Raw genomic sequence first — 62,368 nt, 5'->3', positions numbered from 1 at the left:
CTCGCTTATCAATATTTAAGTAATACCTTGGATCAATAGGACTTTATTACGGTTGTAATGGGGCTAAAGGTGATAGGCTAATGAAAGAAAGGACATGAAAATCAAAATTTTTTGAGAAAGTACACTTTGGTAGTTTTCCAACACCTCAATATCACACCACCTCAAATTGAAAGAAAAATAATAAAACCTCGAGCACCTGTTACTCCCCAAATTTAACTTCAAAAGGAAATTTATACTTTGCAGACATATTTTCAACAAATCAACACTCTCCAATTTTCATATATTTCGTATTTTTTTTTTATATGAAAGAAACAAATCTGCAAAAGCTACATCACCCATCAAATTCACATTTCATTGTAATACACATGCTCCATCCATCTTTCTACATAAATGAAACCCCCAAAAGCACAACCCATGTAATACTTTCTCAAAACCATAAGGAATCGATTTTTGTGTATGGGCTCAACTCCAATATTGGAGCAAGGTAAAGAGATGTGGCTAACAAATAAATGGCTTAGTTAAAGTCTCAATGGGCTACTACGGATAAACATAGCATATAAGGTAGGCATGAAAGGCTCAAACGGTCCAAAGATGGCCTATGTCACTTCCAAGTTATCACATGAATTGATTAATGAATCGAGTAGTATAAAGCAAGTTCTAGAGATACATGTACAGTGAGATCATACGCACAAGAAAGAATGAGATTGATGCATAATGGTTCAATCATGTATAGGCTCAAAAACTCACAAGGTTTACATAATCTCACATGATTCACATATGAAACGCTAAATCGTGCTCAAGTTTCACATTGACAAGACTAGGTACATTTATTTTTCAAGTTGACTTCTGGAAATCACAGTTAACACAAAGACAACGAAAAGAACTTAGACTTCTTGAAAGTAAGAAAGAAATTAAGAACAAATCTCATCATTGAATTGAGAAGTAGCTACAAACAACAATAAAAATGCAAAATTTTATTTTTTTATTTTTTTTAATAGAGAAATAAACTAACGAAATATATTTCCACCCCCAAACTTAATTATAGCATTGTCCCCAATGATAATGAAAGGAATTTTTGAACAATAAGACAAAAAAATGGAAGGAAAGAAATATAAAATGAAATAAAGACATAAAGAAAAGGAAAGAACACACCAATTTGTGTAGGCGAATCTCGGAGTCTGATTTGAAACCAAGGAACTCTGAATTGTGCAGTCTGCATTCTTCTCTGCTTGTTTCTTCTGCACGGCGGGCAGGCACGAGGTAGAGGTATTGGTCTGTTTCTTTCTTCAATCTTTCCAAGTGCCCACCTCTTGCTTTCTTTCTCCTTGTCCCTAGCTGAATTGAATCCACATGCTTTGAGGTATCATTTTCACTTCCCTTATATGTCCCCCAGGCAGATGTGGTAGACGAAGCGGAAGCATAAGATGATGAAGATGAGTACTCGAGAGCAAGGCTAGGTAAGCAATCAGGAAGGGGTTCCAGGCAGTTGGCTCCAGATCGGAAGATTAATACCAAATGTTGGCTGATTGCTCTCTTTCTCCTTGTCGTAAAACAAAGACAAGGAGAAGGACAAGGAGAAATCATGATATGAGATACTCTTGCTTTCAACCTTCATGATATGAAATACTTTTGCTTTGGATTGGTTGTTTGCAGAGGTACCCCAAGGAATAAGGAACACTGAATGACTCGAGAGGGTGTGGTGGAAAGGCATTCTCGGAGATGAAGGAGGTTATGTATGTCTGCCTTGCCATGGAGGGTGAAGGTCGACATTTATAGGAAATAATAACCGCTACTGTTCTTTTACTCTTATCGGCAACCATTAGATGATGGAACAGTAAACTACACGTGTTTTCTACTTTACCAGAGATCTTCGACAGATTGCCCGTGATTTCCGTAAAGCAGACTCTGCATGTGACAGATGTTGACATGTCTGGATAAAGCAGATTCCTCTCCGATTTCTGAGCTTGCCTCTTCAAAATCTAAGCTCCGTCGAGTGCAGAGGGTGCATGTGATGAGTGCAGACAAATCTGGAAAAGAAGATTTGCCGTGGTTTCTGAGCAAGCTCAGCTTTTGAGAAAGTTAGCGCCTCTTTGATTTTTTTAGTTGGCCTCTTCGATATCTGGAATTGCCTCTTCGATCTCTGAAATCCCATCGCGTGCTGATTTTTATAGAGGTATGCAGGACGTTCAAAGCACACTTGAATTTCTGCCTTCAAAAACTCCCTCTTTGCATTTCTACAATCTTGACTTGTCCGACCTCTACTTTCCTTAACACCTCTGAAAAATGGCTGGCCTTTCCGACCGTCGTTTTGACTTGAACCTTGGTGAAGAGGCAGCTCCGCCTTCTCCAGACAACATATGGCGCCCATCCTTCATATCCCCTACTGGTCCCCTTACCGTTGGGGATTCGGTGATGAAGAATGACATGACAGCTGCGGTGGTGGCCCGGAACCTTGTCACTCCTAAGGATAACAGACTGCTTGCAAAACGGTATGATGAATTGGCTGTTAAGGAGTCTTTGGCTCTCAGTGTGCAGTGTGCAGGTTCCGTGTCCAACATGGCCCAACGCCTCTTTGTCCGAACCCGTCAAGTTGAATCATTGGCGGCTGAAGTGATGAGTCTCAAGCAGGAGATTAGAGGGCTCAAGCATGAGAATAAACAGTTGCACAAGCTTGCACACAACTATGCCACAAACATGAAGAGGAAAATTGACCAGATGCATGAGTCTGATGGTCAGATTTTACTTGATCATCAGCGGTTTGTGGGTTTGTTCCAACAGCATTTGCCTTCGACTTCTGAGGCTGTACCGCGTAGTGAAGCTCCAAATGATCAACATCTGATGCCTCCTCCTTCTGTGGCCCCGCCGACTCATGAAGCTCCGCCGACTACTGAAGCTCCTCCTAAGCAGCCTTTGTGAAGGCTCCTTATTGTATTTATCTGCTCAATGTTCCTTTCCTTTTTTTTTTATGAATGAAAAAATATCTTGCAAGAAGTTGTGGTAGAGATTGCAAAATCATTACCTTCATAAAGGAACACAAGTAGGACTTAAACACAAAAACCAAAAACAAGAGAAAAACAGAACAAGAAAATTTAAAATTATTCAAAATAAAGATGAAAGATAGAAAGCTTGGGTTGCCTCCCAAGAAGCGCTTTCTTTAACGTCTTGCAGCCGGACGATGCCTCCAGTTACACTCCCCTAGGTTCCATGGCATGGAAGTGATCTTCGAATGGAATGTGATACTTGAAGTGATCCGGCAATGGTGTAAATTCTAGTGTGAATGCTCCCAAGAAAGATCTCACATTCTTCACCACAGTAATACCAGTTTTCTTTTTAACCACCTAAGTTGGGCTCACCCATTTGCTATCCAAGATTGGATAAATGATACCTGCATCAAGTAACTTCATCACCTCAACTCTTACAATTTCCTTCATGATCGGATTTAGACGTCTTTGAGCTTCAACAGTTGGCTTAGTCCCAGCCTCTATAAAAATCCTATGCATGCACAAAGCTGGACTAATGCCTTTTATGTCAGCAAGTGTCCACCCCAGAGCATTTTGATACTTACGAAGAATTCTTAGTAATTTGTCTTCCTTCGTGTCATTAAGATCAGCAGCAATAATAATAGGCAAGGTCGCATTCACCCTGAGATGAGCATACTTGAGGTGGCTCGGCAGTAGCTTGAGCTCTAACTTCGGAGCTTGCTCACTTGAAGGAAGAAGAGGCTGCTTAGGCACTCCAAGGCTTTCATAAACATGTCGCCACTTTGGATTATGAATTGGTGCACTATCCAATGCAGCGATGACGTCCACCACATTTTCTTCCATAGATAAAGTAGCATCATGGTTGGTGAGGCAAGTTAACAGCTCATCATTAGATGATCGTGAGGCAAAGTTTGCATGCACAATCCCATCCAAAACATCAACACGAAAACAATCTTCAGGTTCGAAAGGACGCTTGACAGCTTCAAAGAGTTTGAATACAACTGACTCTCCTTGCACTCTTAAGGTTAAAGTACCTGCTTCCACATCAATAAGTGTCCGGGCGGTGGCCATGAACGGTCGGCCTAAAATGAGAGGCACTTCCTTGTCTTCCTCCATATCAAGTACAATGAAATCAGCTGGGAGATAGAATTTATCCACTTTAATAATCACATCTTCCAGAATACCCAAAGGATATGTCACGGACCTATCTGCCAATTGAAGACTCACAGATGTGGGCTTGAGTTCTCCTTCACCTAAAGGTCGTTTCTAAAGGTCGTACCCAGTGCACAAGGCTCCCGCTTTACGCAGGGTCTGGGAGAGGTGAATGTCAGCTAGCCTTACCCCCATTTATGGAGAGGCTGCTCCCAAGTCTCGAACCCGAGACCTACCGCTCATGGGCGAAGGCACTTGCCATCGCACCAAATGCGACCTCTATATATACTGACGTTTCTAATCCAGGAAAAAAGAAACGAACATAAACAAACAGCGCAAACTCGTCAACCAATATGATAGGCCGATTGCACGATACAGAAGAAACTGAATGGAGATTTTATTGTTCAAAGTCCAAATTCTATAAAACAAATCCTAATTAACAACCAACTAATGATGGATCATTGAAATTAAAAGAACAACATAAGGACGGGAGAGAGAGTAATGCAAGATTAAATAATTGTATTAGATATAACTCTACCATCCAAACATTTATCACTACAATTTACAATAAATCAAACTCCCAATAGATGGGGGTAAGGTTAACAATTTACAATAAATCCTAATTAACAATTTACAATTTACCATCCTTCACCTAATTTTTGAAAAACAGAATAAGGCATAAGGTTAACACTTGCTCCTAAATCAATCAATACTTTATGAAAATCAAGACTACCAATAGTACAAGAGATAGTGAAACTCCCCGGATCTTTCTTCTTGGGTGGTAGCTTATGTAAGAGGACAGCACTGCATTGCTCAGATAAAATCACCTTCTCGTATTCCAAGAACTTTTTCTTTTTAGAACATAGCTCCTTCAGAAATTTGGCATATGATGGGATTTGTTTAATAACATCTAATAGAGGCAAATTAATTTGAACCTTAGCCAACGTCTTCATGAATTCAATGCATTGTTGATCCTTGGAACGTTGTTGCTGCCTTTGTGGAAATGGCAAAGGTGGCTTGTATGGTGGCTTGTCAGAAGGTGCAAATAAACTACCTAGGCCTTTTTCCTTGTTTGCATCAAAGTTGGGTCGAGATTGCACTTTGTCACTTGCACTAGGATCTGGAATACCTGCTTCAGAAATAGCCTCTGACCGAGACTTTGCAGCTAATGGTGCACTTTCAGTAAACTCTTCTTCTTCCACTTCGGCTTCATGGTGCACCACTTCTCTGTTGTCATAGCTCTTGCCACTTTTCAATGTTCGTATTACTTTGCAATGCTCCATCCCTCTTGGATTTTGCTCAGATTGGCTCGGGAACTTTCCTTTCTCTCTTTCATTGAACATGGCAGCAAGTTGTCCAACTTGAATTTCCAAATTCCCCACTGATGCCGTGAGATTCTGAATGCTAGTTTGTGTGGATTGGACAAAACTGTTGGTGCTATTAGAGAGAGCAGACATATGTTGAGCTAGTTGTGACATTTGGTCTTCAAGAGATGGTTTCTTAGTCTCACTAGTTGATTGGTAAGACTGTTGGTATTGACGTGGCTGTTGGTTGCCACCCCAACTGAGATTGGGATGGTTCTTCCACCCAGGATTATATGTATTGGAATAAGGGTCACTTCTAGGTCTAATGAAATTATTCACCATATTCACATGCTCTTGCACAAGCTCAGGGTAGCTATCCTTGTTGGGGCATTGAGTGATGTCATGAGTTGTCTCACTACAAATGATGCACGCTTCTTGGGCATTAGGCATGGAAGAGACCTGTATTAAGGCAGCAAACTTAGCATTAAAATTCTTTTCCATTTTAGCAATTTGAGCATAAACATTAGGAGAACTCTGAGAAATCTCAAAAACTCCCCTCTTTTGTCTTTGTTCTTCTGTCCATTGTTGGGATTCAGAAGCCATCATATCAAATAACTCAAATGCTTCCCTTGCTGATTTTGACATTAGTGATCCTCCAGCAGATGCATTCACGTGACTCTTGGTGGTGGCATTGAGACCATCATAAAATATGTTCATTTGAAGGTTAGAATCAAACCTAGCATGAGGATATTTTGTGTACATCTCATTATACCATTCCCAAGCTTCATGGAAAGACTCATTTGGCTTTTGAGCGAAAGCCAATATCTCTTTCTTGAGTGCAAGCGTCTTGGAAGAAGGAAAAAACTTATTGAGAAATCTTTCTTGCAATTCTGTCCATGTTGTAATGCTATTGGCAGGTAGAGAATGCAGCCATGCCTTGGTTTTGTCCTTCAAAGAGAATGGGAACAAACGTAACTTGATAGCTTCAGAAGAGAAACCTCTGATTATGGTGTTGTCACATGCCTCAATAAAATCAACCAAATGCATGTTGGGATCACTGTTTGGCAACCCATGAAAGGATGGCAATATGTTGAGGATGTGAGGTTTGATTTCAAAGGATGTCCCATCTTCCACATCTGGATATATAATGCACCTCGGCACTGCATTGATTCTCGCCGCCAATGAATTCCGTAAAGGTTGACCTGCTGCAGGTAAGGTTAGGGCCATGTGTGCAACTGGTGTCAAAGGTTGGAAAATAGATGTGCTGCTCTCAGAATCACGGAACAAATCCTTAAGAAAAGTATCACCAAGGTTGGAATTTTGTGCTAAATATTTTTCTCGAGCTAACTTCCTTGCACTTCTCTCTGGTTCAGGGTCGTAAGGAATAAGCACTTGATTCTTGGACCTTGTTCCAATTACCATATACTACACCTGAACAAACAACAGAAATATTAAGTCACAATAAAAATAAAAGTAAAATAAAATAAAACTTAACAGAAATTAACTAAACAACAAAAAGAAAAAGAAAGTAAGTAAACCTAGATGAATTAAAAACACAATTTATGCAAATTGGCAACCACTAGTTAATTAAACGAAGACAAAAAATCTCACACCACACATCCACTACACTTAATCAAAGATCAAAACTCAACTAAATTAATTGCTGTTTTTTTTAATTAATTTAATAATACGTGATTTATAACAGAAATTTGTGAAAGGGATACATAAATAGATTTCTAACGCAAATATACAACATTGTTATGGTACCAAAGTTAAATTCACCATTAATGGGCTTAATCAAAGAGGATTCTTTCAACTTTTTTTTTATTTTTTTATTTTTTAATGATTAATAAAAATAAGACATAAACATAAGCATAAGAAAAATAAACACAAAAGCTCGGGAACTGTTGGCACAGTCCCCGGCAACGTCGCCAATTTCTTGATAGCGATTTTACCACTTGTAAAACAAAGGGTTAAACCATAGAAAATTCTTGCAAGAGAACAAGTGTTTGTAGTATAGAATGGCTCAAGCAAGGTCGATCTCCTCAGGGACTGATATAAACAATTTACGAGTTTTTGTGTATTTAACTTATTTAAATATAAGAATTACACTAATTTGACGAAACTAAATATTACTGGATGTGACTTAAACAAATATCTAAAATGGGAATTGATTTATAAGAATAATGATTCAACTTAAACAAAACAAGTAAATAAGGAAATTCAAGATAAAATAAATGACTGAAGAAAAATAGATTGACAATATGCTAGAGTTCAACCTTTACCAACAACACTTCTACGTAGCTATTCCAATTGCTTAAATAATTGAAAACACACATGCTTTGAAGGTTGGATTTTCCTTGTGTATGTTTTACTTGTGACATTCAAGCTAAAACGCATACCACTACATGCAACTTATCCATGACATTTGGATTAAATATAAACATGAGTAGTTCATTAATCTTGGTGAAAATACTTTTGTTAAATCATATAATCCCTAAGAGCATGATATTTACCTTAGGAGAGTACAATCCTCAATCATAAGAAGCACAACCAATTTTAACGTGACATTCGTTCAAAATTACATCCGATAACTTTTCTAAGCATCCTAATGGTGATCAAGCATCAAGGTACATAGATAGTTTCATTCAGTGATTGAAAATATCAAAGCAAGCATGTAACAACACTTAAGCAATTGAAAAATAAAACTACGTATTCATGTTGCGGCTCATGACCTCACTCTAGCATAATAAATTAGTTACACATAATTATGTTCATACATAAGAAATTATCCATAAAACAAATTAACAAAGAAAGAAAACACCCGTATTCGGTTCTTCCTCTGCTCTGCTGTTGTCCCTCTGCTTCTGTGCTCTGTCAGTCTGCCTTCTCTGCGCCTGACTTCGTTTTTTTTTTCTTTTTTCGTGCTTTTCCCTTCTCCTGCTCTCCCTCCTCTCTTTTATTTGGAGGAGGATTGTCTGCCCTCCAAGTTTCGGTGCCCTTCCATGCCCTCCTGTTTTGTGTGGTCACGATTAAGCCACGTTAATATTTTATATTATTTTTTTATAGAGATAATAAAACAAAAATGAATAATAATATAAAATATTAACGTGGTTTAACCGTGACCACACAATCAGGAGAGCATGGGAGGGCACGGGAACTTGGAGGGCAGACAATCCTCCTCCCTTTTATTTTATGCCCCGCCTTCTCTCCTCTTTTTTTTTATTCCTTCTGTCCAACCATCATCCCACTATTCTCTTCTTTTATTATTTTCTATTTTCTGCTGTGCTCTTCTTTATGCCGTGTTGCTCTCTTTCCTCATCTTTTTATTTGTTTATTTTTTTTTCTTTTCTTTCCACACCTCTTTGTCTGCCAGTCTGTCTTTTTTTTATTTGTTTCTTTTTCTGTTTTTCTTCTCACCCAGTCCGTCCCCTTTCCCATTGCTGCGTCACTTATTCTTTTTTTTTTATTTTTTTTTTCTGCTTCCTTTCCGCACTGCCTCAATGCTCTCTCCACTCTGCCAGAATTCTTCCATGCTGTTTTTCCATTTTGTTTCCTGCCATCCTCTTTGTTATTCTTTGTCAGTGTCTTCACTTTTCTTCATTTTAATTGAAATTGATCCTAAAACACATTTAACTCCACAATAACACAAGGTAAGGTAAAATGCCACAATTTTAACACAAAAACATCACAAAGACTTTAGAAATAGATGGTATAAATGTATGAAATATATTTGTGATCAATAATGCTCGAAAGGGTTCCAACAAAAACTAAATTACAATCAATTCATGGTATATTAGCATTGAATTTCAAAGAAATAGATAAGAGAAGCAAACCAGAGAGAGAAATGAAGCAAAATGGATTTGGCATCACGAATATTCCAATGCTCTTATGAGGGTCCCCTTTATGGGGAAAATTTTTAGTGCGTCGAAAACAAGGTTTGGTACATTAAGTATAACAATACAATTCGTTGGAAATTTGAAGAAAAAAATTCACTTAATTGTATTATGACAGTTTGTGTGCTAGACCGTATTTTTAATAGTTTCGAACTTTCTCCTTCCCTAATAATAGTCAATTTTTATTTAAAAAAATAGAAAATAGAAAATATTGTTGTTTAAGAATGTAATTGTGTAATTTGGAAATTGAATCTAATAACATTTGGGAGATCAAATCTCTTTATGACTTTACTTGTACGACAATTAACACGCCCCGATCCCGATATTCCCCAAATACCAGGATAGGCACGTGCTGGCCGACACCCAAGGGTGATGAAAGCCATTTATTGAATGCAAATGCTGAGAATGAGGAGTAAATAAGACTTATAAATATAAAAGACTAATGAATATGCATTTCAGGAACGTGTTCAGAGCATACAACTAACTAGAACACCTAAAGAAATAATATAAAATTGAATGAATAAAAGAATGGGTCCTACACCAAGAGGACTCGAAGATGCCGATGCGGAAGTGTCTGGATGCCGGGATTGTATGCCTCGATTCTAAGTCCTGAAGGGGGCGCAAAACAAACATGAGTTGACCAAGTTGATATATATATATATATATATATAGTAAAACAGTTATCAACGTACTAACCCTCAGGTTTTATGAAAACACATATATCATGATCAAAATAGGTTTTCCGAAACCTAGCATGTCATGCAATGTCTCAAATCATAACTCATATATATAATAATCACTAGTGAATTGTCTGATAACCCCCAGGCCCCATGCTGGCTCCCCGTCTCTGAGCAGACAGTCAGAGGAAAATACATTTCAGACCCCATGCTGGCTCCTCGTCCCTGTGCTAATTAGCCAGAGGAAACACAATCCAGGCCCTATGCCAACACCAAACTGTTGCCCGGGACGGACCAGAATCTATCCCTAAGTCTCGTAGCGGAAATGACCACTAGGTAAGTACAAAACCATTGAACATATATATATATATATTGAAAAGCAACTTCATAGTATAAAGTCATCCATCATCTATACTATAAAGAGGTGTTCGAAACATGTTCTAAATATCATATCGTCATCCATCGGATATTCTATAAGAACATGGGTTATAGGAAAAATAGTAATAATTCAAACTAGCCTCAATAAGCATGTTATCTCAAAGCGTTTCATAAAACGTAATCATTAAATCATGCCTTTCATGTATGCATTTCTACTATTAAAACATGCATTTTAGAAGGGGTCCACTCACCGTACATCGATGGTGCAAAGCTGTACCAAGAAGGAATAACGGAATCACCGTTAATAATTGCACATATTCACATAAAGGGGTACCTTTAGTCAAACGATTGAATTTGGGAAAACAAACTTCAAAAAACGGGTCCAGGACGTCGAAATTAGCCTAGGAGAGGTCCCGGACGAAACCCCGAAAAGTCAACTCAAAAAGTCAACGTTGACCGTTGACCGGTCAAAGTCAACGCTGACCGTTGACCGAGTCAACAGTTAAAGTCAACTGGTCAAAGGGTCAGACTGGGCTTGGATTGGGTTGGGCCGAAAGGGCCTTAAGGGTTTTGGGTCTAAAGGGTTAATATGTGGGCTGATTAAAAAGGGAAAAGGGTTAGGAGCTCTCTGGGCTCAGGCCCAGACCTACACAGCCCAAGGGCCTCATCATAAAGGGTTTAAGGTTTAGTCAATGGGCCAAGGGCCCTAAGGAAACAGCCTGAAGGCCTTTGGGTTTTAAAACAATTTAATTAAAACAATTAAAAGAGACTGGGTTAGGGTTTTGGGCTTGGCTCATTACAGGCCTAAGGCCCGAGTGCCTTGGAACCTGCCTGAAAGGCCTGGCGCACCGGAGGAGAACGCCGGAGCTTCTACAGCTTCGGCCGACCACAAACCACAACCCTAGACTCCGATCTAGGTACCAAAACGAAGTACAAGATGGGGGGAGTGTTTTTATATCTTCCTTTTGCCGTAGAACGGCCGTAGATGGCCGGATAGTCCCTTGACACTCTTGAGCTCGCCGGAGATGGGTGTGTCAACACCCGATTTCGATTTCGTCCTAAAACCTCCAAAATCACGCAATAAACTCAATTAAAACTCATTCCCGCAAGATTCTAGAACAAAAAAGAAAGGATTTGAGGCTTACCTAATCGGGGAAATAGAAAAACTCGCCAGAGTTCCTTTTCGAGTTTCTGGGTTTGTCCTCGCAGCACGGGAAAAAGGGAGAGAGAATGACGAAGAGATGATGACGATGATCTTCCTCGAGCACGAGTGCTTCTGCGTACGTGCGTGCGATCTAGATGAAGAGAGGGAAAGAAATGAGAGATTCGAGAATGAGAGAAAGGAAATACAGAAAGAATAAGAAGAAGATAGGGTTCACGGGGGGGGGGTACAGATAGAGAAATGAGAGAAGTGATAGGGTACTGCCACGTGGCAGCTTAAGGAAGAAAAGAAATCCAATTATTTGGATCCTAATTGGGTAGTCAAAATAGGACCAAAATGATAGATTCATAATATTTTGGGGTAATTACATAATTATATTTTTTAAAATGGGGGTGGATGTTACAATCTACCCCCTTATAAGAATTTCGTCCCCGAAATTTAAAATCACTTACTAAACTGAAATACTCGAAAATAGGAAGAAGAATATATGTATAATGAGAAATCAAGTCAGAGTGGGTGCATCAAAGAGAATATGCCACACCGTCGCGAGCGGGTTGCAAAATCCTCTATCATGTCTCCAAGCTCTTACTTTCTTCCCCATCAGTGTAAAAATAGAAAACATACTTTATAAAAATATAAAATCGAAAACATATATTGACGTAAGGTAAAAAATAAGTACGCAAAATACTATAGCGTCAAAAATAGATATGTACTAACATATAGGTTGAAAATTTGAGCTGCACTTAAAAACTAAAAGTTGATGGAAAGAAGAACTCGCAAATGATCATCCTAACAACCAAAGAGAGCACACACCTTTCGAGAAAAGTGTAAAGATTATCCAATTCTCGCATCGACCGTGCTGTAGTGCTATCCCATAATGCACCAAACAGATTTGCTAGAAGTGTTTCGACAACCACGTACTCACAACAATAAGGTTCATAAGTGAAGCAGTGGAAATATGCGTTGAGACGAACACATATCGTTGGAAAATAACTGATGTGATGCCTATGAATTCTAGTAAGATGGTGATACAATCTGCTGATCTTCTGTACTAAAACCTTCATCCAACTCTTACTAAAAGACCACTTAACCCTCACGCCCACGTGCTCGCGAATTGAAGGATCCTGGTGTGAAGTAGTGGAAAGCTGCGTTGAGGCGAACACATCGCATCATCGAAAAGATCTACCAGAGTAAGATATGATGGTTATGAATTGTAGCAAGATAATGAGTGGTGACCATTCAATTCAACGTGAAGATAGTGATGCAATCTGCTAATCATCTGCACCACAATCTTCACCGGTATTTTACCAAAAGACTACTCAAACTTCACACCCACGAGGAACTCTTTCTGGTAAGTCTGGTAAGCTTGTGAAAAGGTTATGCTCCTATCGTTCCTGTCCGAATCGACACGAACTGGGTGCACATTTTCACCGAAATGATCGATCGTGAATTCTTCACTGATTAAGCGAAAAACCATGTCAAGAAGGTTGAAAGAACACTCAAGAATTTGAGTCAAAACAAGTCCATTAAAATTTAGGGAACGCATATCACAGAGTGATATCATCATTTCAGATCTCCAGTTGGTCTTAACCAACTCGTACCACCAAGATTTTTCCATTTCCCAAGATTTCGATGTAGAGCCGACTCCGCCCGTAATTCCTAGGGAACGCATGTTACAGAGTGGCATCGCCATTTCGGATCTACAGCTGATCTTGACTAGAATTCCTCAAACCGAGATTTCTAAATCACGTCGCTTCTAATTAACATCGACTATGCACAACATTCCTAGTGAATGCATGTCGTAGAGTATCGATCCGATGTTAAAAATCGTCCAACAAATCAAACACGTCATCGATGAGGCACAATCCCGACACGAATTTCTTGTATTTCAACCAGAATGTGACAATTCAAACAGAGAAAGGTTTGCACAATTGCGCCGAATGGCATCAACTTTGAAAGTCTTGACATCCAAATGACGTTAAAACCGACACACTACTAGAGTAAGAGAAGATCCTAAGTATGCTCTGAACAAAGCCACGCTCTAATACCAATCTGACACGCCCCGATCCCGATATTCCCCAAATACCAGGATAGGCACGTGCTGGCCGACACCCAAGGGTGACGAAAGCCATTTATTGAATGCAAATGCTGAGAATAAGGAGTAAATAAGACTTATAAATATAAAAGACTAATGAATATGCATTTTAGGAACGTGTTCAGAGCATACAACTAACTAGAACACCTAAAGAAATAATATAAAATTGAATGAATAAAAGAATGGGTCCTACACCAAGAGGACTCGAAGATGCCGATGCGGAAGTGTCTGGATGCCGGGATTGTATGCCTCGATTCTAAGTCCTGAAGGGGCGCAAAACAAACATGAGTGGACCAAGTTGATATATATATATATATATATATATATATATATATATAGTAAAACAGTCATCAACGTACTAACCCCCAGGTTTTATGAAAACACATATATCATGATCAAAATAGGTTTTCCGAAACCTTGCATGTCATGCAATGTCTCAAATCATAACTCATATATATAACAATCACTAGTGAATTGTCCAATAACCCCAGGCCCCATGCCGGCTCCCCGTCCCTATGCTAAATAGCTAGAGGAAACACACTCCAGGCCTATGCCAACACCAAACCGTTGCCCGGGACAGACCGGAATCTATCCATACATCCCGTAGCGGAAATGACCACTAGGTAAGTACAAAACCATTGAACATATAAATATTGAAAAGCAACTTCATAGTATAAAGTCATCCATCATCTATACTATAAAGAGGTGTTCGAAATATGTTCTAAATATCATATCGTCATCCATCGGATATTCTATAAGAACATGGGTTATAGGAAAAATAGTAATAATTCAAACTAGCCTCAGTAAGCATGTTATCTCAAAGCGTTTCATAAAACGTAATCATTAAATCATGCCACTTTTCGCATGAAAGTCAACTCAAAAAGTCAACATGACCGTTGACCGGTCAAAGTCAACGCTGACCGTTGACCGAGTTAACAGTCAGAGTCAACTGGTCAAAGGGTCAGACTGGGCATGGATTGGGTTGGGCCGAAATGGCCTGAAGGGTTTTGGGTCTAAAGGGTTAATAGGTGGGCTGATTAAAAAGGGAAAAGGGTTAGGAGCTCTCTAGGCTCAGGCCCAGACCTACACGGCCCAAGGGCCTCATCATAAAGGGTTTAGGGTTTAGTCAACGGGCCAAGGGCCCTAAGGAAACGGCCCGAAGGCCTTTGGGTCTTAAAACAGTTAAAAGAAATTGGGTTAGGGTTTTGGGCTTGGCTCACTACGGGCCTAAGGCCCAAGTGCCTTAGAACCGGCCTGAAAGGCCTGGCGCACCGGAGGAGAACGCCGGAGCTTCTACAACTCTGGCCGACCACAAACCACAACCTTAGACTCCGATCTAGGTACCAAAACGAAGTACAAGACGAGGGGAGTGTTTTTATATCTTCCTTTCGCCGTAGAATGGCCGGAGATGGCCGGATAGTCCCTTGACACTCCCGAGTTCGCCGGAGATGGGTATGTCTACACCCGAGTTCGATTTCATCCTAAAACCTCCAAAATCAAGCAATAAACTCAATTAAAACTCATTCCCGCATGATTCTAGAACAAAAAAGAAAGGATTTGAGGCTTACCTAATCGGGGAAACAGAAAAACTCGCTGGAGTTCCTTTCCGAGTTTCTGGGTTCGTCCTCGCAGCACGGGAAAGAGGGAGAGAGAAGGACGAAGGGATGATGACGATGATCTTCCTCGAGCACGAGTGCTTCTGTGTACGTTCGTACGATCTAGATGAAGAGAGGGAAAGAAATGAGAGATCTGAGAGGGAGAGAAAGGAAATACATAAAGAAAAAGAAGAAGAAGATGAGGCTTACGGGGGGAGGGGGACAGAGAGAGAAATGAGAGAAGTGATGGGGTACTGCCATGTGGCAGCTTGAGGAAGAAAAGAAATCCAATTATTTAGATCCTGATTGGGTAGTCAAAATAGGACCAAAATGATAGATTCATAATATTTTTGGGTAATTACATAATTATATTTTAAAAAATGGGGGTGGGTGTTACAACAATCATCTGATTATCATAAATAAAGGCATAAGGCCATAAGGAAGAATAAGGCCCCGTTTGGTATTACTTTTTTCACCAAAAACTTCTTCACTTTAAACTGAAGCAATAAATAGTGTTTGACAAAATTTAAATATCATAAAAAGGTCGTACCCAGTGCACAAGGCTCCCGCTTTACGCAAGGTCTGGGAGAGGTGAATGTCGGCTAGCCTTACCCCCATTTTATGGAGAGGCTGCTCCCAAGTCTCGAACCCGAGACCTACCGCTCATGGGCGAAGGCACTTGCCATCGCACCAAGTGCGACCTCTACAAAATTTAAATATCATGCTTATCTTAAAAATTATGGGCTCCAAACAGCAGCTTTTAAAAGCAGTTTGTAAATTGCTTTTAAAATCTGATTTAATAAAAAGTGGAGTTAAGCTTTTATTGAATATTTTCAATTCTTATAACACTATCATCAATTTTTAAAAACAACATTTTTTATCATGCTACACACATTTTATCCATTGGGCAACAAGGTGATCGCCGCCACTTACCATTGCAAACACTACCTTGCACCACCACTGCCATTATTTCCACCACCACAACAATCGTCACCCTGACACCACCACCACATGTCACCGCCAATAATTAGCATAATATTCAAGTTTCTATATTTTTTGCCCAAAATTAGACTCTCCTTAGTCGATTCGGTTTCATTTATTTGTAAGATACCCATTACACTAACAGAAGACACCTAGTTCTACTTCTTGTACTTGTTCTATTTCATCAACGGTGTCTGTACGACTTGGGTTGTCTACCATGTTTTTGGAAAGCATTTGACATCATTAATTGCATAACATTCAATTTTTTTTAAAGGAACAACTAGTGATAAGCCACGGTTATCCATCTCTTTTGAACCCGAAGAGATTATGAGGAATTTCATCCTACATGTGGCCATAATCAAACATACTTACCAGCTCGGAGTATCGAATCCGAGACATAACACTCATGTTTCTATGTTTTCTATAAGATATTCCAGAAACAATCCCTTGAAACTACCGTGGTAATGCTCATCTCCATAATCAATTTCAACCAAATACCCAAAGTTACCGAGCAATGAAGGAACGTGTGATCAACTGATTCAAAAATTGACTTACATACGATCCACCGCTGTGGCGACAAGTAGTAAGGACACCTTCATTGAACCATGTCAAATGTGTCCACCCTGCAACAAGCAACAAACCAAGACAAGAAGCTAGTGTTTTCTATAATTGTTCTCAAATTAAAGATATACGATTTTGGCTACAGGAAAGTTTTGTTTCGCGTGGATGCAAAGCAAGGAGCTCCTAAGGACGGAAATTCTTCTCTTGAACGTTTTCAGGTAATAGGTTCTCTTTCTCTCACATCCACTGTCATTGTCAAATAACTATAAATACTAATAATCTATTTGCTTTTGGTTATTTTGGGTTTGATCTGTATGGTGACTGCCACAGATGCTCTCACAGAATCCCTAGTTTTGTTTTCTTTTAAATCTCTAACTTCTCCTTTGCAAGAGGATAAAACTGTATTTTAATTTTTTTTTTAAGAGAGGGTGGAGTGAGCATTTGGGCGGATGTGATAACAACCACACATTGTTTTAGATACTCAATTTATAAAAGCTCTCTTTTGACGGATGAATGTACCCACACAAACTCTCCGTTTGTGTAATCCTTCTGACTTTCAGTGGCAGAAGTAGGGCAAGAATTTTGTATAATTGTGCTGTTGTATGTTTCTTTTGGGAAATTTGGTTGGATAGAGAGAGATCCGGAGGAGAGTTCTTTGGGAGAAGGTCGGGTTATGGGCACCCAAATTCCTTTCATAACCTAGAGTGTCTGACCAGTAATACTATCATAAAAGAACATGTATGCAGTGCATGGAATCTAGCTTGCCTTATATCAACCGTTTGTTGGGTTTGTGTATCTTGCCTTGGCAAACCAATGTTTCAACATTTATTTTTAATTCTGTACGTAGAGATCTATCTTCTCAAGATTCATTTAACGGATCGAGGCAATGTACAGAATGATGTGGGGATATTTATTCCCAGAAGAAGAACAAGATTCACAAAGGCGGCATACAAAAAAATTCCGTTCAAGAAAAGGTTTGTCAAATTGTTCACTTTCGTAAAATGATCAATCACCTCATCGCCTTCTTTTTGTCCACTTGTCCTTTTTTATTCTTCCCCAAGGACGTAGAAAATAACATAGCGCATGGCCTGTTCATTCTTAGGGATGCCATTTAGTTAGACGATAAGTAGGTAGTAGGTGATCCTATAGAAACTGTCTTTGTCTGTCCGACCTCCCTTTTTCTGGCAATGTTGGATGCCTGCTTTGATGATTTTTATCATTGAAACTGAAATCACTTCTACTTTTTCTCGTCTTTGTAAGGTTCATCCTCGCAACAGAGAGATTCACTCGCATCCTCGCCAAGGGAGACCACTGCATTCGAGAGTGATTCTTCGAGTGGATCCTCGCCCTACGAAGATTTTAATGAGGGAAACATTTTGTCCTCCAGAGAGGTTCCTTGAAGGCGGCTTTAAGAAACCCCAGTCGAGAAGGGGAGTAAAATGAGACAATATTATTTGTTCTAGTCGGGTGGCCACTATAGAAAGAAGGATTTCAGGTGCCATGTTCATCATCCAAGGACGCACGAGGAAGATTGATGCATCCCTTGGTATCGCTTCGAGACCGTGCATTTGTGCAGCAGAAGACAGACTAACTTCGAGCAATGCGGGTTGAAGCCATCTCTCACGCCTTGATGGTCTTCGGCCTCGGGATGTAATACTATTTGCCACAAGGGGCTGGTTGTATAGTTTTGTAAGTTGAGCTGAAGAAAACAGGGTCCTAAATTTGAAGAGCTCTCGGTTAATTTCCCTAAATCTGTACATAGATTCAAATATAAATTTTGAAATAAATGAACGTAGAATCTCTCCCTCCTAAACCATTGCCTTCCCGTGACTAAGCCAACGTTATCCGTCGGCAGTCTTTCCCTTAATTCTATGTTATCTCTAAACTACATTTATATCCTTTTAAGTTTGGGGTGGTTTTTTAAAATGTGTCATGCGGTTTTAATTTTCTCAAATTGCAATATGAAGTTTTGAAATTGTTGTAATTTATGCATTTGTATTTGAATATTCATTAAATTGATGGCATGATGAGCATAGAACTCCTAATAGGTTTGATATGCAAGCTACATTGCATGCAGTCCCCTTTCCTACTGGATAGGGTCTTGAGTGTCAACATATTCCGTTCCAGGATTGAAACTCTCTCCCAAATTGTTATAATAGTTTCAAACTCTCTTCCATTAATAATAATTGTTTAAAAAAAATGCAAACTATACACCACATTAATTAAAAACTCATCAATTTAACAGAGTTACATGTTCAAATAAACAAAATGTGTAAATCAATATAATTCTAAAACCTCAAGGTGTGTAATGTGAACAAATTTGAAACCTCGAGGCTCATTTTTGAAAACCAACTCAAATATATAGGGTGTAAAGTGTAGTTTGGACTCTTTTTTTTTTTTGACAAGGATGACTTCCTGCCCACATGGAAACCTTTCTCTTGTACCGTTTAGAGTTGGCAAATCAACTAATTGGGTTGTTAATAGGTACCTGTTAAGATCCATTTAATTTGATATCACTATACTATAGAGGTGAGAATGGTGGTGGTGGTGATAGTACAAGGTGAAATCAAACTAAATGAATCTCAATGAGTATTCATTGACAACCCAATGGGTCGATTTGCCTGAAACTGTTCATTTAAAAATAATTTTTTTCAGGACCTAACGATGTACAATGGCTTTGAGTAAATTTTGATCAAAGCTTGGTCATACTTCTTCCTTCAAGAGTAATCTCACTGTGATACAACACAGAGAAGTATATATATGCATTCAAAGAAAATAGCTAGGACCTACAATACGAGCAGATATTATAGATGACAAAAGTGGACAAACCATATAGAAATTACAATGAATGAACAGAAGTGAAGGATTAATATAAACTAATAAGGTCTAAATTACTTTTACAAACGCTCTATAGAATAAAGATGTCCAAGTCCAGTTTCTTAGCTATTTTGATCCCAAGGTATTGCAGTATCTTTCATATGACTAATGAAAAATAAGACTCAGAAAACGGAAGGCTGGATGGGATCGAGTATTCCTTTTTAACATTTTACACATCACACAATGTGTCCGTATAAAATCACTTCTTGATATAGAAGCACCTCATTGTATTTATCGACCTCATGAAAACAACTACATTCAGTTACAGAAATTCCCTAATGACTGCATCTTAAACTACTTCTTAACTATGTTAGATGTACAAATCTAATAAAAAAATTAGAAAACTTCATTTTAATCCTTGACATAGATGACTTTTAGATTAAAATCATGAGTACGATCAAAATCTAATTTTAGTCCCTTGATACATTAATAACCTCATTTATTAATTATATTTTTATTTATTAATTATTTCTCTTTTTCTTCCTAATTTTTAATGTATTAATTTGATAGAAAACTAGATTTTAATCCCTAAATAAGATGAAGTTTAGAAAAATGTCTTATACAAGATTAAAATTTGATTTTAGTCCCTATACTCTATTATATGCCAACAAATGTATTCAATGTCTCTCTTTTTTATTTATAATTTTATGGTGTTCATAAATTAAATTTTATGAAAATATTATAAATTTTAATTCTCATTATTGTGAGTATCTTATATAAGAAAATATTTTCGTAGAGATTTTTCGGTATACTTATATTGTTGCATATTTTCTTATGTGCCACTAATTCATTACAATATATTTATGTACGAACATTTCGGTACACTGGGTTAGTATAATATGTTTAGGTGCTGACATTTAGGTACACTGTTTAGTCTAATATATTTAGGTATCAACATTTTGGTACACTAGTTTAGTATCATATAGTTAGATACGGAATTTTCAATACACTTATATTTTTGCATATTTTCTTATGTGCCACTAATTTACTACAATATATTTAGGTACGGACATTTCGGTACACTAAATTAGTAAAATATATTATGATACAAACGTTTATGTACACTAATTAGAGGAAGTTAAATAAAATTAATGAATTAAAATGTGTATAATAATAAATTTAAAATTTAATGCAATGGCATTAAATAAGATATCTATTAAACATTAAAACAAAAATATAATATAAATTTGAATTGAGTACACATTAGGGAGTAAAATCAATATCCAATCTAACACCAGATTTTTATTAAATTTTAATCTTCTTGAATGATTAAAGTTCAAAAATCCCATAAATATATAAGAGAGGAACAAGAAGTTTAAGAAGCTTGTGGATATAAAGAATAATAATAACCACTGGTCCACGAGAAGAAGGTTTTAACTCTTAATCTGCACAAGCACGTAGCATGTAAAGATGGTGTAAAAAGAATGATTTATGCATGGTTGATTAGGGTTTAGGTAGCTCACGGGAAGAAAGAGTTTGTATGGAAATTAGGTAGCTCACGTAAGAAAGACACTTGTATGAAAACAACGACTTGTTATATAAATAGGTCGTTTACTGTTCCCAGCTCACACACCCATCAAGTTTTTGTATGAAAACAACGACTTGTTATATAAATAGGTCGTTTACTGTTCCCAGCTCACACACCCATCAAGTTTCTTTCTTCTTTTACCATTTCAACACTGCACAATGGTGATGAAACTCGCCCTCTTTTTCGTTTGAGCATTCTTGATGCTGATACAATATTCCTCTTTCCACACTGTGGAAGAAGGACTATTGTATCGGCATCAAGAATGCTCATCTCTCCTAACTGTATGATCAGCATAATATGGCCACAGTTGAGTTTCAATAGCCATGGATAACCTATGTGAAAATGGGTCATACTCCATGCAATGATCAGTACCAAACCCTATAATTTTAACCATGTTAGGGTCAATTGACTTGCCGAAACCCCAAAATTGACTAGAACGCTGCTGATCTTTGAAAAAACCAAACTTACAAAATTACTTGAACAAATTTGTCCTCCTCTCGAACATCATTCCCTCAGGTGAAATCATCCATTGTGAGATGTCAGGTTCCCTCAGGTGAAATCATCCATTGTGAGATGTCAGGTGTTGCACAGTGGATGATTTGGAATTATGTTGTAGAGAGGACAAGTGTTCATGACTGCACCTAATTTTGTGAGTTTGGTCTTGTTCAAAGATCAGTAGCGAACCTAATTTTGTGAGTTTGGTCTTGTTCAAAGATCAGTAGCGATTTTGGCAGTTTTGGGTTTTCGCCAAGTCTATCGACCTATGATGGTTAAAATCATAGGGTTTGGTTGTGATCATTGCTTGGAGTTTGACCCGTTTTCACACAGGTTATACATGGCTTGAGAGGAAAAAAATGGAATCAACAATGGATTGTTGAATCTTACTTATTTGTTGCTTTGAGAGGAAAAAATGTCTGAGGTCATGAATGATGAATAATGAATAATTTTATTGTTTTTATTGCTGCTGAAATTTTTGTTAGTATGTAAATTCTTGTTTGGTGCACGGCCACACTGGCGAAGATGTGATTTTGTTTCTCTTCTCCTTGGTTCTACAGATGGCTGGAATTCGGATCCGAAACCGTCGACGCCAAGGTTGGAGAAATATCACTCTCCTTACTTCATTCGAACGGCAACCATGAAAATGGCTGCAAATCCAGCGAGGTAAAAATCCTTCCTTGCTCTGTCATCTGATTTCATGACCTCCGAGGTCATATGAAATCAACCTTGCCTTCATGCATGTGTCCGATTATGTGTCTGATGCTTGTATGCTCTTTGCAGGTCCCTGAAGCCGATGCATGTGTGTGGTTTGCCAAGGAAATGGTAAATCCGATGGATCTGCAAACAGAAAAAAGAGGAATCCTCTCGGAAATGACAGATTCCGTCTGATGTAAAGGTAAAACTTGGTAATCCTTGTGTGGATCTGCAATGTTTCTCTTTCAAAACGACTTTTCTACTTTGAAAACCGGTTCGTTCTCAATTTTAATCGGTTATCTACTTGAATCCATTTTTCTAAGCCTAATTAGTTGATGCAATCAGCGCTCTTTCATGTTTAAATATGCTAAATACTTTAGATTTGAAACTTTGTGTCTTGGATGTCAAGATAGAGAAACTTTTCTATAAACAACCATCTGTCCATTTATGCATTTGTTTCTAACTTTATGTTATTCCTTTTATTGTTCTAATCTTTAGCAAAAGCATCCCTTAACAAATCCACTCGTCATTGTTCATATTAACTTCAATTTTTCCAATTTCTAACAGATAAATGAAAACAGAAACATATCAGAAGAAAGAAGGAACAAAGTGAAGTATCAAACCATTAGATTCTGGGAATTCAACACTACTCCTTGCTTCTTATTGTCGATAGGGTTGTAAATAGATTTCCCCATGTATACAAGTGGTAATGCTAATCATATATATTTAAAACTTTCTACATGTTTTATACAATTTCAAAACCCGCAGCACCGCGCGAGCACGCTTGCTATTAAAACCTGGACCCAGTATGCTTGACCGCAATAAACAACGGACAAAATTATGAACAAACTGGACTAGCATAGTGGACCCTTCTGTATTGGACCTCCGAATTGTAGAATACTAGAATGTGGATCTAGGACTTTAAAAATGATGTATATCTATGGGGTAGGAGTGAGTCGAGTGACATGAGTGGATTAGTTGGGTCCAATACAGAAGCCTCATCAAAATTGCCCGTGCGATCTCTGAAAACCCTCCCAAAATAACTGCTTTTTGCGGTGAAGGTGATTAGAAAAATTACTTGGGACGCATCTTTGCAAGTTAAGCAAAGCATTTCTAGCCCCCATAACTGCTTGTTTTCTGTGACTGTGCTTTCATGTTTGTCTAACTGCTTTAAGCTTCATTAAATTTTGCAATTTGATAGCACTAGAACTGCTGTGGTTGATGGTAAACTAGACTTGCTGCTGGATGCAGGATCCAGTTTTACATTTTTTGTGTGCGCACTTGACCACTATAGTTGGAAAATAGGCCCGTCTTGCTATTCCGGTTTGCTCCTTGCAAAAATCCAATGTTCCTCAATTAATATTCTGTTTTTATCACCCCAAGCTTACACAGCACAAATTGTAACACACACACAAGTTTTGAAACAAATGTTTCTGATGTTGAAACACAGAATGTGAAAACGGAAATTTTAAATTAAAACTAATTAATAAATAAAACAAACACACACACATATATATATATATATATACTTAATATTTTTTTTAGAGTTTCTATTTAAAAAAAATGAAATAAGTGGGTAACAAAGGAAATATGCATCTAGAAATAAATACAACAACAACAACAACAACAACAACAAAGCCTTTTCCCACTAAGTGGGGTCGGCTATATGAATCCTAGAACGCCATTGCGCTCGGTTTTGTGTCATGTCCTCCGTTAGATCTAAGTACTCTAAGTCTTTTCTTAGAGTCTCTTCCAAAATTTTCCTAGGTCTTCCTCTACCCCTTCGGCCCTGAACCTCTGTCCCGTAGTCACATCTTCGAACCGGAGCGTCAGTCGGCCTTCTTTGCACATGTCCAAATCACCGGAGCCGATTTTCTCTCATCTTTCCTACAATTTCGGCTACTCCTACTTTACCTCGGATATCCTCATTCCCAATCTTATCCTTTCTCGTGTGCCCACACATCCCACGAAGCATCCTCATCTCCGCTACACCCATTTTGTGTACGTGTTGATGCTTCACCGCCCAACATTCTGTGCCATACAACATCGCTGGCCTTATTGCCATCCTATAAAATTTTCCCTTGAGCTTCAGTGGCCTACGACGGTCACACAACACGCTGGATGCACTCTTACACTTAATCCATCCAGCTCGTATTCTATGGTTGAGATCTCCATCTAATTCTCCGTTCTCTTGCAAGATAGATCCTAGGTAGCGAAAACGGTCGCTTTTTGTGATCTTCGCTAGATTGCTCCGGTCATTAGTGTGGATAAGTATATAAATGGATAGAGATAGGAAAGCAAACACAAAATGTACGTGGTTCACCCAGATTGGCTACGTCCACGGAATAGAAGAGTTCTCATTAATTGTGAAGGGTTTACACAAGTACATAGGTTCAAGCTCTCCTTTAGTGAGTACAAGTGAATGATTTAGTACAAATGACATTAGGAAATATTGTGGGAGAATGATCTCGTAATCACGAAACTTCTAAGTATCGGAGTGTGGTGTTGTCTTGACTTGCCTTATCTGTCTCATAGGTAGATGTGGCATCTTCTCTGGAAGTACTCTTCCTCCATCCAGGGGTGGTATCTTTAACTGGTGGAGATGCACAAGGTAATGTATCAATTTCACTTGAAGCTTACTTGTAGTTTCAGGCTTGGTCAAGCGCGATACAAACCATGTAGTAGGAGTCCCCCAAGTCGCCGAGCTAAGGGGTCTGCTGAAAGAGGTGACAGACAAGGTAAGCAATCAGAGCTCCGACTGATTGTTCACCTTCTCCCCATCTTGCAGCAGCATGAAGGATAAAGAGAAGAAAAATGAGAAGAGATGATATGAGATACTTTTGCTTTTGAAGAAGTAACTTTCCACAGGCTTATTCTTGAACTGAGCTGGAGGGTTTTCTGGTTTCCTCCAGAGTATAAGGCCGACTGAAGAATTTGAGGGTCAAAACAAGTCCATCAAATCTAGAGTACGTTCCACCCTGCTGATATGGGATACTTTTGCTTTTGACAGAGTAATGGATGTATCGGCACGTGTGCTGTTACGCTTGTCTCCACATGCTTCCTTGTATCCTTCGCACTTGCCCTATCTGTTCCTCAAGCAGATGCGGAATCTTCCCTGGAAACATAAGATGTTGAAGATGAGTACTCGAGAGCAATGCCAGGTAAGTAATCAGGTAAGGGGTTCCAGGCAGTCAGTTCCTGGCTGGAAGCTTGATTCCAAGTGCTGACTGATTGCTCTCTTTCTCCTTGTCTTGCAGGTAAAAACAAGGCCAAAGGAAAAGATAGGGAAAAAGCATGATATGGGATACTCTTGCTTTTAACCCTGATGATATGAGATATTCTTGCTCTAGTATAGCTTGTTTGTAGAGGTATTATCGGGGGGAAAGAAAGCTGAATATTTCGAAAGACTTCGTTGGGAGTGCCCTCTCAGATATGATGAAGGGTTGAGCATTTTTGCAGGTCTGCCTGTCCGTTGGGGATGAGGGTCGACATATATAGGAGTCTTCCTAACAACAAGTAGTAATGCTATTCCTTTACCCTGTTTGGTCATAGCACGGTAGTGGGAGCTGCCAGTTTCACATGTTTTAACTCTGTCAGAGCACTTTTGAAAAAGTGGTCTGTGGTATCTGGCTCTCGAGATTCGGAGAACGATGCCTCTTCGATTTTTGAGAAAGCAATCATGCTGGGGGTCTGGCTCTCGAGATTCGGAGAGCAGTGTCTCTTCGATTTTTGAGGAAGTAATCATGTTGGGAGTCTGGCTCTCGAGATTCGGAGGGCGGTGCCTCTTCGATTTTGGAGCAAGCAATCTTGTTGGGAGTGTTTTCTCGAATGTGAGTAAAGGTTGGGCATGTTTGCTAGTCTACCTTGCCACGAAGCACAAAGGTTGACACACAGGGACTTTCCAATTATCCAGCAATGGTACTGTTCCTTTACCCTCTCTTCGATTTTGAGAAAGTAGTCATGTTGGGAGTCTGGCTCTCAAGATTCGGAGGACGGTGCCTCTACGATTTTGGAGCAAGCAATCTTGTTGGGAGTGTTTTCTCGAATGTGAGTAAAGGTTGGGCATGTTTGCTAGTCTACCTTGCCACGAAGCACAGAGGTTGACACACATGGACTTTCCAATTATCCAGCAGTGGTACTGTTCCTTTACCCTTGTGGGTAATAATATGGTAGCTAGACCTTCAAAATTTATGTGTCTAAACTTTGTTAGTGCTGTTTCTTTGCTATTCTTTTACCTTTCTTGGTCAGAGCGATGTAGTGGGAGCTGCAAGCTTCACGTGCTCAACTTTGGCAGAGAACTTTAGCAAAGTTATATGTGGTACCCATGAGCTATTATTGCGTGTGGGAAGTGGGTGATTGAACAGTAAGATTCATGTGCTTTCTACTTCACCAGAAGTCTTCGACAGAATGCCCATAATTTCTGCAAAGCTGAGTGTGCGTGTGACAGGTGCTGACAAGGCTAGAAAAGTAGGTGCCTCTTCGATTTCTGAGATCGGCCCTCGTGGTCTATGAGCAGCCCAGCTTTTGAGAAAGCGAGCGCCTCTTCGATTGATTCGGAGAACGATGCCTCATCGATTTTGAGAAAGCAATCATGCTGGGGGTCTGGCTCTCGAAGATTCGGGGAGCAATGTCTCTTCGATTTTTGAGAAAGTAATCATGTTGGGAGTCTGGCTCTCGAGATTCGGAGGGCGGTGCCTCTTCGATTTTGGAGCAAGCAATCTTGTTGGGAGTGTTTTCTCGAATGTGAGTAAAGGTTGGGCATGTTTGCTAGTCCACCTTGACACGAAGCACAGAGGTTGACACACAGGGACTTTCCAATTATCCAGCAATGGTACTGTTCCTTTACCCTCTCTTCGATTTTTAAGAAAGTAGTCATGTTGGGAGTCTAGCTCTCGAGATTCGGAGGACGGTGCCTCTTCGATTTTGGAGCAAGCAATCTTATTGGGAGTGTTTTCTCGAATGTGAGTAAAGGTTGGGCATGTTTGCTAGTCTACCTTGCCGCGAAGCACAGAGGTTGACACACAGGGACTTTCCAATTATCCAGCAGTGGTACTGTTCCTTTACCCTTGTGGGTAATAATATGGTAGCTAGACCTTCAAAATTTATGGGTCTAAACTTTGTTAGTGCTGTTTCTTTGCTATTCTTTTACCCTTCTTGGTCAAAGAGATGTAGTGGGAGCTGCAAGCTTCACGTGCTCAACTTTGGCAGAGAACTTTGGCAAAGTTATCTGTGGTACCCATGAGCTATTGTTGCGTGTGGGAAGTGGGTGATTGAACAGTAAGATTCATGTGTTTTCTACCTTCCCCAGAAGTCTTCGACAGAATGCCCATAATTTCCGCAAAGCTGAGTGTGCGTGTGACAGGTGCTGACAAGGTTGGAAAAGTAGGTGCCTTTTCGATTTCTGAGATCGGCCATCGTGGTCTCTGGGAGCCCAACTTTTGAGAAAGCGAGCGCCTCTTCGATTTCTGAGATCGGCTTTCGTGGTCTTTGAGCAGCCCAACTTTTGAGAAAGCAAACGCCTGTTCGATTTCTGAGATCAACCCTCGTGATCTCTAAGCAGCCCAGCTTTTGAGAAAGCAAACGCCTCTTCGATTTCTGAGCAAGCGCCTCTTCGATTTCTGAAGCTCCGTCGAGTGCAGATTTTTATAGGGGCTAAATCAAGCATTAAGTTCCAAAGCACACTTGAATCTCCACCAGTAGAAGCTTCATTCTTGCACTTCTGAGATCTTGATTTGTCCGACCTCTTCTCTCTTCAACACCTTTGAAAATGTCTGGCCCCTCTGACCGTCGTTTTGACTTGAACCTTGTTGAAGAGGCAGCCCCGCCTTCTCCAGACAACATATGGCGCCCATCATTCGTCTCCCCTACTGGTCCTCTTACCGTTGGGGATTCCGTGATGAAGAATGATATGACCGCTGCGGTGGTGGCCAGGAACCTTCTCACTCCCAAAGATAACAGACTACTTTCCAAACGGTCTGATGAGTTAGCTGTTAAGGATTCGCTGGCTCTCAGTGTTCAGTGTGCAGGTTCTGTGTCTAATATGGCCCAACGCCTATTTGCTCGAACCCGCCAAGTTGAATCATTGGCGGCTGAAGTGATGAGTCTCAAACATGAGATTAGGGGGCTCAAGCATGAGAATAAACAGTTGCACCGGCTCGCACATGACTATGCTACAAACATGAAGAGGAAACTTGACCAGATGAAGGAAACTGATGGTCAGGTTTTACTTGATCATCAGAGATTTGTGGGTTTGTTCCAAAGGCATTTATTGCCTTCGTCTTCTGGGGCTGTACTGCGTAATGAAGCTCCAAATGATCAACCTCTGATGCCTCCTCCTTCTAAGGTTCTGTCCAGTACTGAGGCTCCAAATGATCCCCCTCCGGTGCCTTCTCTTTCTGGGGCTCTACCGACTGCTCAGACTTCTCCTAAGCAACCTTTGTGAAGGCTCCCTCTTGTGTGTTTATTTTGATTCATGTATATGTACATATTTGTAGCTTATCGGGGATATCAATAAATAAGCTTTCCTTCATTTCAACGTATTGTGTTAAATACACCAAAGCCTTCTTCGCTAAGTTCTTTGAATTTTCTTTTGTTGAAGCTTGTATGTTGAAGCTTTCTGAGTGGAGCATGTAGGTTGGGGTAGTGTTCCCTTAATTTTCCGAGTGAGGAAAACTTCTTGGTTGGAGACTTGGAAAATCCAAGTCACTGAGTGGGATCGGCTATATGAATCTTAGAACGCCATTGCGCTCGATCCTGTGTCATGTCCTTCGTTAGATCCAAGTACTCTAAGTCTTTTCTTAGAGTCTCTTCCAAAGTTTTCCTAGGTCTTCCTCTACCCCTTCGGCCCTGAACCTCTGTCCCATAGTCGCATCTTCTAATCGGAGCGTCAGTAGGCCTTCTTTGCACATGTCCAAACCACCGTAACCGATTTTCTCTCATCTTTCCTTCAATTTCGGCTACTCCTACTTTACCCCGGATATCCTCATTCCTAATCTTATCCTTTCTCGTGTGCCCACACATCCAACGAAGCATCCTCATCTCCGCTACACCCATTTTGTGTACGTGTTGATGTTTCACCGCCCAACATTCTGTGCCATACAGCATCGCCGGCCTTATTGCCGTCCTATAAAATTTTCCTTTGAGCTTCAGTGGCATACGGCGGTCACATAACACGCCGGATGCACTCTTCCACTTCATCCATCCAGCTTGTATTCTATGGTTGAGATCTCCATCTAATTCTCCGTTCTTTTGCAAGATAGATCCTAGGTAACGAAAACGGTCGCTCTTTGGTATTTCTTGATCTCCGATCCTCACCCCTAACTCGTTTTGGCCTCCATTTGCACTGAACTTGCACTCCATATATTCTGTCTTTGATCGGCTTAGGCGAAGACCTTTAGATTCCAACACTTCTCTCCAAAGGTTAAGCTTCTCATTTTTTCTAGAAATAAATAAATAATAAAAATGACTTTTAATGGGTCGGATTTGAAGTTCTCAAATATCTTAATATATAAGGATTTGCCAAATATTTTAAAGAAATTCTCAAATATGAGGATTGAAAAAGTGGACCTGTATTAGTTTTGAGTTGGAATGTTGTTGTTTTTTTTTGTTTTTTCCTCGTTTTTGGACCAGCCCACATGGGAAAACTTCTCATTTGGCTCCCTTTTTTATTTATTTATTTATTTTATGTTGTAAACTCTTGAAAAATCAATGGGCACGATACTCCAACGAAATGAATAATAATATTTTGGTCTCTAAATTTAGGGATGATACTATAAGGATTTACAATTGCAGACTTTTTTTTAGGAACTCAAATATTCTTTTCAAGCTCCTAAATGAGTCCTCAAAGTTTGTGGTGGGAGTCCCTATAGAGGTGCTCTAAAGAAAAGAGTAAAGGGTTAGAAAATAGGGTTGCCTCCGCATAAGCAATTTATTTAATCTGTTGAGACACAGTTGAAGTTCAGTGATTAGATCACTGGTTACTTGAGAGTCATTGACTTGCTCGTAATATCGAAGGATGACTCTTAGTACGGTTTCAGCTTGTGGCCATTCATCTTGAATGTGTACCATTAAGCTCACTTTTAATATTAACAGCTCTAAGTGAAGTAACAAGATAAGGCCCATTCAACCGAGATTTGAACTTTCATGAAAATAACTTCTAACCTTGAACTGAATAGTAAAAACTTTTGTCATGGCTGAATACTTTTTTGAGAATTTGATTGTCATGAAACGTCTTTGTATTTGCAGAATGAAGATGGGAGATGGCGTCTGCATATTGAGGGGCCAAATACAATGTTTGTGGAATGTTTTGGTTCTTCATTAAGATGTAAATAAATTTTGATTTGGATGAGAATATATTTTAATATATTTCACACATTTAACATAGTTTTAAAACCCATGACATCGCACGGGCTCAATTTCTAGTGTATTACTATATTTACATTAGTTCATGTAATATTATTAATTGCACGTCCCCTATATGTTTCTTTGACATCTTATTTTAGTTCATCTTGAGCCACGTGTCACATACATGAGTGAAGGCCAAGATGCCACGTGTGCTTGGTCATTATAAACATCTTATTTAAGTTCTTCATTAGATTCATCCCCAGAGATTCATCTCAGACCCTCCAACCTATCCCACAACCTGGTGAGTTGTGACTAATTGATCACATTCACAAACTCGACAAACACTAAACGGATAATAAGTCGCGTATAAGTTGATGGTTTACTTTTCTATATGTAAACATGTTGCAAGTTTCAGTACAAATTCGTTGACCTTATCATCTTTTTCCCCCTACACTAATGGATCGTTTTCTCTTCCAGAACTCTCTCTCTCATATATAAATATATGTATGTATGTATGTACGTACGTTTGATCTCATTTATAAAGAAATGCAGCCTGGAATTATATCGATGGGGCTATGTATGTCCTTTTGTTCTCGTACATGATCATGAAAGGAGAAATAGATATAAATCTAAATTTGGTCTCGTACATGCTGATGAAAAGAGGAATAGATCAGTAATATAATTCTCAATAACATTAAATAATACTCACTACCTTGAAATTACATTGTTAAATTAATAAAAAGAGCAAAAGAGAGACGAGGCTCACAATACCATTTGGTATCTTACAAATCAAATGCATGAGCTAGCCGCCACCAATCGCTGGTGAAACCAAAGTGCCTACGGACATAACCATTTCTGCACGCCCAGACGAATAAGAAGCTCTCAATTCTTCGACATCAGAATTGTCGAGCACAATCCTGCATGTATCTTCCTTAGGCATATATAATACCAAGTCACCTCGATCCGATTCCATCAAAAGTGCACCATCGTCGAGGAAGACCACACATTAGGAGGGTAAATCTCCAGCCGAATTTTTACGAACATAGTTCAAGATTGATCGACCCCATATTCCATCATCACCCATATGGTAAGGCCAATGTCCTCATAGTCAAGAAGAGTTATTGTGGAAGAATGGCAGCAGAGAGTGTGGAAGAAGAGACGATGTCCAATAGTCCCCACTTTCGCCCAATAACATCGTTTATGCCTAATATAGGAAAACGAATGAAATTTCTCCTGTGCGAAATCAAAGGACCTGATTATTGTTGTCCCCTCAGAGTCTCTCTGATTCCAATGTAGAGCTCCATTTAAGAAGCTGGTAATCTTGCTTCTAGAAAAGTGGCCGGTGCATGCATTGAAAATGCTAGACAATTCTAGCATGAGAATGGCATGTGTTCATTGTGTTCATTGTGTTCATAAGCAAAGTCCATGGTGGTGGGCTACTTTAGTAGAGAATCAAGAATAATGGTTAGGATGATTTCACACTTGGTATTCACACTTGGTATGGTTGGTTATGCTTGCCTATAAATATAGGTGAGTGTGTTGTAATGTAAGATATAAGAAGAAGAAAAGAGAAGTGAGAAAGAAGAAGAAGAAGTAAGAGAGACAAGAAGGCTCTCTAAAGTGAGAATAAGTAGAAGAAGCATTCATAGCTTCCAAGAGTGTTTGAGTGATTTCTCTTGTATTAGTTTGTGTGAGAATAAGAAAAGTTTTGAGTGTTACCTTGAATATTCTTTTTCTCTTGCCTATCAATTTCCGCTGTGTTACATTCTTATTTGTGAGATAGACATCTCCAAAGTAGAGAAGTCTTTTAAATCCCAACACCTCGGCCGTTATAATATAACGAGGCCGCAGGCTCTAGGGAGTCTAAAACAATCTTCCATGAAGCTGCTTTGAGTTAGAAGATTGCAGCAAATCCATCTTTGTAATTTTTACCACCCAAAAGGACCTTGTAGTCTTGAGTGCTGGAATCGTAGCCGAATCCGTAATAACATGGTCTGAAACAAAACCAATCAATGTCCGGTAACTTACGGGCTGTTCTGGTACTAGGGTTCCACAAGAGAAATCTTATATTTTCATAGTATTCTTCATAGTATGCAATTGGAGGGTTAAGTAGTAGGCAGATGAGACCATTGCAAGAACCCACGAGTGATGAATCGTTGAGGCTAGTATCATCTGGAAATTCAGCTTCAACGTCTCTATGGTTGCTTCGTATCGCTGATGAAGAGGCAGAGGCGTAGGTGGCAACATTCTTCTTCAGTGATTGGTAGTCAATCAGTAGGGGAGATACAGAGGGGGTGCTGGTGGGGGTTCGGTTTTGTGAGAATCAGTACATTATTGTTGTTGTCGTTGGTATGTGCTCGGTGCTTGGCCACGAACTGGGGAGTAGTGATTAAGGCGTGCCATGACTTGCATACACAACGGAATTGGAGGAGAGATACGACCGGTAACCATGAAAGTATCTCGACGATTATATCGTCGTTGTTGGAGGACAAGATCGGCAATTCTCCATCATTACCCGCCATAATAGTAGAAAGCGAATGGCTGAAGTCTCGTGCGTATTGATCGTTAGGGTTACAATATAAATGTAAATATATAGATATAGATTGTGTGTGTCTCTATATATAGATATACAGGGCCGGCCCAGGCCCAGTGCAGGCAAGGCGACCGTCCAGGGCCTAAAAAAATTAGGGGCACCAAAATTATTAGGGTGATATATTTATATATGTTTTTATAAGAGTATAAATTTATAAAATTTGGTTTAAAGACACAAACATTTAACTAGAAGTGGTGGCTTGTCATTTGAAAATAATGAAGAGGTCTTAGGTTCAAAACACCAAGTGTGCTTATTTACTTATCATTTTTTACAAATTTCTTTTTATAAGAGTATAAATTTATAAAATTTGGTTAAAGGATCAAGAAGTTTAATTAGAAACAATGATTTTTGTTGTTTAAAATTAACAAGAGGTCCTAAGTTCGAAATGCTATGTGCATGTTTATTTTATTCAATTTTTACAAATTTTTGTTTGGTTGCTAATTTATTTTTAGTTACTATTTAGTAGCTATGTGGGTTGTTATTTTTAAATATTCGTTTTAATTCAAGTCTAATCTTCAACAAAGAATAATACGTAGACCAAATTTGCAAATTATATGACGTGTCATCAAAATGTTTAATTTAGTGCCCATTCATTAATAATACATATCAATTAAAGACTTGAAAACATCATTATTTTTTAGTCCTATATTGACAAGGTTAGTAAATAAGAAAAAAAACATCTCACAATTTATTCAAAAACACATTCAAAGTTCAGATGGAAAACAAAACTAATCATCTATCTACTTGTAAGTCCGAAGTTTTTTTGTTTCCCTCTCTCAATACAAAATAAATTCGTCTTTCTGTGTTTCTAAATTATTGAGTTTGAAGTGTTTTTCTAAGTATAATTTTTTCGATGTCTTATGTGTGAAAATAAATAACTTTCTCACATGAAGTTAGGGCACTTTTTTTTACATCGTCCCGGGCCTCAAAAATCTCTAGACCGACCCTGTATATATATATATGTGCTTGTTCTCACAGGGAAAGAATAAATACAAATCCGACTCCTACCATATATAGGGCTCCTAATATATATATATATATATATATATATATATATATGGGATAGGATCAAGAGACAAATATTTTTACAAATACTTTTACACTCTTTTTTAAGCCTTTTGATTACATGACATCCAAACGGTTCTTATTTATTCATTAAATGACATGGATGCTTATGTGGATTTTAACTAATATTTAAGTTTGGGGTGGTTTTTTTAAAATGTGTCATGCGGTTTTAATTTTCTCAAATTGCAGTATGAAGTTTTGAAATTGTTGTTATTTACGCATTTGTATTTGAGTATTCCATAAATTGATGACATGATGAGCATAAACTCGTAATAGGATTGATATGCAAGTTACATTGCATGCGGTCCACCACTTTCCTATTGGATAGGGTCTTGAGTTTCAACCCATTTTGTTTTAGGATCGAAACTTTCTCTCCTAAATTGTTGTAATAGTTTCAAACTCTTTTCCATTATAATAATTGTTAAAATATATATATATATATATATATATATATATATATATATATGAAACTACATCTACACCCATGGACGGAGCCAATGAAGGCTCACTGGGGGCAGATGCCCCCACTCAAGTAATTCATTTGTTTAGTTACAGGCTACAATTATATAATATACACAGGTTATCTTTGAAGAAAAAATATATATCTAATATCCAACATACATTCATTGTACTTATACTCCGTATCAAATATTATATGAGCAATAGTGCTCTTATTCTATCATCCAAACCAAAAAAAAAAACCCTCTCCCGCCTATCATGTACTTATATTTTTCTCATCAATTTGCCACTTTCCACTACTATAGTGAAATTTTTGTAACATTGGAATTGTGATACATCATCATTTGAAAACATCCTTAATATCATATTGCATATAACCATATTATAATAAGGTTTTCTTAGTTGTTTTCGGTTGCCCCCACTAAAAGAAATTTCTGGCTCTGTCCGACTACACCACATTAATTAAAAACTCATCAATTTAATAGAGAATTACAAGTTCAAATAAACAAAATGTGTAAATTGATACAATTTTAAAAACTCAAGGTGCAATGTGAAAAAAATTGAAACCTCGAGACTCATTTCAAAAACCAACTCAAATATATGGGGTGTAAAATGTAGTTTGGACCCTTTTTTTTTTGTTGGACAAGGATGACTTCCTGCCCACATGGGAAACCTTAATGAGTATCTGTTAAGACCCGTATAATTTGATATCATCATAATATAAAGGTGATAATGGTAGTGGTGGTGATAGTACAAAGTGAAATCAAACTAAATGAATCTTAATGGGTACCGATTGACAATCCAATATGTTGATTTGCGTGGCACTGTTTCATTTAAAAATAATTTTTTGCAGGACTATAATTCTGGACGGGGCAATACTAAACCCTTTCGGTTGGATATGGCCTAACGACCTACAATGGCTATATTGTTTCCGTTGAGTAAATTTTGATCAAGCTTGCATGTACTTCTTCTTTCAAGAGTAATCTCACTGTGATACAACACAGAGAAGTATATATGCATTCAAAGAAAATAGCTAGAGACCTACATTACGAGCATATATTATAGATGACAAAAGTGGACAAATCATATAGAAATTACAACGAATGAACAGAAGTGAAGGATTAATATAAACTAATAAGATCTAAATTACTTTTACAAACGCTCTATAGAAGTTTCTTAGATATTTTGATCCCAAGTTATTGCAGTGTCTTTCATATGACTAATGAAAAATAAGTAAGACTCAGAAAACAGAAGGCTGGACGGGAATGGGTATTTTGCCATTTTACACATCACACAATGTGTCCGTATAAAATTACTTGGTATAGAAGCACCTCATTGTATTTATCAACCTCATGAAAACAACTATGTTCAGTTACAAAAATTTCCTAATGACTGTCTTAAACTACTTCTTAACTAAGTCAGATATACCAATGTAATAAAAAAAATCTGTGTTTCAGTCAATCCTATTAATTCCAACTCCAAGTATTTTACCATCCAGATTTGGGTCGCTTGGGATTTGCAATGAGGAAAAGACATTCTACATCCTGCACTACATGTAATTATTCTGCTTGTTTTTGTTTTGTTTTTAGCTTGCCATTGCTCTGCCCAACCTACTGAGCAGAGTTTCACACATTGGCAATTTTGATTGACGATCGAAGTTGTGGCATCAACAAAAGTTACTGTTCACGGGAAGAATATGGTTGACGAGGGTTTAGGTAGCTCACGCACGTAGCACGTAAACATGCACGATTTATGCAGGGTTGATTAGGGTTTAGGTAGCTCACGGAAGAATATACAGGGTTGAGTTTAGGTAGCTCACGGGAAGAAAGAGACTTGTATGGAAAACAATGATTTTGGTATATAAATACGTCGTTTCACCTTCGACAATCAAACCACCTTCAGACTCGATCGGAGGCTTTCTACAATTGGAAACGAGGATGTCGACAACCATCATGTGGTGTACTGTGAGCGGAGTCGGACCGGGCAATAGAGCTCGGAGAGATCCGATGAAGCTTCGATATGCACGGTCAACTTGATGGTTCTCCGCATCGTCGTTTCCAAACATATTGAACTCAAGTCCCTCCGTTCGAGAAATATCACTCTCCTTACTCCCTTCGAACGGTAACCATGAAAATGGCTGCAAATCCATCGAGGTAAAAATCCTTCCTTTCTCTGCCATCTGATTTCATGACCTCCGAGGTCCGATGAAATCAACCTTGACTTCATGCATGCGTCCGATTATCTGTCTGATTGTATGCTCTTTGCCAAGGAAATGGTCAATCCGATGGATCTGCAAACATAAAAAAGAGGAATCCTCTCGGAAATGACAGATTCTGTCTGATGTATAGATGACTGGAATAATAAATGGAAAAAAACACAGATCTGCATCGATACTCAACAGAACCACCGCCACCACCAAGCGCCGCCGCGGCGTTAAATTCTGGGCCTCCAACGTACGGCTTCCTTTTCTAAAACCCTCTCTACTCAAGGTAAGTTCTTCTAGGTTTTAGTCCATTTTCAGATCATCCCCAATTTCGAAATTTTAGGGAATTGATTCGTTTTCCTGTTGCATGTTTAACATTCATCTGGGTGATGGTAATTTGAGGGTGTACGAACTGGAATTGCTGATGGTAGGCTTGAATTTGGCCAAATTTGGGTAAGAACCGTGAAACATTAATCTTAATTTTGTCCTCCTTCGAATTTAAGAGCGAAACTTGATGTATGTATACTCTTTTTTTGTTGTGAATTATGCAAATTAAGTGTCCTTGGAGGTATTATGGGTATATTGTCCGAATTGCGGTTTTTAAAGTTTATCAAGAAATTTGATCTGGGATTCTGAATTTTTTTTACAACTCAGTAATTTGTGGAGTTATTCGTAGGTTTTATCAAGAAATTTGATCTAGGTTTCATGTATTTTGCGACTCACATTGTTTTTTAGCATTTTTTTTCCATCACTTACAATTTGGCAACAGATTTGTTAGTGTTAATTAGAGCAGCCGTGGTTTTAATTTGCATCAAGTTTCAGCATTTTGTTCTAATTTTTGCAAGTTATTTGGTACAGCTATTCATACTCTGATCACAATTGCTGAGAATGTCAAGAGCAATGGAGTTGCCGTTGAAAAGAGTAAGTTGATATTTGACGAGTGTTGTGTTTGATTTCCAGTTCTATTTTGATAAACATAATGGTTAATGTTGTGGGGATGCTACTGGAACAGGCATAAGCACCTCTATTTTTGTCTCGAAGCTGGATGGCGAAGATGGACGGATTGTGCTGAAGGCTCAGGTTCGTTATTTTCTTTTGATTTTACTGATCAAAGTTGTTATGTTACTCACTGCTGGACTTTTTGTAATAATTATGTGTTCCTAATACTAAAATTGTCCCTCTTTCTGTCTCATAGTTGGTGATTTTGCTGGGAAAGGCTGAAGAAGTCGAGGAGACTGCAGTTCCTGTGGTTGCAGCGTGAAGGCATATATGATTCAGCAGAGTTTGAGTTGAAACTTGGATGATGAGTTATAGCTGGGTAATTCATTAGAATAATAAGGATGTGTCTATGAGAGACAGGTTTAGCACTTTGCTTCCTAATGCATGTTTTCTTACATGTCCTTTGATATAAATAATGAGGTTTTTTGCAGCTCACAGCTCTCTCTCTCTCTCTCTCTCTCTCTCTCTGCTCACACACGCATACAGAAACAACCACATTGTTAGAAAGCTGAAGAAACACTGGAATTTAGTGAGTCTGAAACGTTAAGGTTGACATTTAGGGTTCTCTTTCTTTCAGAGGCTAGAAGATATCTGGATCTGCTTCAAATTTCAATTTTTGTGCCCAGATTTGAGTGCCCTGTACGGTTTGTGTTGTGCTAAAAGCATGATTGTTTATGTTGGAGTGGTTTAAGGGAATGTCCAACTGAGTTGGGCAGTTTTTGTTCATTTTGTTCAGGTGAGCATCTTTGGAGGTATTGTGGGTATATCCCGTATATTGTCCGAATTGGGGTTTTTAAAGTTGAAATTTAATCTGGGATTCTGAATTTTTTTTACAACTAAGTAATTTGTTTTGTGAAATTAGATACTTTTTTGTGAATTTTTTTTTAATATATTGTTGTGGTAGTTAAGGTAATTTACGCATCTAAAAATGCTCGAGAGTTGAATGTGACAAAGTAAGCAGATCAGCATGTAAACTTGAAACCAAGAAGCTCAAACCCTGAGAATTTGATGGTTAGCCCTGTTTTCATATTTGTTTGCTTCAGTTAATTTTGTTGTAAATTAATTAATAACATATTTGAGCGAAACCCTGTTGGTTATTGTGCTTTTTTTTCTTCTTTTTTTATTATAGGTAATAACATGTATTTTCTCTTCTTTGCATTTAGCAGTAATCAACCTTAGTTATGCGAGTCAAAATCTGAGGCAGCTTCTGGACCTTATCCTCAGGAAGGTGGCATTTTTATTTCTTTTCCTTATCATTTGATTGGGTTTTGGGTTTACGATTTCAATTTGGTGCCATTAAGCTATTACCCTCAGACCTCAAAATTCAGGTAACCCCATGATTTTAATATTGCTTTCACCTGTTTTGTCCAATTATTGTTCTATGAATTGTATTCTTTAGTTAAATAATGATTAATTAGAATGTCTAGTAAAAAAACTCAGGCATTGCAGTGTTTGAAATGATAATATAAATCTAATTTGGCCAATAGCCAGTCAGAGAAGCTTATTTGGGAAGTAGGTTTTAAAGTTTCAATAGTTTCGTTGTGTGTAATTTTTTGTGCTTCGCCCACAGGAAATCTAATAACCAAAGGCATACTTATGTTTCCCAAATGGTTTTTAACTGTATGTTTCGTTTCTTTACTATTTCCAGATAATATAAATGATCAGTTATGTGATGCTGATGATAATAAACGAATTTTGTGGTGCTCTTGAGAATAAAGGTTCTAGTGTATTTGATTTGTTGTCTACAGAAAACCAAGGATTTGCTAAATATTTTAAAGAAATTTACAAATATGAGAACTCAAAGAGTGGACTCTATTAATTTTGAGTTGGAATGTTGTTGCTTTTTATGTTTTTTTTCCTTGTTTTTTGGACCCACCCACGTGGGAAAACTTCTTATTTGGCTTCTTTTTTTATTTATTTATTTTTAATGTTGTAAACTCTTGAAAAATCAATGGTAGACATAGCTTTTTTATTTTTATCAATGTGCACAATACTCCAACGAAATGAATGAGCCATCAAGAGCTTCGATAGCCAGTCACCCCACCCAAGGAATAAAGTTTGTGGTGGGAGATCCTATATAGAGGTGCTCTAAAGAAAAGAGAAAAATGTTAGAAAATAGGGTTGCCTTCGCATAATCGATTTATTTAATCAGTGGAGACAGTTGAAGTTCAGTGGTTAGATCAGTGATTACTTAACAGTCATTGACTTGCCGAAGGGTGACTAGTACGATTTCAGCTTGTGATCATTCATCTTGAATGTGTACCATTAAGCTCACTTTTAATATTGACAGCTCAAGTGAGTGAACCTAGTAACAAGATAAGGCCCATTCAACCGAGATTTGAAATTTCATGAAAATAACTTCTAACCTCGAACTGAATAGTTAAAATTTTTTCCGCGGCTGAACTTTTTCGAGAATTTGATTGTTATGAAATGTCTGTTTTTGCAGAATGAAGATGGGGGATGGCGTCTGCATATTGAGGGGCCAAATACCATGTTTGTGGACTGTTTTGGTTCTTCGTTAAGATGTAAATAAATTTTGATATGGATGAGAATATATTTTAATATATTTCACATATTTAACATAGTTTTATAACCCACAAGATTGCGCGCTTAATTTCTAGTGTATTACAATATTTACATTAGTTCATGTAATATTATTAATTGCAAGACCCCTATATGTTTCTTTGACATCTTATTTTAGTTCCTCCTGAGCCATGTGTCATATACATTAGTGAAGGCTAAGATGCCACGTGTGCGTGGTAGTTATGAACCAGGCGGACCAAGCAAACTAACTTTGAAACTTTGATTTCAGAATTTCAATCACAAGAGCTTGATTTTATTTTTGGAGAGCAAGAAAAACAACTTCAAAAAGGAGGAAATGCATCTGATCCTCGAGCATGTAATATTGAAAGAAGACGAAGAAACCCAATTGCTTCATTGGATTCATCCCTAGAGATTCATCTCAGACCCCCTAACCTATCCCACAACCTGGTGAGTTGTGACTAATTGATCTCATTCACAAACTCGAAGAACACTAAACGGATAATAAGTCGCGTATAAGTTGATGATTTACTTTTCTTTATGTAAACGTGTTGCAACTTTCAGTACAAATTCGTTGACCTTATCATCTTTTTTTCCCCTACACTAACAGATTGCTTTCTCTTCCAAAACTCTCTCTCTCTCTCTCTCTCTCTCTCTCTATATATATATATATATATATATATATATATATATATATATATATATATATATAAATATATGTACGTACGTACGTTTGATCTCATTTATAAAGAAATGCAACCTGGAATTATATCGATGGGGCTATGTATGTCCTTTTGTTCTCGTACATGACCATGAAAGGAGAAATAGATCAAGAGTAAGTAATCTAAATCTAAATTTGTCCTCGTACATGATCATGAAAAGAGGAATAAATCAGTAATATAATTCTCAATAACATTAAATAATACTAACTACCTTGAATACATTGTTAAATTAATAAAAAGAGCAAAAGAGAGACGAGGCTCACAATACCATTTGGTATCTTACAAATCAAAATGTATGAGCTAGCCGCCACCAGTCGCCGGTGAAACCAAAGTGCCTACGTACATAACCATTTCTGCATGCCCAGACGAATACGAAGGTCTCAATTCTTCAACATCAGAATTGTCGAGCACAATCCTGCATGTATCTTCCTTAGGCATATATAATACCAAGTCACCTCGATCCGATTCCATCAAAAGTGCACAATCGTCGAGGAATAGCGGATTCAACGACCACACATTAGGAGGGTATATCTCCGGGCGAATTTTTGCGAAAATAGTCCAAGATTGATCAACCCCATATTCCATCATCACCCATATGGTAAGGCCAGTGTCCTCAAAGTCAGGACGAGTAATTGTGGAAGAATGGCAGCAGAAAGTGTGAAAGAAGAGACGATTTCCAATCGTCCCCACTCCCGCCCAATGATATTCTTTATGCCTCATAGAGGAAAACGAATGAAATTTCTCCTGTGCGAAATCAAAGGACCTGATTATTGTTGTCTTCTTAGAGTCTCTCTGATTCCAATGTAGAGCTCCATTTAAGAAGCACCCTCGCCCAGAATAATATAACGAGGCCGCAGGCTTGAGGGAGTCTACAACAATCTTCCATGAAGCCGCTTTGAGTGAGAAGATTGCAGCAAATCCATCTTTGTAATTTATACTGCCCAAAAGGACCTTGTAGTCTTGAGTGGTGGAATCGTAGCCGAATCCATAATAAATTGGTCTGTAACGAAACCAATCAATGTCCGGTAACTTACGGGCTGTTCTGGTACTAGGGTTCCACAAGAGAAGTCTTATATTTTCATAGTATTCTTCATAGTATGCAATTGGAGGGTTAAGTAGTAGGCAGATGAGACCATTGCAAGAACCCACAAGTGATGAATCGTTGAGGCCAGTATCATCTGGAAATTCAGCTTCAACGTCTCTATGGTTGCTTCGTATATCTGATGAAGAGGCAGAGGCGCAGGCAGCACCATTCTTCTTCAGTGATTGGTAGTCAATCAGTAGGGGAGATACAGAGGGGGGTGCTGGCGGGGGTGGTAGGTCCGGTTTCGTGAGAATCAGGACATTCTTATTGTTGTCTTTGGTATGTGCTCGGTGCTTGGCCACAAACTGGGGAGTAGTGATTAAGGCGCGCCATGACTTGCATACACAACAGAATCGGAGGAGAGATACAACCGGTAGCCATGAAAGTATCTCGACGATTATATCTTCGTTGTTGGAGGACAAGATCGGCAATTCTCCATCATCACCGGCCATAATAGTAGAAAGCGAAAGGCTGAAGTCTCGTACGTATTGATGTTAGGGTTAGGGTTACAATATAAATGTAAATATATAGATATAGATTGTGTGTGTGTGTATATATATATATATATATATATATATATATATATATATGTCCCTGTTCTCACAGGGAAAGAATAAGTACAAATCCGATTCCTACCAAATATAGGGCTCCTAATATATATATACACACACACATATACAATAACTTATATTAGATCAAATATCAAATATAATTACTTTTTTACCTCTTGAGAGCCTCCTGATTCCAGAACATCTCATCCTCTTCAATTTCCTGATCGAGTAACTTAGTCATCCTGATAAATCGTATAAAAAAAGAAGGTAGATTCTCATAAATTGAGTCCCAAGTTTCGATCCTTGTCGAATGATTCGGTCAATTTCGTTACCTCTTCCCTCGGGTGGCGCGAGATGTCAGATCGAGAAACACAGCGGCCGGCTCGTCCTTGAGGACCTCCATGGAAAACTGAGAGAGATTTTGAGGACCAAACTGCAAAAAATCGATTCGATTTTGGATCAGCTGGACGGACCGGTCGACGAGAAGAAGGTTTTAAATCTTAAATCGAAAAAAGCACGTAGCTCTGCTTTTAAAAGAATGAGTTATGTAGGGTTGATTAGGGTTTTAGGTAGCCCACAGCCAGAAACACACTCATTGTGAAGGGTTGATTAGGTAGCTCACGCAAGAAAGAGACTTGTAGGAAAACAATAAAAATAGGGGTATATTTTGGCAATCAGTAAGTGTTTGGACAATTGGGCTCAGGGTCTACGTCATTGGTATTCAAACTCAAGCACATATATAACATTAAAATATAAAGCCCAATCCAAAACAGAAATATCTGCAATTAATTTGTATCTTCTGCCTCGCTCCATGTTTTGGCATCGAGACAAAAGATACATCTGCTTGACATTCCTATTTCACTTGAATTGTAACAAGAGAATTTGTTTCAACACGTGAAGTGATGCCGTGGCTTGTGTTAAATACTCAAAATCTTCCCCAAAACATGAGCACCGGAGCTGTCTCTGTAACCTCTCAAATTTGACGAAGCCTAAAACCATATATAGCAGTTTACTTGTTCATACTAATTGTACTTTCACACAACAAAAATCTGCTAGTGGCAGTTGGTTCTTACAGTAAAGAATGAATCTTCAAGGAAGAATGAATAAAACTGAATTACCGACCTCCATGTGTTGCAGCAGCGAGAGGTCGAACAACAGCTAAAGGATCCTGTTGGAATTTATTAGGTTTATTTAAGAAATTAATTAGAGATTTGATTTGATTTTGTAGTAGGGTATTTTTGGCATTTACGCATTAGGGTTCTTAGGTTTATTTCACTATAAATAGAGTTTGTAATTTAGTTTGAGAACAAGTTAGTCAAGATGCAATCTATTCGAGTTATGCAGGGCTCTCAGTATTTTCGATTATAAAAAGTATTCTTCTTAGTTTTATATTGTTGATCTCTAACTTTCAACTTGATATCAGAGCATGTTTAATCCTTTGGGGTTGAATCTGTTTTTAGTAGCCAGTTTGTTTGTCTTGTCACGTTCCTCTTTTTCGTATCAATTTGTGTGTTAGTTTTATTAAGGTTTTGTTTTGTTTTTTTGTTTTTAAAGTTTAGTCTGTTTGCCCCAGCCTGCTAGTACCATTGTATCATCCGCGCCGCACCGCCGCCGTTACTCCGTTGCATCTTGCCCACCATCATGATTAGTCGAGTGCTTGGACTGATGACCACTTGAGTGACATTGTATACTTGATTATTAGTTGGATCGTTTGTCGGAATTTGCTTGCTTGCCAAATGGTTGAATGCTGGAATTGCTTGATTGCTCGTCTGCTTGCTTGCTTGTTTGCTCGAACTCGAAGTGCTCATTTGAATCGCTTGTCCTCTTAACGGAGCTTGTCTTGTCGTGTCTGTTTAATGGAGCTTACCTTGTCGTGTCTGCATAAGGAGCTTGCCTTGTGTCCTCATAAAGAAGCTTGCCTTGTGTCCTCCTAAAGGAGCTTGCATTTGCATCTGCTTATTGGCAACCTCATGACGTGCACCGCCATGAGTTTGACGGGGGGTGTTGGAATTTATTAGGTTTATTTAGGAAATAATTAGAGATTTGATTTGATTTTGTAATATTTTTTGCATTTACGCAGTAGGGTCTCTTAGGTTTATTTCACTATAAATAGAGCTTGTAATTTAGTTTGAGAACAAGTTAGTCAAGATGTAGTCCATTTGAGTTATGAAGCCGTCTCGGCCTTTTCGATTATAAAAAGTATTCTTCTTAGTTTTATATTGTTGGTCTCTGACTTTCAACTACTTGGTACGAAGAGAGAACTGATGTTTGTGGGTAATTATACTTGCTGGTTTCTATGAATTTTATGAAGGCTTTTTAGTCAAAATGGTCACTGAGATTTGCATAACTCGGTCACTGAGATTTGAAATCGATAGAATTGGTCCCTGAGTTTGTCAACCATCAATCATTTTGGTCATTCTCTTAAATATCCCCATTGAATAAGGATAAAATGACAAAAATACCTTCAAATTTGGTCAAATCATTTTGCCGTATTATTTATTAAATTGAGGGTATTTTTATCATTTTGATCCTTACTTAAGTTTTCATTAAATGACCAAAATGATTGATGTGGACAATCTCAAGGACCACTTCTATTGATTTCAAATCTCAAGGACCAAAATGAGGTGTTATACAAATTTCAAGGACCATTTTGACTAAAAAGTCTTTTATTAAATAGCAATTTTTAAAAAATTAGAAAATAAGTAACAAAAGGCCAATTTGTCACACTTATATCCGCGGACAAGTTAAGCTTCATTGTACTACTGGTTTAATTTTGAGGATATATAGGTCACTTTATTTGTATTTTCACTATCTTTTAACTTCTTCTAGACAAAGGTGGGTGGGGTGGGGTGGGTACTACGCGATTTTGCGGGGCTTCCTAAGCTCGTCGGAGGGGTGGGTGGTCAACAGTTTGCAGCTGCAATAATGGCCGAGGTGGAGGCGATCAGGCAGGGATTAGAGATGGTTATTAGTAGTGGTGTTTTGGAACCTGGGGGTAGTTTGGTGGTTGAATCGGACTCAAACGGTTTGATTCAAATGATTAATCAGGAGGTCACGGCTGATGTGGCTCTTGATATTTATCTCCAAGACATTTGGAGGATGGCGAACTTGTTTCAGTTGGTGAGGTTTTGCTTCACCCCTCAGTAGTGCAATCGTGCAGCTCATTCGGTGGCGGCGCACGCTGTTAAGCATGGCAAGAGATTTGGCTGGGATTTGTTATGTCCAGAATTTCTATTTAATATTTTAGCAGAGGATGCAAATGTAACCGTTCGTATTTAATTTTAATAAAGTCCTATCTTTCGACAAAAAAAAAACACTTCTTCCGAGTCCAACTCCGATTCCTACTCAAATAATTAATTTGACACGATTTTTAACTCTATAAGAAGAATCTTCAAGAGTTCTTAGAAAAAAAGAGACTACTTGGGCCCAATTAAATAGCTTATGTTGGAGGAACACGGTGGTCGGATATTTCCGGATAGGAGCTTGCATCCAAAACAACAGATACAATGCAGTTTATGAGAACAAGTCACGCACGGTGAATTGTTGTCAGGCATTTCCCGGTGAGTCTTGAAACGACGACTCACTTTAGGTAAGTTTTTAAGGATATTCATCTTATATATACATCAAAAGAGATGCCAAGAAGAAAATGACTATGACCAAGAATTCGACTTAGATCGATCGAGTGTCTACTGTTCATTGTCTTTCGAGTTTTTCTCTATGTGACTGATCATAACCTTCCATTTCGCTGTACACTTGAATTGTGTAAAAAGAAAGTTGATATAGTAGTAATCCATAAATATGTCAAATTTGTTGTCTAGCAATACCATCATGAAGGTACTTAAAGAAGCAAAAGCCTTCTAAATAAAGTAAACATCGTCCATTTCTCTCGTTATCCATCCAGTTTCAAATGTTCAGATAAATTTCTTTAGTAAACTAGATCGACAATCCCTTTTTCTTCCGTGATAATCAATAAGCCCGATGAGTCTCGGTAGCTAATGCAATGACATAGAAAGCCTGCAAAGCCTCTATTTTCAGGTATCACATGCTCTTCCTGCTACTTAGCCAAAAGCTCTTGTTTAACACACTGGTGCACCAATTGTAACGGACGGACACTAAACAAACAATAACTCGAGTATAAATTAATGGTTTACTTTCCTGTATGTAAACAATCTGAAGAATGAAAACATGCTGCAAGTTTCAGTACAAATTCATTGATGTTGTTATCTTTATTTCCCCCACATTAACCGATGCTCTTCGAGAACTGTATGTATGTATGTATGTATGTACGTATGTATGTATGTATGTATGTATGTATGTATGTATGTATGTATGTATGTATGTTTGTTTGTTTGTTCTCATTTACAAAGAAATGCAGCTTGGATTTATATCGATCGGGCTAAGTATACAACTGCATACCAATGTACATGATCATGAAAGGAGGAATAGATCAAGACTAAGTAATATAAATCTAATTAACATTGGATAATACCCACTATCTTAATTTGTACGACAATTATATTACATTGCTACATTAATAAAAAGAGCAAAGGAAAGGCAAGGCTCACAATACTAGTTGGTATGTTTCACATCAAATGTATGAGCTAGCCGCCGCCAATCGCCGGTGAAACCAAAGTGTCCACGTGCATAACTGTTTCAAACCAGCCGACAGTTTTCCACCATAAAAAATGTCGACCACAATCTTGCACAATAGGATGTTGATTTTACACATATTCAAACTCTAACCGATTTGCATTATTAATATATTACTTCTCCTTAAAATCGGCCAGGAGGTTTAGCAGCAAAGTGTGGGGACAAATATATGACCAGTTTGTCAATTCATCAACCAAAACCATAAATATTTATATGGTCCATGTTTTGGTCGGATTAATCCACATATATTCCCTTGAATCCATTGTGAAAAGAGGGTCATTTCTTATCTTTGCAAGGAATGATATAAAAATCAAATTCGCTAAACGAGTAGGCTTGGCAAATTGTGCAGGCACAAGATCCTTACTTCGGGTAAGGAGATGCGTTGTAGTATCATTGTTCGATTTGAGTGTCCCAAACGTTCGTGCCAAGGTGAGTAAACTGCTCAATCACCAGGCTCTTGGTTGGCCACATGTGGCGCTCCCAATTGGGAGGTAGCCCATTGACCCCAAAATATTGGCTTCAAGCTTTTTATTTTAGAGGTGGTGCAAAGATATTCTACTCTATTTTCTTTAGTGGTTTCATTCATTATCTTTGTCATATATTTAAGACTCAATGACATTCTTCTAGAACAGAAAGAATATAAGGTGTCTTAAATGGTATTGTAGTACCATTCATACAACGAGGAGCGTGCCAATGCTCTTAATCAGGTTGGATGGACCTGAAATCGTTGCTAGAAATGTGATTTAGGTATAAAGTTAGTGTGCATTCATCAAGACAACTACCTTTCCCATATTTGTACCTAATCACGTGTTTAATCGAATTCAGTCACATGTATACAAGAAACATGATTCAATTAACTCATATTCGAGGACAATATCCATATTATAATCCATAATTAAAACAAACACCAAAGTTAAATCCAAGGACATAGAAAAATGTTCACAAAGTAAGCCAAAGTTACTAAGGGGATTCGGCCAACAAGGCTATCCATGTCAAAATTATGCTATTCAAACGGTGTTAAGCAAAATTAGTCTCATATATTGATGGTACTGTAAACACGAAAATTCTTGCGATGAATGAGACAAGAACACGTGAACAAAATAATATTTTGTATAAATGATTTTGGGGTTACAATCTCTCTCAAATTTAATCCTCTGATTCGATCTCCATAAGGTGTTGATTTGTGGATGGGCTACTGATCCAAAGGGTCGTTGGGGCTTGATCTTTAGGATGAACAGTAGTGTACGGATCTTCAAGGGCTTTTGGGCTTGCTCTTGAAGAACAGTGGATGAATTTATTGATGTTGTTGATCCAAAGGGTCGTCGGGGGGCTTGATCTTAGGATGAACGGTGATGAACGATGAACACTTTCTTCAAAGGGCGTTGGGGCTAGATCTTGAATTGGTGGAAGTTTTTCAAGGGTCGTTGGGGCTTGATCTTGAAGGAGGATTTGACGAAGAACGAAGAGAGCTTTCTTGATCCTTCAGGATTTGCTTGGGAGCTTTGGAGTTTCAAAGCCTCAAGATTTTGGTGTGATGTGAATTAGGGGTGGGTTCAAAAAATCGAAAACCGAAAAAAACCGAACCGAAAACCGAACTGAGGCTGAAAAAATCGAACTGAAAAAAAAACCCAACCGAAAGTGTAAAATTGGACCGAACCGAATCTAGTTCAGTTCAGTTCGATTTCTAGGGTTCGGAAACAGGATCGAATCGAACCGATTATAAGCAAAACGACGTCGTTTTTTCCTTAGACGACGTCGTTCAGAGTTTACTTCAGTCACTCTCTCTTCACTTCAATCTGAAAGACTGAAACCCTAAACAGATCCATTCGAATCCCTTTCCTTTCCCTTATCGGCTTATCCCTCTCCTCTGTACTCTCACTCTGGAACTTCAGTCACTCTCTTCTTCCTTCCCAGCGACCTGCGACCTGCGACCTGTCTCACACATCTCGCCGACGCGACATCGTCTCACTCTTAGTATCTCACCCCCGTGACCCGTGACCCGCGCACGACCCACTACTTCCTCTCGCCGTTTTGAGTCTCGACCAACAAATTCCCTCCTTTGCAAGGTTAGTCTCTCACCTTGTCACCCTCGTGAACGTGATGCCGAATACGTTTCGCAGATTTTTTTTTTTTGTTTTTTTCAATTTCATTGGTTCTGATTTGTAGCTTTTCAATTTCATGGATTTTGCAATTTGTTTTGGGTATGCTGGATTTGGTTGGGTAATTTCATTTCACTATTGGACTATTAGTTAAGGTTTTGATTAATTTGTGATAAATTTTGGTTATGCACTGCAACATGTTTTGGGTATGGGGAATGTCTGTACTCTGTTGTCGATGACAATTTGGGGAAATTAGGGCTATTGGGGAAATGAAATGAGGGTTGTTGGGGACTGGGGAGTCTGCTATATGATGCTTGCTTGTTCTGCACTGAAATTAGGGTTGTTAGGGTTGTTGGTTTTGCACTAAAATTAGGGTCGTTTTCTTTGTGTTAGCTTCAGTTGATCAGTGTGATACTGTGATGCTTGCTTGTTCTGCTATGTGCAATTATGCATGTTACTATGTTAGGTTCTGTTATCTGCATGTTAGGTTCGGTTTTGTGGTTACTGCCAAAAGAGATGCACATAATGGTGCAACTACATCTGATGAACCTAGCCCTTGTTGTGATAATAGTTTACTAATTAAAAGCTTATAATGGTGCATCTGAGATTACAGTGCATGTTAGGTTCGGTTTATACAAGGCATGCTTTATACAAGGCATGTTAGGTTTGGTTTCATGACCATAATGACAAATGTTTATTTCCTATCTTTCCTTTGATAATATATATATATATATATATATGGTCCTCACAAAAACCATCCCTAGTCTAATGGTTTCATAACATTTGTTCGGTTCGGTTTATTATGTACATTCGTAGCTTTTGCATGTGCATCCTACCTTTGCTTATTATATGTTTTGTATCTTAATTAGATGAAGTCAAGTGCATCAAAGGCCTCGAGCTCAAGCTCAAACTCAATGAGATCATCAAATAGCTCCCGTGAAAAAATAAACTCATCTACTTCTACTCCATCGCAAGTAAGTTGTCATCTCTATACTTTCTCTATGGTTTTTATGTCTCAATTTATTTAATAATTAATTGTAATGATTCTTTCTCTTATTTTTGAAGGACATTGTTGGTGAATCAACTCCACATCAACTCCCCATGGTGGCAACTCAACAAACTCCTCTTACTCATGGTGGATCCACAAATTTATCCGATGCAACTCCAAAACAAGGTGGCTCAAGCTCAAGTGATCAAGTAAGTAAAGAAGACACTCTCTTGGATAAGTTGGATTCACTAAAAAGTCATTCAAGATCTACAATTTGGGAGCATTTTGATAGGGTAATTGAGGGAGGTAGAGTTAAAGGGGTGTGCAAGTATTGCAACAAATTGTATATGGCCGACACGGATAAAAATGGCACAACTAGTATAAGAAATCACTTAGCTAGATGTAGGAACTATGGTCCTAATAAGGAAATATTTGCCGCAAATAGGCAAAAGATCTTAACCTTTGCCGGCACAAAAGATAAGTTGGAAGCTATTGGTTTTTCTCAAGTGGAAGTTACTAAGGCTTGTGTTGAGATGATAATTATAGACGAGTTACCTTTTTCTTTCGTTGAGGGAGATGGGTTTTGTCATTTTTGCATGCATGCATGTCCTTTGTGCAGAGTACCTAGTCATAAGACAATAGCTAAAAATGTACTTGGCTTGTTTTACTCTGAAAAGGAGAAATTGAAAAGTCAGTTAAAGACATTTAGGGTGTGTCTAACAACGGATACATGGACTTCTATTCAACAAATAAATTATATGGTTCTCACCACTCATTTTATTGATGATGATTGGATGTTACATAAAAAGATTTTGAACTTTTGTGTCATTCCAAATCATAAGGGAGAATCAATTGCTCAACTTTTGGAGGAGTGAGGCATAGAGAATGTGTTAACTATTACGGTTGACAATGCTTCGGCAAATGATTCCGGCTTAAAGGATTTGGTGCACCAAATAAGTGGGTGGGGGATTCCTAATGCACTTTTGCATGATGGAAAATATTTGCACATGAGGTGTGTTGCTCATATCCTTAATTTGGTGGTGAATGATGGGATAAAGATGTTGAATACCGACATACAGAGCATTCGTAATGCGGTTAGGTATGTAAGATCTTCCCCTCAAAGGTTGGAGAGTTTTAAAAGATGTGTTGAGAAAGTAAGAATAGAAAGCAAAGGGCTTGTGATTTTACATGTCCCTACTAGGTGGAATTCCACATTTTCAATGTTAGAATCGGCTTTGAAGTTCAAGCTGGCTTTTGATAGGTTGAAAGTAGATGATGGTCATTACCTTCCTTACTTTACTAGAGAAAATCATGATAATATAAGGGAGGGGCCACCTTCGACTCATGATTGGAGTGAGGCGGGAATATTTGCATCCTTTTTTAGACCTTTCTATGAAGTCACTTTAAAAGTGTGTTGTTCTAATACTCCAACAATTCATACTACTTTTGGTGATTTGTTTAAGATCAAAAGTCTCATCCTTGAAAACAAAGACAATGAATTCTTGTCTATGATCTCCATGTTGATGCAAGAAAAATATGACAAATATTGGGGTTCAATTGAGGATATGAATCAATATGTTTTTGTTGCATATGTGCTTGATCCTCGCCATAAATTGGAGAAGGTGGTTGATTATTATGAGATACTATATGGTGAGGACGAAGAGGACAAGAAAAAAGTTGAAATTGCAACCAATGCGGTGAAAGATTTGTTGTTTGATCTTTACAAGATTCATGAAGAGTCATCTTTTGATACACAACAAAGTGCAAGTAGTGGTGGTAGTTCTCAATCGGCAACTACAAGTGGAGATCCTTTATCAAGCATGACAGAGATTGAAAGAAAGTTGAAAGAGAAAAGTGAAATGAGAAAAGCAAAGAGAGCTCGTATTGTGCGCAATGATTTGGATAGGTATCTTTCGGATCCTAATGGGAAGAAGAGGCAAACTTTGACATCTTGAATTGGTGGAGGGTGAATAGGCTTTCTAAGTATCCTATTTTGGCAAGAGTTGCAAAAGAGATTTTAGCTATTCCCGTATCAACCATTGCTTCGGAATCGTCCTTTAGCACAAGTGGCAGAATAATTGATCCATATCGTAGTTCTTTGAGTCCAAAAATGGTGGAGGCTTTGATATGTACACAAAATTGGCTTAGGTCAGTTCATGTAGCATTACATCATGAGCCAACCATTGAGGAGATTGAGTTTTATGAAGAAGTTGAGAAAGGTACATTTACTTATTGCATTTGGTTTTGTTAGACTATTTTAATTAGATGCTAAGTTGCATGCTTGCTTTACATCATGTTGTTTCTTTTTTTATTTGCATGTAGAAATGACAAGTGGAAGCTCAAATAAAGGTGCTATGTTGCCTCATAGGCCGCCTAAGCGTTGAGCTTGAGCTTGAGGACTTGGAAGATTTTATTTGTGCAAGACATGAAGTGATGAAACCTTGAAGGTTTATTTGACTTGTGTGATGTTTATTTTAAATTTGGACTTTTTAAAGACTTAAACTTGGATGTTTATTTAAGTTTGGACTTTGGAAATTGGAAGACTTGGTTCTCATCATGGTTTTGTTGTTGTAAACATGTTCTTTCCCGAAGTTAGTGGACCGTGGAGCAACTTTGGCATATCTTTTCTTTGAATGTGAACTTTTATATTTCCTTTTTTTTTTATTTTTTGGAAAAAAAAACCGAAACCGAACCGAAAAAAAAATTGAATTGAAAAAAAATTGAACCGAACCGAAATTTCGGTTCATTTTCGGTTTTGGGTAAAAACCGAACCGCTGGGAACCGAACCCAGCCCTAATGTGAATTGGTTATGAATTGGTGTCCTTAAAATGAATGCTTTGGCTTCCTATTTATAGAATTCCAAAACTTGATTTTTGGATTTAAATAATCAGATGAAATAAATCATTTCTGCCAAGTGTTGACATGTGTCATGTTTGATGACTTTTCTGATGATTCTCAATGTTTCGTTGAGTCACATGCTATGTGTAAAATTTATGTGACACGTGAACGTTGAAATTTTAATTATTGATTAACATTTATTTCACCAAAATTTCGATGTCTACAGGTACTGCTTAACAACATTGGCAAGGGCACGAACAGGTGCGTAACCAATGATTTCTTCTATCAAGACGGAAGTAGATTATGCAGGGTTGAAGTTCAAGAATATTATCCCTATTCTTAAAGTTTTGGGTCTTAGGTGCTAAGGATAATGCTTCGAGCGTGATGCCACACCTTGACAGACCTTGATTTTACCATATATTGTAAAAACAAACTCAAAATGGGATTGTTAGATAGACAGACTCAGACTTGGGTTCGAAAGGTCCTAGCCGAAGTTGTAGAGGTCTGTCCAGTACTCCTCTGCATAGAGCATACATTTCGGTAGGCTTTGACCTAGCTGGGTAGAGCAATTTAGTAGACTCCAACTGAAGTTGGGTCTATAACTTTCTCTCACATTTGTGGTAGTAATTAGATCCAAGAATTTGGTAAACATTCGCTCTCTCTACACTACTATTTCAGGAATGAGTTGAAACATGAGAGGGTGAGAAAAGTATTCTCTAGTCAAAATTCGATCAAATTTTATGAACTTCGAATCGTACTCATCCATGGATGTAATCATGGTGTGCTTCAGGCAATGTCTTTCGTGATTAGACCGTCCGTATGAGCGAGCCAAAGAGCCATGGAATCCTCGTTGGGGAGATATTTCCATTTGGTTACACTTCGGGTATAAGTATTCGATTGAAGATCATGGCAAAGGCTTATTCAGCTCTTCCATACCATTATTGGCTTCAATGGTTTCTCAACTTCTTGATAGTCAAATGGAGATTCACGTTTTGTACCCACTTAAAGTGGTTTCTCAACTTCTTGATAGTCAAGAGGAGATTCACGTTTTATATTGTTGATCTCTAACTTTCAACTTGATATCAGAGCATGTTTAATCCTTTGGGGTTGAATCTATTCTTAGTAGCCAGTTTGTTTGTCTTGTCACGTTCCTCTTCTTCGTATTAGTTTGTGTGTTAGTTTTATTAAGGTTTTGTTTTTTTTTTTTAAAGTTTAGCCTCAGCCTGCTAGTACCATTGTATCATCCGCACCGCACCGCCGCCGTTACTCCGTTGCATCTTGCCCACCATCATGATTACTCGAGTGCTTGGACTGATGATAACTCGAGTGACGTTGTGTACCTGATTATTAGTTGGATCGTCCGTCGGAATCTGTTTGCTTGCCAAATGGTTGAATGCTGGAATTGTTTGATTGCTTGTCTGCTTGCTTGCTTGTTCGCTCGAAATGCTCATTTGAATCACTTGTCCGCATAACGGAGATTGTCTTGTCGTGTCCGTTTAACGAAGCTTGCCTTGTCATGTCCACCTAAGGAGGTTGCCTTGTCGTGTCCACCTAAGGAGGTTGTCTTGTGTCCTCCTAACAGAGCTTGCATCTACATCTGCTTGTTGGAAACCTCATGACGTGCACCACCATAAGTTTGAGACGGGTGTTGGAATTCATTAGGTTTATTTAGGAAATTAATTAGAGATTTGATTTGATTTTGTAGTATTTTTGGCATTTACACATTAGGGTCTCTTAGGTTTATTTCACTATAAATAGAGCTCATAATTTAGTTTGAGAACAAGTTAGTCAAGATGTAGTCCATTTGAGTCATGTAGCCATCTCGGCATTTTATAAAAAGTATTATTCTTAGTTTTATATTGTTGGTCTCTGACTTTCAACTACTTGGTACGAAGAGAGAACTGAAATTTGTGGGTAATTATACTTGCTAATTTCTATGAATTTTATGAAGGTTTTTTTTTAGCCAAAATGGTCATTAAGATTTGCATAAATCTTCACTTTGATCCCTGAAATTTGACTAAAAGCCTTTTATTAAATAGCAATTTAAAAAAAATAGAAAATAAGTAACAAAAGGCCAATTTGTCACACTTATGCCCGTGGACAAGCTAAGCTTTACTGTACTATCGGTTTCATAAATTTTCACTTTGATCCCTGAGATTTGACTAAAAGCCTTTTATTAAATAGCAATTTAAAAAAAATAGAAAATAAGTAACAAAAGGCCAATTTGTCACACTTATGCCCGTGGACAAGCTAAGCTTCACTGTACTATCGGTTTAATTTTGAGGATATATAGGTCACTTTATAAATTAATGGTTTACTTTCCTGTATGTAAACAATCTGATGGATGAAAACACGCTGCAAGTTTCAGTACAAATTCATTGATGTTGTCATCTTTATTTCCCCCACACTAACCGATCCCCTGCTCTTCGAGAATTATATGTATGTATGTATGTATGTTTGGTCTCATTTACAAAAAAATGAAGATTGGATTTATATCGATTGGGTTAAGTATACAACTGCATACCAACGTACATGATCATGAAAGGAGGAATAGATCCAGAGTAAGTAATATAAATCTAATTAACATTGGATAATACCACTATCTTAATTTGTACGACAATTACATTACATTGTTACATTAATAAAAAGAGCAAAGGAAAGGCAAGGCTCACAATACTAGTTGGTATGTTTCACATCTAATGTATGAGCTAGCCGCCGCCAATCGCCGGTGAAACCAAAGTGTCCACGTACTGTTTCAAACCAGCCGACAGTTTTCCACCATAAAAAATGTCGAGCACAATCCTGCATAATAGGATGTTGATTTTACACATGTTCAAACTCTAACTGATTTGCATTATCAATATATTACTTCTCCTTAAAATCGGTCAGGAGGTTTAGTAGCAATGTGTGGGGACAAACATATGACCAGTTTGTCGATTCATCAACCAAAACCATAAGTATTTATATGGTCCGCATTTTGGTCGGATTAGTCCACATATATTCCCTTGAATCAACTTTGAAAAGAGGGTCATTTCTTATCTTTGCAAGGAATGATATAGAAATCAAATTCTCTAAACGAGTAGGCTTGACAAATTGTGTAGGCACAAGATCCTTACTTCGGGCAAGGAGATGCGTCGTAGCATCATGTTCGACATAAGTGTCCCAAACGTTCGTGCCAAGGTGAGTAAACTGCTCAATCACCACGCTCTTGGTTGGCCACATGTGGCGCTCCCCAATTAGGAAGCAGCCCATTGACCCCAAAATATTGGCTTCGGGCTTTTTATTTTGGAGGTGGTGCAAAGATATTCTACTCTATTTTCTTCAGTGGTTTCATTCATTATCTTTGTCATCTTGAATATCCTTAAGACGCAATGCCGTTCTTCCAGAACGGGGAGAATATAAGGTCTCTTAAATGGTATTGTAGTACCATTCATACAACGAGGAGCGTGCCAATAATCATAATCAAGTTGGATGAACATGAAATCGTTGCTAGAAATGTGATTTAGGTGTAAAGTTAGTGTGCATTCATCCAGACAACTAACTTTCCCACATTTGTACCTAATCACGTGTTTAATGGAATTCGGTCACTGGTATACAAGAAACATGATTCAATTAACTCGTATTCAATGACAATATCCATATTATAATCCATAATTAAAACAAACACCAAAGTTGAATCCAAGGACATAAAAAATGTTCTTAAAGTAAGCCAAAGTTACTAAGTGGATTCGTCCAATAAGGCCCTCCATGTTAAAATTCTGCTGTTCAAACGATGTTCGGTAGAGCAAAATAAGTCTCACATATTGGTGGTACTCCTTAATGACATTGGTAGGAGCACGAACAAGTGTGTAACCAATGATTTATTCCATCAAGATGGAAGTAGATTATGCAGGGTTGAGGTTCGGGAATACAATCCCTATTCTTAAAGTTTTGGGTCTTATGTGCTAATGATCACGCTTCGAGCGTGATGCCACACCTTGGCAAGCCCTGATTCTACCATATATTGGAAAAACAAACTCAAAATGGGATTGTTAGAAAGACAGACCCATACAAGTTTGAAAGGTTCCAACCGAAGCTATAGAGGTATGTCCGGTACTCCTCTACCGAAACAGAGCATACATTTTGGTAGGCTTTGACCTAATTGGGTTGAACCATTTGGTAGACTCCAACCGAAGCTGGGTCTATTACTTTCTTTCACATTTGTGGTAGTAATCAGATATGAGAATTTGGTAAACTTCCGCTATATCTACACTGTTGTTTCAGGAGAGAGTTAGAAACATGAGATGATGAGAAAAGTATTCTCCAGTCAAAATTCGATCGAATTTTATAAACTTTGAATCATACTCATTCAAGGACATAATCATGGTGCCCTTCAAGCAATGTCTTTCAAGATTAGACTGTCCGTAGAAGCGAGCCAAAGAGCCATGGAATCCTTGTTGGGGAGATATTACCATTTAGTTATGCTTCAGGCATAAGTATTCAAATGAAGATCATGGCAGAGGCTTATTCAACTTTTCCATACCATTAGTGGCTTCAAAAGTTTCTCAACTTCTTCATAGTCAAGTAGAGATTCACGTTTTGTACCCACTTAAAGTGGTTTCTGCTAGAAACGTCCAAATCAGTGAATCGAACTTGTGACGGTTCGACAATCCACTGAATGGAGGGAACAAGATTGTGATTGGTGCTATGGGAAATAAAACATCCATAAGCATAAATGTTAGAACATTCGGATTCGGTTTCTAAGACATGGTTTACATGAAAAGCTTCGAATTTCCATGGGCGTATTGTTTTATGAAAACTTTGGGTTTCAAGGGCACTAAATACGAAACTATATGTTTAAGTTTAGTTATGAACTTCCGGTTCATAAAAGGAGGAACCTATAAGAAACCATAATACATTATACACTAAATATGACTATATGACTTTAGGGGCCACGAAAAGGCTGCACGCCTTTGAGTCGTGGGTTGGGATGAGCTCAGCAGTGAAAAGGCTATTGCAGGCAGACCATGATGCAGGGACAAGGGCTTTCCAAGCATCAGGCTTGCCGAAGTGGGCCAGCGTGCAATGGGCAAAGCCTGTAAGCAGCAGACTTGCTGGTTTAGGCCAGGGGCATGAAGACAAAGCCCATCATAGCTATAGGGACCTAGGCCAAAGCCTGGTTATTAGTGCGTGCCCAGCAAGCCCAAATGATTGATGCCTTGGTGGTCCAGACATCAAACGACGTCGTTTCAGGGTTGCACAATGCACAGCTTGGAGTCGTAGCTCAGCCGCAAAAAATCCCAATTTTTTATTTTTTTGACTTTAGGGTTTTTTTTTTTTTTTTAATTTTTTTTAAAGCCCATTTCTAATTTCTTTTGATTCTTTGACTCACAAATTTCACATAGCAACAAATTCGTAATGCATGAAACTTGTATTAAGGGGAATGTTTTCATGCTTCATAGTCATTTCGAATATCTTCCTTTATTTTAAGTGTACCCGATTGACAGAAAACGACAAAAACATTTGAATTTGTAGAAGATCCTTCTTGGAAAGTCGGAATTGCATCTCCAATGTGTTGTATCATGTTCAACAAAGAAAAATTAAATTGAATCAATAGCATGTAAATTAATTTAATAAAATAGTAAAATTAATCATAAAAAGAACAAAGTGGAGGTGAGACAACAGTAGAGAGAAAGAGAGAGATGTGTAATTGTGAGATGTGTGTTATTCCACCCCATTGTGCCTTTATTTATAGTAGCAAAGAAGGTAAATTCCTACCCAATAGGATTATAACTCTAAGAGGGAAGTTTCTCAAAAATCTAGGTAAGAAAATGGGGCTTGCTTACTTTTAATATCTAGTCTAAAAGATATGGTAGAATCCCATAAGGATATCCCAGATATGATAGAATTTACACAATCACATTCCTAACCTAATAGGACTGCAACAAGATTTAGATTCAAGTCCCTTAATAAAATATTTAGATTGTTTTTTGTTTTTATGGTGGTATTCATATTCAATTGTAACTAGAGGCTCACATGGATGTGATAATATATAAATATTTGTATTGAGTTTGAAATTTAGTTATAGTTAATCCATTGTGCGGCTTGGTTAAATCATATCCCCTTAGTATAGAATATCATTGTATAGAAAATAACTTTATTTTTTTATAATTAAGTAAAAGATTTTTATCACAAATGATCCCTGAAATTGACTCATTCCATCAAGATGGTCCTTGAAATTGAAGATCGATCAATGTAGTCTTTGAAAATGAATGTCGCAAATCAATGTGATACTTCCGTCCCAATTGCGTAAAAAACTCTGTTATGTGCCACAAGTTTAATTAAATATTGTCATTTAAGTTAAAAACATTTAAATACTAAAAAAAAGTTATATTTTTTTGTAATTTAAAACTCAAAAATTAAAAAGGAAAAAAAAAATGACTACGGGCTCGTTTGGATGTGCTTTTAAAATGACTGAAGCGTTTTTAAAGAAAATGTTTTTGGGTTCCAAAAGCACTTTAAGTGCTTTATGCAAGAAGCATCAGTTATGTGCTATGAAGCACTTTAAGTGCTTTTCTAGAATTTACTTGAATTTTTACCAAGGATAGTTTCAAAAATATTTTTACCAAAAACGCTGTCTGTCACTTTAAAAAACTTTCAAACGAGCTCTACCACTCTAGATCCCCAACCTCCAAATCGAAGCCATCAACGTCGGCAACGTGGTCTTCGTCGACACCCACGTACCACCAAGTTCCTCATCTCCCCATGAATAACATCCACGCCGCCCTCGTCCACGTCAAGCTCGAGTCCTCCATCAAAGTCTGCTCCCCTATTGCCCTCAATGCCTTGCAAATTTCCTATCTGTCTTCCCCTTAGACTACGGCCTATTCTGCGAAAACCCCGAAGTCATCGACACCGGCAATGACCTCCGTTACTTCAACCTCTTCCACGCCCAGATCGTCGACGTTGACATCAACATGGTCGTGTTGGAAACGGATTGGCCGTCCAAAGACGACTAAGTTGAAGTAGACTCGGGTGGGCTGGAAGGTAAGAAGATGATGAACAGTCATCTTTTATTTTTTTAATTATAAAAATTAAAAATAGTTTTTTATTTAAATACTTTTAGTCATAATATTTTATTAGGTTGTATGACCAAGCATAACAAAACTTTTGACGGAATTGTGATTGAATGACCACATTGATTGCGGCATTCATTTTCAGGGACTACATTGATCGATTATCAATTTCAGAAACCGTCTTGATAGAGTGGGTCAATTTCAAGATTAAAAAAAAAAACCTTAAGTAAATTAATTGTTGAGATTTTGTTTGTTATGAAAAAAAGGAAATTTGAATCGGGACGCATGGATAGAAACCAAGACTTATACATGTTGTGTACTTTGATTTATAAACTTTTATACGTCTATAAACACTCTGCAAGTCAAGCGTATAATGGACCCAAATTAGACACCAAAAACCCCAAAAAAGATGACCTGAATTTTCTGTTCGAAATTCAAATCACCTCTTCGATCCCTTCGTCAAGCTATCTGTTAATTTAGGCTGTGCTAAGAGCATCTCCAATGGGAACCGAATTGCAAGAGCAATTGGGCTCAGTTGCCATCTGCCCAAAAATATTGTTCCATCAGTAGGAAAAATGGGAGACAATGGGATTGAACAATTGCAAGGGCTTGTACCCAAGTGAAGCCTAGCAAACAAAGGGTGGGCACCCCTCCCCACGTGAAGCTCAGCAGACCCTTTGATTTTGCAAGGGCTTGCGCCCGAGTGAAGCCCAGCAGACAATGGGTTTGCCCTTTAATTGCTATTATCTTCCAACAATGGGTGGATATGCTCTAAGCAATGATTTTTGGGCCATATGTGACATGTCTAATGTGCAAGCCCAACATAGGAGGCTACCTTTGCAAGCCCGTAAATAAGGCCATATCTTCTTAGACGACAATCACAATGTTCTCACAGATGTACATAATACATTTAGTCATCTACATGTGGCTTGATAATTAACAACGATCACAATATTGTCAATACACCATGAAAGGTTCACTTTAATAGTTAAAGGCTAAACGATTTTTTTTCCCTCAAAAAAAAAATTAGGCTAAATTATAACCTAATAGATATATAGATTAAAATATAAAATTACTTTATGAAGCAAGACCAATTAACACCCTATTTTACTAAGGGATATTGTTATGGAGATTCAATTTGTAAACAAAATTGTATAAACTAAATAACATGTTTGTTATTTAAGCGTTAAAAAATGTGCCAATTTCTGTTGATGACATAATTTAGTTTGTAAATTTTGATCTCTCTAGCATTTTAGAGTGTTTGAGAGGACAATACATCTAAATTAAATTATTATCAATCAATTACCAAGTCTGACATCATCTATGAATATACGAGAGAGGATCCTCGCGCGGATCCTCCAGTCACATCCTTTCATCGTACATCGTGCAGCTAATTTTTGTCAAGTATTGTTTATATTCAATTTTAAATAAAAAATTTACAATAATTTTTGACCGCACGATGTACAATGAACATAAGTGATTTGAGGGTCCCATGATCCTCACAAAGAGGATCGGGCGAGGATCCTCATTCTAAATATACATCAGATTCTGAATATACATCAAATTCTAATGTCATGTCCAGTTTGTTGGGATTGTACTTTTGGTATGATAGGAGGTGGAAGAATAAAAGGATGGAATCCGCTCTGTATGGACAACTGACGGAGAAGCGCGATGTTTATTGCTTTGGAGTGGTTATTTTGGAGCAAAAAATAATCTCAAATATTCTGGAGGCGACACGTGGATTTTTACTCAAGAAAGACAAGATTGCCTTCATTAAAAGGGCAGGCTCTTCAAATACTC

General features: G+C 38.1%; 4 protein-coding genes, 2 long non-coding RNA genes and 1 pseudogene across 7 annotated transcripts; 5 read left to right on the top strand and 2 right to left on the bottom strand.

Moving 5' to 3' along the window:
• Positions 1–3,338: 3,338 nt before the first annotated feature.
• LOC126631473 (uncharacterized) lies at positions 3,339–6,859 on the bottom strand. Its single transcript, XM_050301595.1, has 2 exons — positions 4,786–6,859; positions 3,339–4,234 (listed from the first exon to the last, which is right to left on the bottom strand). Exons 1-2 carry the CDS (start codon positions 6,857–6,859, stop codon positions 3,339–3,341), a joined length of 2,970 nt encoding a protein of 989 aa, XP_050157552.1.
• LOC126633639 (small nucleolar RNA R71) lies at positions 6,170–6,277 on the top strand (annotated as a pseudogene).
• A 10,862-nt stretch (positions 6,860–17,721) lies between the features above and the next one.
• LOC126632276 (uncharacterized) lies at positions 17,722–18,595 on the top strand. The gene is made up of 2 exons (XR_007626646.1): positions 17,722–17,756; positions 18,043–18,595. It is a non-coding gene; the product is annotated as an uncharacterized LOC126632276 (long non-coding RNA).
• Positions 18,596–21,893: 3,298 nt separating this feature from the next.
• LOC126632277 (uncharacterized) lies at positions 21,894–23,119 on the top strand. The gene is made up of 3 exons (XR_007626647.1): positions 21,894–22,348; positions 22,466–22,580; positions 22,946–23,119. It is a non-coding gene; the product is annotated as an uncharacterized LOC126632277 (long non-coding RNA).
• Positions 23,120–28,145: 5,026 nt separating this feature from the next.
• On the top strand, positions 28,146–28,933 carry LOC126632273 (uncharacterized). Its single transcript, XM_050302625.1, has one exon. The coding sequence runs from the start codon at positions 28,146–28,148 to the stop codon at positions 28,818–28,820; it is 675 nt and encodes a 224-aa protein (XP_050158582.1). The 3' UTR covers positions 28,821–28,933.
• A 2,458-nt stretch (positions 28,934–31,391) lies between these two features.
• On the bottom strand, positions 31,392–43,559 carry LOC126632268 (F-box/kelch-repeat protein At3g23880-like). Of its 2 annotated transcripts, XR_007626645.1 has the most exons (4): positions 43,271–43,559; positions 43,112–43,180; positions 41,515–42,858; positions 31,392–31,433 (listed from the first exon to the last, which is right to left on the bottom strand). XR_007626645.1 is itself a non-coding variant. In XM_050302607.1 (3 exons), exons 1-3 carry the CDS (start codon positions 43,339–43,341, stop codon positions 41,604–41,606), a joined length of 1,395 nt encoding a protein of 464 aa, XP_050158564.1. In that variant the 5' UTR covers positions 43,342–43,559; the 3' UTR covers positions 41,469–41,603. The 2 variants fall into 2 exon arrangements, 1 of the variants encoding a protein (XP_050158564.1); XM_050302607.1 differs by lacking the exon at positions 31,392–31,433 and having other exon boundaries at positions 41,469–42,858.
• Positions 43,560–51,682: 8,123 nt separating this feature from the next.
• Positions 51,683–52,630, top strand: LOC126631472 (zinc finger BED domain-containing protein RICESLEEPER 2-like). Its single transcript, XM_050301594.1, has one exon. The coding sequence runs from the start codon at positions 51,683–51,685 to the stop codon at positions 52,628–52,630; it is 948 nt and encodes a 315-aa protein (XP_050157551.1).
• The last annotated feature ends 9,738 nt before the right edge of the window (positions 52,631–62,368 follow it).

Source organism: Malus sylvestris, chromosome 8 (assembly GCF_916048215.2).
Source record: "Malus sylvestris chromosome 8, drMalSylv7.2, whole genome shotgun sequence".
Lineage (NCBI taxonomy): Eukaryota > Viridiplantae > Streptophyta > Magnoliopsida > Rosales > Rosaceae > Malus > Malus sylvestris.
Note: the sequence above shows the minus strand (reverse complement) of the source record. Positions and strands in the feature narration are given on the sequence as shown.

Bases quoted from the DNA above. Each gene is read 5' to 3' on its own strand.
- LOC126631473 (XM_050301595.1), bottom strand. From the start codon at position 6,859: ATGGTAATTGGAACAAGGTCCAAGAATCAAGTGCTTATTCCTTACGAC. The intron at 4,235-4,785 runs GTGAAGGATGGT...AACGACCTTTAG, and splicing joins TTCTGTTTTTCAAAAATTAG to GTGAAGGAGAACTCAAGCCC.
- LOC126632273 (XM_050302625.1), top strand. From the start codon at position 28,146: ATGTCTGGCCCCTCTGACCGTCGTTTTGACTTGAACCTTGTTGAAGAG.
- LOC126632268 (XM_050302607.1), bottom strand. From the start codon at position 43,341: ATGGAGGTCCTCAAGGACGAGCCGGCCGCTGTGTTTCTCGATCTGACA. The intron at 43,181-43,270 runs GTAACGAAATTG...ACGATTTATCAG, and splicing joins CGCGCCACCCGAGGGAAGAG to GATGACTAAGTTACTCGATC. The intron at 42,859-43,111 runs GTAAAAAAGTAA...ACGAGACTTCAG, and splicing joins AATCAGGAGGCTCTCAAGAG to CCTTTCGCTTTCTACTATTA.
- LOC126631472 (XM_050301594.1), top strand. From the start codon at position 51,683: ATGAGGTGTGTTGCTCATATCCTTAATTTGGTGGTGAATGATGGGATA.